The 69,753-nt window shown below is 49.0% G+C and overlaps 3 protein-coding genes across 6 annotated transcripts; 2 read left to right on the forward strand and 1 right to left on the reverse strand.

The window, feature by feature from the left end:
* The first annotated feature begins 12,362 nt into the window (after window positions 1-12,362).
* Window positions 12,363-42,561, forward strand: Rassf4 (Ras association (RalGDS/AF-6) domain family member 4). Of its 2 annotated transcripts, none has more exons than XM_005411784.1 (11): window positions 12,363-12,470; window positions 20,459-20,548; window positions 22,134-22,209; window positions 30,201-30,343; window positions 30,958-31,049; window positions 31,560-31,717; window positions 34,295-34,396; window positions 34,624-34,675; window positions 35,788-35,909; window positions 36,542-36,639; window positions 37,634-42,561. In XM_005411784.1, exons 2-11 carry the CDS (start codon window positions 20,487-20,489, stop codon window positions 37,692-37,694), a joined length of 966 nt encoding a protein of 321 aa, XP_005411841.1. In that variant the 5' UTR covers window positions 12,363-12,470; window positions 20,459-20,486; the 3' UTR covers window positions 37,695-42,561. The 2 variants fall into 2 exon arrangements, with proteins under 2 accessions (XP_005411841.1, XP_005411842.1); XM_005411785.1 differs by lacking the exon at window positions 37,634-42,561 and adding an exon at window positions 36,096-36,156 and having other exon boundaries at window positions 36,542-36,633.
* On the reverse strand, window positions 26,513-28,059 carry LOC102013551 (chromosome unknown open reading frame, human C10orf10). The gene is made up of 2 exons (XM_005411783.2): window positions 27,855-28,059; window positions 26,513-27,132 (listed from the first exon to the last, which is right to left on the reverse strand). Exon 2 carries the CDS (start codon window positions 27,121-27,123, stop codon window positions 26,542-26,544), a length of 582 nt encoding a protein of 193 aa, XP_005411840.1. The 5' UTR covers window positions 27,124-27,132; window positions 27,855-28,059; the 3' UTR covers window positions 26,513-26,541.
* An 836-nt stretch (window positions 42,562-43,397) lies between the features above and the next one.
* Window positions 43,398-48,018, forward strand: Znf22 (zinc finger protein 22). Of its 3 annotated transcripts, none has more exons than XM_005411786.2 (2): window positions 43,398-43,655; window positions 45,742-48,018. In XM_005411786.2, exon 2 carries the CDS (start codon window positions 45,828-45,830, stop codon window positions 46,554-46,556), a length of 729 nt encoding a protein of 242 aa, XP_005411843.1. In that variant the 5' UTR covers window positions 43,398-43,655; window positions 45,742-45,827; the 3' UTR covers window positions 46,557-48,018. The 3 variants fall into 3 exon arrangements, with proteins under 3 accessions (XP_005411843.1, XP_013363890.1, XP_013363889.1); XM_013508436.1 differs by lacking the exon at window positions 43,398-43,655 and adding an exon at window positions 43,966-44,053; XM_013508435.1 differs by lacking the exon at window positions 43,398-43,655 and adding an exon at window positions 45,404-45,445.
* The last annotated feature ends 21,735 nt before the right edge of the window (window positions 48,019-69,753 follow it).

The raw sequence follows: 69,753 nt of genomic DNA on the forward strand, positions 1-69,753 counted from the left end.
TCCCCACCTGGCTTCTTGTTTGTTTGTTTATTCATTCGTGTACTTATAGCTATGGCTGGATGAATTCTGTGAAATTGACTGAATTCTCCAGAATATTCAGCCCTTTTCCTTGTTTTTATCTTTTTTTTTTTTTTTTTTTTTTTCGGTTTTTTTTTTCCCGGTACCAGGAACCGAACTCACGACCTTGCGCTTGACAGGCAGGCGCTTTGCCGCTGAGCTAAATCCCCAGCCCCTCTTTTAGCCTATTTATCTTGGAATTTCCCCTGGGTCTACATAAGCCATTTATTGGTCAGAAGTTGTGATTAACCTTGGGACCACTTAGATAGGTATTTACTCTTTACCCTGCAGCGCACGGAGTGCAGGCTTGGGCTCCTTGAGCAGATCTAGGTGTTCATACTTCTCCCTACATCAGCCAGGGACTCAAAGTTTGGATGTCCTTTCTCTGACTGCAACTGACAGGCATAATTATGAACATATAATGCTGTTTGTCTGAGTCCCAGGAATGTGTGGGATTTTATTTTTAAATTTCTAGGAGTTGCCCTGGTCCAGCGTTTGGTCAGAGGCTATGCCTAAGACCCCCTGGGCCCAAGAACCCTGACTCTGACTCTGTGTGTGTGGCTCCAGGTGCAGATGGGACTTCCTTTAATCACTTTCTCACCAATGGGACTCAAGGCCCGACACCCATGACTTAAGGGAGGAGAGGTTTATTTTGGCTCACATTTTCAGTCCGTGATGGCTGGCTCCAGGGCAGGATGCAGGTAGGGAGATGAGCTCTCTCAGGTTATGGCCCCAGTGACCTGCTTCTCCCAACCAGACCCCCATCTCCTGACAGCAAGTCAGCTGCTGTGCCCCCATGATCCAGTCACCCTCCAAAGATCCCACCTATGGATACAGGAGGCTTTGGGACAGCTAGATGTTAACCATAACAATGAACGTTCTCAGAGGGCATAGGTGTCTTCCAGGGAGGCAGGTGTTGTAACCCCTGCCCAGGAGTGGGAAGCCAGAAGGATGAGGAGGACTACTCAGCCTGGGACACAACTTTGTCCAGGACAGGGTGTGGAGGAGTGCAAGTATGGAGATCACGGGGAGGATGATGGATAGGTGCTCACAACTCCCTGATCCTGGAGCAATAAGCACAGAGGAAAAATGATGAGAAGTTGCAAGCTAAGCCAGGAGGTTGTGGGGAGGTGCTTGCTGCACCCAGTAGGGAACTGGCAGGGCAGGCCATGGGCACACTTGAGAACCATCACTGTTATGGTGGCTGAGATGTAGTAGATGCTCTTTGGTGAGAGCTCTTCAGTTTGCTATGTGCCCTTAGGACAAGCTTCAGAGATTTAAATGACGGACATTTACAATTGTTTTGATCATTTTCCTTGGCACTGGGACAAAATACCTGACATCCAGAACTTAAAGGAGAAGTTTATTGTGGCTCATATTTTAGAAGTTTCAATCTTTGCAAGGTCTGCTCCAAGACAGGACAGCGTGGTAGCAGGACCTGGCGGAGGACAGCTGCTCGCCCCATAGCAGTCAGGAAGCAGAGAAAGAAGGGAGAAGCCAAGAAGGACAATAAATCCTTCCAAGCAGCACACCCAGGAGCCCACTTCCTAGACCAAGCCAGCCCCAATCAACTTCCATAATCCCAGTCTCTGAGTGTGTGAGGCTTTGGGGCCATCCAGATCTAAACCATAACAATAATTCCCCAAGTAAATGATTATTTTGTTATAGAGAGGGTCCTCAGTTACTCTGAGTCTGGAAGTGTTGCCTGCTCTGGACTTACTTGTTTGCTTTTGCTGTGACCATGTCAAAGTAGAGCATATGGAGGAGAACTTGGACCATCAAGAGCCAAGACCCAAGGAGGACCCCTGTGTCTGCTCTTCACCTGCCATACGGACAAAGTTCAGGAGCCCCTCTGAGCCCCAACTTCCCAAGTATAAAGGGGAATAACAAGAGTAGTTCTCCCCAAGAAAGGTGAAGATCAAGAGATGAATGAGTGAAGTTCTTCCAGCTCCTGCCTTCTGTGCCACTTCCTAGGTGTGGCCCTACAGCTCCCAGACAGTGGCTTCCTGGTCCACTCTGCTGGTGTCCACTGTCCCCAGGTCCCTCTCTTCCCTCAGCTTAGCCTTGAGCCCATACCTTGCCACTATGTTTGCCTGAGAAGCTGCTGTGGCCTCTTCTCCTGGGGTTGACCCCATCCCTCTTCCAGCTGAACCCTCCAAGGAAATACACCCCATGCTTTATTCACAGGGGAATCCTCTGTGAAAGCATCAAGCTTTCTCTGAAAGCTGGTCAGTTATTCAGCTGCCAAAGCCCTTGGACTGGCTGCTGGTCTTCTGGGGGACAGTGTTCTCACAGGACAAAGGAGAACTGTCCCTGTTGGCTGGAGCAGGGCTCTCCCATGGAGCCTACCTGGCTGGCCGAATGTCTTCTCATTGTCTGGAGGAGGGGAGAACCGATCTAGGAGATAGGGGGTGACAAAAGTGCTTGGGTTAATGAGAGGGCCTGTCAGTCACAAGATCCCAGGGCAACTCGAGGACCCCCATATGTAGAACTTCTCATGAGCTTTCACCAGATGTGGCCAGCATAAAAAGAGCTCATTACAGAAAGTTTCTATTATGTTTGAGTTTGCATAGCCCCCACCAAATCTGAATGCAATGTGTACTTTTACTTTTGCTTTTACCCTCTTTTTCTCTTTGTTTGACCCAAATTTGCTCTGCAGAGCTTGTTTCTCCCATACCTGTTTACCCCACACTTTTCAAATAAACTTTTTGGTACTGTTGTTGGTTTGGCTTGTGCAATTCTTTGTTCAAGGCGAGAAGAACCTTGGATACTTTTGACTGGTGAGCCATTTCTAAAGAAACTGCCTTATAAAAGAACCTACTCCTGACCTTCACAGAGGAAGAAGAGTTTTCAGAATCTGAGTTTTAGATCGGTGGTGTTTCCCCAGTGTCATATCATGTCAAGGGACAGAAAGCTACACAGAGAAGAGAAAGCTGCCCTGGCAGGCAAGAGGTCCAGAGGTGGTCCAATCACTGGCCCTGCTCAGGTTTGGGGCCTGCGACCCTTGCTCTTGTGTAACCTGAGGACACACCACTCCTGCAGGTCCTGCCAGCCTCAAGGTGGCCACCTGCAAAGCAGACTAGAGGACACCTCAAGTCTCTACAGCACACACTTTGGGAGTTTTTCCTGATATCCCAGAAGAGCTCTTGAGGCAAGTGGGCTCTCAGAGCCAGAATACCCAGCCAGAAGCTGCCCTGGGACAGTCACAGGTCCTGGCCCTGGCAGCCTGTGCCAGTCCCTGGTCAGATTGCCTCTGACAGAGGAAGCAACGAGCGCCTCCTTTGATGACTCATCTGTCCCTGAATAGCTGGTTGTGTCTGAGGCTGCACAGGGGCCAGGGTGTGGGTGCCACCAGCCCACGGCCAGTAGTTTGCAGCTTCCTGGAAATTGGTGAGACATTTGCAGGCTCTAGGCTTGGTTCCTCTTTCCAGAGAGGGGCATGTCCTCTCTTTTAAACCGACAGCACCAGCACAAACTCAGGGAACAGCTTCCTTAGGACAGAGTTGATTTGACTTAGCAGCATTTATCAAGCATCTTTTATATGGACCAGGCACCAAGGGAAGTGCTGGGCTCAAGGGGCACGGCAGGGACTGTCAGTGTGGCTGATGGTGGCAGATGTGGTGCTGTAATGAAGCTGTGGCAGTATGCAAGGAGAGGTGAATTCAGGCAGCGGGACCCTGAGGGGTGCGGAACTGAGCTTCTTGTGAGCAGGATTCTTGTCACATGCACTGCTGTGTCTCTGGAGACTAAGGTGGCGGTCCAGCTCTTTGGAGTCTGAGAGCAGGCACACTTTCCCCTTGAAACAAAGGAGGCTTTTATGCAGTAGAAAGAGCACAGGGCAAACAACAGTGACTATAACGGGGGCAAACCAGGCCATATGTCTGGCCTTGTCCATCCTCACAGCTGGGGAGGCAACAGGAAGCCACAGCATGGGGAATCCAGCAGCCCCACAGGGCTGGGCAGCTGAGGACGGTGTGGTGTGTGTTAACTTCAGCCTTCAGGGCCAAGGCTCAGATGGCACGAGGACTGCCACAGTCAGGCTTGCTGTCAGCTTCACCAACCAGGGCCTGAGCCTTCCTTGCGGCCTCTCCCCTCATCTGAAAGGGGAAGATTGAGACCTAAAGCCCTATTCCACTTCAGGCTGCTGAAGCAGATTCTGCAGGCTGCATGGCTTAAGCAACAGACATTTCTGTCTCTGTTCATGAGCCTGGAAGTCCAAGATCAGGCTACCAGCTCAGAGTTCTGGTGAGGACCCGATTCCTGGCTCACCACAGCCACACTGTGTGTGGCTCACACAGTGGACAGAGGTCAGCTTTCTGTGTCTCTTTCTATAGAATTACTATATTAGTCAGCTTTCCTGTTACTAGGACAGAACACTAGACACCCACAGTTTAAATGTGGAGAGGAATAACCTGACTCATGGTTTTAGGGGATTCAGTCCATGGGTGGTTGTTCCAAGGCACAAACATAATGGCGGAAGGATGTGGGAACAAAGTACCTTGGTTGCTAGGAAGCACAGCAGGGGAGCAGTGCCAGACAAAAAGGACCCAGGGACTGACATAGACCCCAAGGCCATGCCTCCATTACCCAGCCAGACAATAATACCAGGAATGTGCTCCATCAACCCCTAGGATGGCTCCCAAGCCAGTCAAGTTGATGCCATAAAACCCACCACCTCCAGGCACTGATCCCATCCATGTAGGCTCTGTGCAAGTTGCCCCATCATCCCCAAAGGCTCAGCCCCCTCACACCATCACTGGGACTGGGGATCCCATGTGTGAATTTGGGGGAACACATTTGTATCCTATAAGGTCTTTCCTTGCCAAGTAAGTCTCCTGGGACTCTGATTCTTCCCAGAGGGTGGAGGAGAGGGGTTTGGTGGTGGTTAGTAAGGAGGGAAAGGAAGCAAGAAAAGAGATCTGGCTCAGGTGAATGTAGAGTCCAGAGCCCCTGCGTGGGCTAGGATGGATATCGCCTTACTTTTGCCTTGGGTACTTTGTGTCCCTGTACCCTCCTGACACCAGACACCCCAGCAGACACAGGCATACAGAACCAGCCACCTACCTCCACAGCTAGAAGCCAAGAGCTGGAAGCTGAGCGAGGTACTTTTCTCCTTGCTGAGACAATGTACCTGACACCCAAAGTTAAAGGGGGAAAGGTTTATTTCACTCGTAGTTTGTAGAGTTTTCAGTCCATAGTTGGCTGGCTCCAAGGCAGGGTAGCAAGGCAGAGGGGCGTCACAGAGGAGAACAGTTCATGGCACCCATAAGGTAGCAAAAACAACACAAGAGAAAGACAAGCTTCTTTCTATCCCTTATACTGTATCCAGGCTACCAGGATTAAAGCAGTGCCAGACCAATCGGTGGACTGATTTAGTAATCACCTACTCTTAATCCCAGCATCACACACTTGAGATTCAGCCACCTCTGAAAAAGCTCCACCTGTGACCATGTAAGGCTTGCGGGATAATCTAGACATAAACCATAGCAGAAGCCCAGTCCTCCTACCAGGCTTGGTATGCCCCTGAAGCCCAAGACAGGAATCCCAGTCCCTACAGGGTCCACCTAGGCATATAAAGTGGCAGATCTACTGTCACCTGGACACTGTGTAGGACACTGTGTAGGTAGTAGAACACATACAACAGCCCCCCCCTCACTTCTTCCCAGGACCCAGGCTCCTGATCTCCCTCTGTCACCCCACAGTACCCGTGATTTATAGAGGAGGACCACAGAGTGTCACCACCACACACCCCCAAGGCCGTTGTTCCTGGCCCCAGTGCTGGTCTGCTCCCTCCTGACCCCAACAGCCTGGCAGGGTCTTATTGGCCTATGCCCTAGTTCTTCATCTCCCTTGGGCATTTTCGGTTCCTATTTCTCTGGCTTGGGTGGTTCATTGTGTCCCTGGTCACAGCCCCTGCTCTGGCCCCTTCTCTCCCAGTCAGCTGGAGCCTGGCTCCTTGTGGTGGAGCCTGCTATCCTGGGCTCCCTCTCTCTCCAGGCTTTCCCCTCTCCTTGGACTCTGCTCCTCCTCTCAGGATGAATCTGGGCCACAACCTCACCTAGTAGATTCTGTAGGGAAGCCATAGGCTTCTCAGGATTTCTTCCCAGGAACCCATTGTTGCTTGCTCAGCCAGGGAGCAGAATTTTCTACACACATCTACCTACCTGCCCCAGCTTGGCTGTTCCACCCAGCTCAACATGGTGAGTCCACCCGCCAGAGTACCCAGATCCTAGATGTGGCCAGCGAGGGCCATGGGAGACATCTGGAAAATGTTTCCTCAACATGAAAAGGACTGTGTTGCTGGACACCTTCCACCAAACATAGGACTGTTTTCAAGGAAGGAAACCAAGATACTCAATTAGCGAACCTCAAAACTACATTTTCCCAAGGGCATTTTAGTATGTGAGGCAATTATTATCAAAATCTCCTTGGTTTTTTTTATTCCTCATGGCTCAAAGGATGCCACAGTGAAGCTTCGCAATGCCCTTGGCAGGTGTGGTAGGCAAATAACACAAACTCCTCCTCTGCTTGTGGGCCAATCCAGGCCCTCTGCCTGTTTTTGTCAATAAAGTTTGATTGGAACACAATCACACTCATTCATGTACACAGCATCTATGGGGGACCATGTGGACTGCAGATGTGGAAACAGTGACTCTCTTACCCTTTACAGAAAACACTGGAAATCCCTAACATTCACTCACCAAGCCATCGGGAAGTAAAAGTTCCTCAGACATTGCCCCATGATACAGGCTCATTAGCATACGAAATCCCTGGGGGAGGAGGCAGTTTTATTCTGAGAAGTCCAGGAGTCTCTGCCTGACCCACACCCTGCCTCTAGGTATGTCCTCACAGGGACCTAAGGGTGTGCGCTATGGGTCTCCCTGCAGCTATGGCTTGTGGTGGCCTGGGGGCCATGTGATGGTCAAACAGCCCTCTAGAGGTAGCTGCAAAGGTATTTTTTAAAATTAGCATATAAATCCCTGGGCTTTGAATAATTAGGATTCCATAAAGCAAATGAGTTTCATTGGTTGTAGATCTTTGGAGAGGAGATTGAGGTTGGTTGAATGAGAAGAAACTGTGCCTAAAGACTGAACCAATGATGACCCTGCACCAGCAAGCTAGAGGTGGGTTTCAGACTTAGCGTAGCCACACCCACTCTTATCTGAGTGCAGCCTGCTGGGACTTGCCCAGACTACAGACTTCCATCCCACCACTGCAAAAGTCAATTCTTTCCTGAACTCCCAGTCCCCTCCCCAGTCTCAGTTGCCATTCAGTTATTAATTACAGTCAATTAAGGATTGGACCCACATTCACTCTTGGCTAACAAATCTCAGGGTGCTGAAGTCCCCATGTAAGATAGTGTTGCCTTTACACAGAACTTTTGCACACCCTCCTGCATACTTTAAATCATCCCTAGATGGCTTATAATGCCTTGTACAGTGTCAGTACTGCTCAAATGACCTTTGTACTGTGTTGTTCTGAGAATAACAACCAGTCTACAGGTCTATTACAGGCACAATTTCTTCTCCAACTGTTTTCTATCCACAACTGGTGGAACCTGTGGTTGGGGACCATGCGTACAGAGAGCCAGCTGTGTATATATATCCTACTAGTCCCAGTTCTCTGCAAAGTCCTGACTAGTAAGCTGGTCATTCCTCTTTTATCATGCTGTGCTGCAGAATGATTTTTGTTCTCTGGACACAATTTTCTAGCTGAAAAGTCAGAGAAAACTCCCAAGTGGAGACAAAACTTAAGTAATGTCACAACTCTGTGGCTCCATTCATCCTTAAACACACAGGTCCTGAGGTCATACTTAGCAGACAGGGGAGGAGACTTGGGGGTGAGCAGCCCCCACCAAGTGGGGCTGCACAGAAGTAGCTTTGATGGCAGGGTGAGGTCGACTCACTGACTGGACATCTCTTAACCCAGGGCCCACAGGTCAGGACTCTGGCTGGGGCCCAGCCTGCCCTCCCCATGGGAATGCTCTGCATTCCTGGGAAGCCACATACTTGGAAGAAGAGATAGCACAGGACATGGGAAACACATTGCATTCTTTCTCTGGCTGGGTTTCCCAGAGCTCCCTGTGGATGGTCGGCTTTGAAAGACGAGTCCAGAGGCTGCAGGACAGACAGCCCTTGTTCATGTAAGCACTCTGGACCCTTTCTTCTCAATCTGAGGGTCTCTACTTCCTCTGGCTGGAGGGAAGGTCTGATGGCTTCCTCATTGACAGCTCCCTATTCATCTAATCCTGGCCCCAGGCAGCAGCAGCCTTTCTGGGGCTGTCCTCCTGTGAGAAGCAGTGTTCTTCTGTAAGTTTTCCCACAATGTGTGTTCCACACGCAGCTCCCAAGTTCTACAAACAGTCTTGTTATTTGTTAAATGCATGAAAACCCTGACCAATATAAAGACACTTTCTCATGTTACTGAAATTATAGTTATATTGGAAGGCAGTTGTCAAGGAGTCTTGCACTGCCATATTATTTTTATAATGTAATCTACTCATGCAATTACACTTCTGTTAATCAGCTTTCTAGCAGCCCTACATTGCCTGCACCCCCAGAACACAGCCCAAGTTGGATGTGGGGTAGAAGGAGGGATGGAGTATGGGCATGAGGGAAGGTGATGCAGGTCCAAGAGTGCTTAGCAAAGCAGGGGAGACCTAAGACAGAGAGGCACTGCTCCTTTGCCAGCCTTCCAAACTGTACCAGTGTCAGGAGGAGAGGAGGAGGTGAGAGGAGAGACATGTCAGCAGGCTACACGGCAGGCTGCCGGAGCTCACCATCCATGGCTTCTCAGCTGCCCTGGTCCTCACACATGTTTCTGAAGCTGATGTGGGCTTGTCAGTTGTACCCTTTTCTCAGAGACTGAGAGGAGAAAGGGCTTGTGCCCAGCACTTATTTCTTCCCTCAAAGGAAGTTACAGTAGGGCTTTTTAGCTATATTACCTTTTAAAGCAAGTTTTCTACCTTCAACAAATCTTGTGCAGGGAGGTTTCCTGGGAAGATGTTGAAACTCATGTCCATTTGGAGAATTATTATCATTTCCAGCCTGCCTCTGGCCTAGGTGGACTGTTCCAAGGAACCTGAAGTCATTATATATGTGCTAACAGTGGAGTGAGCAAAAACCACCTCACCCAGGGAGGAAGTGTTGGTGGTGTGCAGATTTTCCGGGAAGTTACCTGGGAGTTCCAGGCAAATCCTCATGAAGCCACATCTGTGTTGCTGGGAGCAGCCAGCAGGAGCCTCAACATGTCTGGGACCCAAAAGCTAACACCACTCAAGCAGCTCTGTGAGTAGAATCTTCTTACCACCAAGTGCAATCAGCTAATTGCTTTGTAAAGAGTGTGCATTAAATTTTTTGAAAAACTGCTTTAAAAAATTCTTTATTTTGAATCTGAGGCTGGAGATGGTGAAGGAAAGAAGCCAAGAAAGCCACCCATAAAAGGCCTGAGGAAAGTGATCAGTAACTTAATTCAAAGTCCTTTGTACTGTTTCCAAGCAATGGCCTTGGAAGTGGCTGTCATTATCAATGTCCTTTGCACAAAAATACAAAAGTGCACACTTCAAAACTCAGAAACCAAAATTACATGTTGCCAACTTCTGATCATCCCTGGAGTCACATTGCTTGCTGTGGCAGCCCTGGTGACACAGAGGGAGGGAGGGGCAGAATTTCCAACTTCCCTGGAGCAACGCCCAGTGCCAAGTCACCCCCAGCCAACCCGGAGGGAAAAGCCTTCTGCAGGCCTCACCAGGCAGATCCCACAGAGTCGCACAAGACCCTGATGCTCCCTAAAATTTTCCCTTGCAAATTGAACATAAATTTGTTCTGTGTGACTCATTAATAAAACATCCAGGTATGTTTCCATTTGGCTTTTTATGGATCTGAGAAGTCCACCAGGACTACTCATGGCACAATTACATTTTCTGATGCTGGGATGCTATAAAGAATGAGAGGCCAGAGACGGACACAGTGCCCTCTTCCTAATGGACCCTAGAAGGCCTCTGTCCCTGGGGTGCCCTAGGCAGGAGTCCAGTAGAGGTGTCTGTGTGACCTGCACTTCCTGAGACCCCAGCTTCCATTAGAAGAGATGCCATCTGCCCCAGTCCCTGGTGGCACAAACAGAATCCACCCACCATACAGGGCTTCCCTGAATGTGTCTGAAAGAACAGAATCAATCATGAGTCAAATGAAATGCAATGGTGGTCAGGCAGTCAGGGCCTAAGGATGCAGATTCCACCTCAAGGAGCTTGGGGTGAGGAAGGAAAGTGCAGGGCAGGCCAAGGAGGTCAGTGTGACCAGGGATGGATGGGTAGGCCAGGAGGACCCTAAAGAGACAGTGACCTGGAGTCACCCTGGAGGAGGTCCTGGGCAAGTGCAGCAGGTTCTGGGGCAGGGGCCATCAGGCAGAGGCTCAGTACAGTGGGAAGGGCACAATGAGGCAGGAGCCTGGTGTGTGGGGGGAACAGTACCAGCAAGAGGAGGCCATGGGAGGAGATGAGGTCAATGAGGCCATAGGAGCAGGATCAACTGGGGAAGGGGTTGGCACACAGCAGCCCATGTATCATTGTTGTCTCTTGTTTTCATAATCAACCAGTCATATGGAAGGCATAGTGCAAAGATCCTAGGATGCCAATAAAGACCCAGACCCCTTTCATCCTTAGCATCTGCAAATGGACCTATTGTGCCACGATTCCAACAAGGCTGCCAGTGCTCCAGACATTATACAGTATCCACTCTGGAGGCAGAAAGGTTGGGAAGACTTTTGTTCATTCTACCAGGAAAGCACACACTGTCTTCATTGTCCTTCAAATCCCCCTTCCCAGACTACTTCCCCCTGTCTTTTTACCTAGAAGTGGGTGTCAGGGCCAGTTGTGCTTGAAAGGAAGCTAGAAAAGCTGTGACAGGGATTGTCAACACAGGCTCTATCTGTTTTCACTGTCAACTGTGGACCACAGTGAGAACCACATTCCTACCACAGCCTAATAAGCGGGGATGGCACGGGCAGAAGTCATTAGCACAGCTCTCACTGTGCACTGAACACTGGTGTCTTGTCATCTTTGCAAGTACTGTCACATCGTCCCCTAAATTAATCTGGTGACCTTTGATTGGACTGCAAGGAAAACCCAGGCACTGTGACACATCCCCATGCAAATCACTTTCTTTCTGTCTCTTTCACTACCCCTCCCTCCATCTCTCCCTTCCTCCCTCCTTCTCTTTCTTTTCTTCCAAGAACGGAGTGGACCTGGAGTTGGCAGTGGCCAGCACCCACCCTCAGGAGGGAGGTCAAGGCAGTTCTGTGGAAGTCTCAGGGCAAGGCGGCTCCTTCTGATGGAGCCGGGGACCTGTGAGGCATGGCAGTCCCTGATTGAAGCACTGCAGTGTCTGATACAGGACAGAACAGTGACGCTGGACACCCACTCCTGCCTGCAGCTTAGGGCACAGCAGTGACCCACCAGCGAGTCCCGCCCTGTGCCCTGCCAGAGCCCAGGGAAAGTGTGCACCACCTGTGCCATCTGCACCTCTCCTGAGCCTAAATGAGTGGATTCTTAGCATCCAATGCTTAGAATGAAGAGCTCTGTTGAATTTTACCCACTGTTTTTGAAAACCTTTAGAATCAACCAAGTATTGGCCTCGCTTTCTATGAGGTCTGACCTGTGAACTGCCACAGGACAAGTACATCCTCACGGAAGTCCCCAGCCGTGGAGTCCCCAGCCCAGCTGGCAGAACAGAGCAAGGCAGATATGCCAGGCAGGTCCTTCCCGAGCCTGCCCTCCCCCGCTGCTGCAGGAGGAGTCAGGCCCAGCGGGTTGGACACTAGAGGCCGCATGGGGGGACGTAGAGCCCAGCTGTCTCCTTTCCAACTGAGGAGGCCGCGAGGCCCACAGAGATCAGGAAACAAAAACGACTTGTGTTGGGTGCGGACAGAGGTCCTGTTCAGGACACGAGTGCCGAGAGGAAAAGATGAAACAAAGCCTCAGTAACTGTCCCCGCCCCTGTTCGCGCGCCCAGACCAGGCTGGGTCCTGACCACCGGGTCCCCAAAGGCTGGCAGCAACTGGAGCCCCTGCCACCTGCGCTCTCAGGGCGTGCTCTCGGGTGTGGCGGGCGGATGACGACGGGCGGTGCCATTGGCCAGTGAGAGTCGAGGGGTGTGCCCCGGCGGGGTGGCGGGGCGGGGCTTTCGGTGCGGGGCTGGGGTGTGCCCAGCGCTGGGCGGGTGGCGACGGTACGATTGATTGGTACAGAGTAAGGGGCGTGCCCCTTACTGGCGATGGCAGGCTGTGCCATTGGCTGCCGTGAGCGAGGGGCGGGCCAGATCCGGAGTGGCGGAGGCGGCCGGGATCAGCTACTGGAGGCTCTGCTGAGCGCGAGCGCGGCAGGCAGAGAGACCTGCGGAGGGCGTGATGCCTGCACGGTGAGTGATTCCGCGCAGTGTGAGTGTGGGTCCCTGGGACCCTCCGCGCAGGACCCCAGGTCCCTGCTCCGAGCAGGACGCAGCGCCCGGCACACTGGTGCTCGCAGAAGCGGTGTGGAGGCTCTTCTCCTGCCAGGTGGCGCAAAGCGGCCCGGCAGGTGCTGAGTATTGAGCACTGCGCCAGGCGCCTCCTCCACGGGAGGACACTTTGGGACCAAGTCTCAGCGGGACGGGTGCGCACGGTCTCAGGGTGCACCTGTGCCCCGTCTACCCCAAAGCCAGTTTCCTGGAAGCGTTGGTCCCGGGCGGGGAAGAGAGCGCGGGCGCTGTCGCACAGCCCAGTCTCACAGGTGCAGGGAAGCCGTAAGACCAGGAACGGCTGCTCATCTCAAAGGCGCTGTTTTGGGAGGGGTGCCCTGTGCCAAGCCCGGGGCTCAGGGCACCTCCTCATGACTCCCACCCTGGTACTTTCCTTACCCCCACTTTCAGATGAAAAGCTGAGGTTTGCAAAGTGTGGGTTTGTCTACTCTGAGCCAGGAGGGCACAGGTAGGGCCACAGTTGGAACTCAGGGGCCTGGCCTCTGTCTGTGCCCTTCCTCCTGGCCCAGGGTCAATCTTCCGCTCCTCTGGGGTCTGGGCTGTGCAATTCATACCCAAGCCAGTTAGAGACTCCAGAGTCCTCAGGGCCTTGGCGGCACTCCTTCTTTGTACTGTCCACAGCACTGGGGTGCCTCAGGATCTGTGCCAAAAGCCAAGAAAACAAAGAAACCAACACAAGCCTGTAAGTGAGCTGTGGGACTCAGGGTGAGGGCAGACCTGCCTGCCTCCCTTCCTGTGCTCCTGGGCTGTGGCTGGAGGAGCTGAAGATGAGGTGCTGGGAGGAAGTTGCGGAGAGAGGAAGGGGAGGAAGGTAAATCCCTGCAGGGAGGCTGGGGCAGGGTTGGAGGATGGTGCTGGGCTGTGTCTCAGCACAGTCCGCCGTGTGTTCTGTCTGCTTCCTCCCCTCCACACACCCTTCTGTGTGGTGCTGGTGGTGCTGTGGTGCTGGTGATGGCATTGAGAGTGAGCTCGGTGCACAGATAAGATTGTCTGTCTGAAACACCAGGAGGCTCTGGGGTAGCCTGGAGCTGGAGAAGAGCATTAAAGTCCTATGTCCCCTGGGTCAGAGCCACCTGGACCCTGACAGAGGAACAGGCACAGAAGCTGGGCGTAAGTAGCATGTTCCAATTCTAAATGCCCAGCTGGGAGCTAGGGGTGACTGAGAGCTCTGGGCTGTGATCCCAGGACTTGGGTGCTGGTTTGGTGTAAACCTAGAGTATTTTTCTCAGAGTTGCTTTTTCCAGGGAGAGCTTCTGTCCTCTTTGGGTCCTACTCACCCATCTCTGAGCCTCCCGGTCCCCCAGGCCCCGGGCTCCCAGTGTTAACAGGAACCTTGATGGGAGCTTCTGTGTGTTATAACAACCTACAAAGGACCTGTCCCACAGGTCTCCCTACAGTAATCAACTGAGGATTGCCATTATTTTGCCTGCGAGGAACCCAAGGTCCAGAGTGGGAAAGGAAATTTGCCTAGGGCCACACAGCCATGAGATCCCAGAGCAGGGCTTTGTGCCCAGAGCCAGTGGTCTTTCAAAGCACTCTGTAGAAAGTATTTTGAAACTGTTGTACAGTAACTCACAATCAAGTAGGAAGGGCTGCCTGGCCCCAGGCTCTGTGGTTTCTCCTCTGGTTAAGGGAACTGACAGTTCTCTGGGTCTCCTGTCCTGGTGGACAGAAGCTTCACCTGCTCCATGCTGCAGAGTAGAGCCCTGAGGACACTAGACCCGCTGCTACTGTGAGTCTGGAGAGACCCACAGCTGAGGGCAAGCCCATCACACCCGTACCCATGTTTTATGCTGTGACACTGTCAACAGGTTTCTAGCCTGAAATCTAAGGACTCTGTGACCCTGCTACAGCAGCATGCAGAGTAGGTGTGTGTGTGTGTGCACATGTGCATGAGTGTGTACACACTCACACATGCCCAGCTTTTTGACAAGAATGTATTAAGTTCTCAAGAGACTCCAGATCACTCCATCACCCAAAGACCCTGTGGACCAGAATCCTCAGCCCTGAGAACCAGAATCCCCCGGTGCACGTGGCATAGGCAGAGGTAGCCCAGGTGGGCAGCTGTGGGCAGCAGCTGGTATCCAGAGCTTGGCATGTCTGTCCCTCTGCACTGCACCTCTGGCTCGAGCAATCGAGATCTCACCTTGGCCATCCTGAGGAAATGTATGCCCCTCCTCCAAATCATAGTTAAGCAGATCCTCATTTCCAGGACCCCCTGTTTCACAGACAGGAGGTGACCCTAGTCTGGGGTGGTGGCACAGGCCAGGAAGTATGGGCGTCAAGTGTCAGGGGAGCAGGAGGAACAGGAATGGCTCTCTTGCCCCAAGTTGCTGGGCCTAAGAGCAAGGGCAAAAACCCAGCCCAGGGGGCATGGGAGAGGTGCTGCCCCCAGGGTGGGGCCTCAAGGATGGCTAGTCTGTGGTCCAGGTGCGGATGAGGATCAGGCTCTTCAGACTGTGCTAAGGGGCCTAAGAACCAGAGTGGGCTCAGGGTAGCTCAGGACTGCAGAGGACGTGAGGACACAGTGGAGGCACCTGCATAGTGTGCTCAGCCCAGTCTGCCTCCTGCACTGCCTGGGCCTCCAGGGCCCACCAGACCCAGCATAAAGTCCTCCAGGCTTCCCAGCTGCAGGACATGCTGGGGCAGAAGAGATGGGAGAGGTGGGGGACTGGACACTGGGATGGAACAGCGGCAGAGACCGCAGCTGCTGACTTGCTGCAGCTGTCCACACCCCAACAGCTGGCTTTCTCTCCAAAAATGCATGGCTGAGGGGAGCCCGTGTCCACAGGCCCCTCTTCAAGCAGCTAGCTTCTTTCTGCTGAGGTCCTGCCACTTGCTGGTAACAGGTGCTGGGAGACCCTTCAAAGGCTCCTTGTCCCCTGCACCTGGCTCTGCCCTGGGTGGCGCACAGGGAGGTCGAGCTCCTCAGGGACCCAGGCAGTATCCCTCCCCTGCATCCAGCAGCACTGCCACAGGTTCCCAGCTGAATCTGCCTTCTGTCCTCCTTTCTGTGTCTCTCAGTCGCTTCCTGTATTACCCACTTGATTTAAACCATGTCTAAGTGAGAAAGCAGGAATCGGGTGCCAGGAAATGTCAGAGCACTCACCAAGCTCTCAGGTTTCACTGACCAGCCTAGAACATGCCAGTTGTATGCCAGTCCATTCTCCATGTGTCGGGTGGGGGCACCCCTAGCCCGTGTACCCCACCATGCCTAAGAAGGGGTGCTAGACCTGCAGGCCTGACAGTGCACTCAGCCTAGCTTCGTGGAAGCCCCTTTCCTTGGGCTCCTTTCTTCCCTTTCCAATTGGGCCATAGAAACTGGGCCTGTGGTGTCCTGAGGAATCACAGCCACTTCCTCCTGTGATCCCCAGCTCTAAGACCACAACAAAGGAGAGAGGCCCGCCTGATGGCTGCGCCCAGCCTCCATGGCCTTTGTCCCTGCATAGCAGCAGTCTGTCTCCGCACGGCTGGCAGAGCAGCCACTGAAGTGGAAAGTGAAAACAACCCACTGCTTGTTCACTAGGGACTGTGGCTATGGCGAGCGCACTGCCTAGGGCCTCCCTGGGGCGTGGTTCGTCCTCATCTGGAAAGCCCTGGAGGCTGAGCTGCCGGCTGCGTGTGGGGGCCGGAGCTGGCCAGGGGCCTGTCCACTCTGCATCGTGGTGATCCTGCTGTGTGCTGGGGTGACAAGCCAGCCCTGCCTGTCCCCTCCCAACTCCTGCTCCACCCTGGCATCCTCGCTTCCATCCACCTGTGCCCTGGGCTCTGCCAAGGCTTTAATTTCCAGATAAGATTGAGCTGCGGCCCTGCTCAGTGCACAGGGAGATCCTGTGCTCCATAGACAGCTACAGGAAAGCGCTCCTAACAAAAACAGAGGTGTGGCCCTCCTTTCGTGTGCGCAAGTGTGTGTGTATGTGTGTGTGTACCACTCCCCTCAGTGTGGTACAGCAGTTATGAAGACAGAGTTCCCTTTGGAGGGGGTATCTGCATGTGGTCCTGAGCTCAGGGACTGGATGCATGTTGCCCACCAAGGGTGGAGGCTAGCAAGAGCCAGACAGACCAGTGACCCCCATGGTGCCGTGCAGCTGAGGTCAGAGGACACAGAAATAAATGGGAGCTGTTGTCCTCTGGGCCAGTGCTCCCACCCCAGGAGGCTCAGGCAGCCCAGCAAGCTGAAAGAAGAAGCCTTTGTCACTTCCGGCCTTGCTTCCTGCTTTCCTGTCCTCCCCTGGGATGGCAACCCAGACTCTGTTCCTCCACAGCCTGGCTGTCTGCTCTCTGTGCCCCTTCACCCTTCTCCCCTCACTCTGCCAGCTGCAATCCAGAGCTGTCCTTTGGTCCTTTGCTGTTCTTTTGACTCCTCTGAGTGGCCACTGCTGCCCCCTGCAGCTGGAGACACACTGGCCACGTCCTTGGGAGAAGGAGCTGGAGGCCAGCCAGGGAGGACAGGGCTTGGCCCACAGAATCGCCTGGTGCTCCGGGGATGAGGCTCCAACACCCTCCTGCTGTCAACTAGAGTGTCCCCTTTAACCTGAATTGCAAAGTCTGCATTTGAACGAGCACTTCTGTGGCTGGGAAGGTGTCAGACCCATCGGGTTAATGCTGTCACATATGGGAAGGTTAAGGCTCAGAAGAGAAGGCTTGCAGCTGGAACCACACCAGCCAGCGGCTCCCAGCCTAGAGCGCTTGGGGAAGTGCCTGTTATTAACAAGAAGCTGCTGCCTGGCTTGCAAGGAATTCCTGCTCCACACAGCAACAGGCATGTGTTCCCCATGTGCCGTGCGAGAAGGCCAGGATTATAAACTGAGTTGTGACACGAACCAGAAGGCACAAACTAGAGCCCTGCTACCACAAGTGCATCTGTCTTGCAAGTGAGTTTGGTCTGGCTGTGTCGTATTTTGAAGCACATTGAAATATATAATATGAAATTAATGTGCACATTGTCTTAACTGCGCTAGTCAGGCTGGGCTGCGTTTTGCTGCAGTAACAAATCCCTAGGACGCTAGTGGGTTGTCACAGCAGAGGCCAGGTCTCTTCCCTGGTGCGCATCCAGTGTGGGTGGCTGCAGGGCTTTGATCTAAACTCACTCAGGGACACAGCTGGCCTGGGACACTTCGGTGTACAGTCCATGGCTCAGGATTGGTCTCACAGGCCCACCTGGCTGCAGAGGGTAGGAACAGCTGGCAGTCACGTAGTCGCTCAAGGCACAGTGACCATCTCAGGCAGTGGATGTAGCCCATGAAAACCCAGATTCCTGCTCCCTTTGTGAAACAGGTTCGGGATGAGTCTCCCAGCTCTCGTGGCTCTGTGACCCATGTCCTTTAATCACATCACCTCCTAACCCCTGGATACATGTATTTTATGATCCTGCTATATATGTGCAACTCTGGAAGATAAGATTGGGAAGCCCATAACTCTTGTACTCACACAGTCATTCAACAAATACTTATGGGCCTCCTGGGATGTGCCAGGCTGTGCATGGTACTGGGAACAGCAGTGAAACAGAAAGGCCTTGTCACCCTCTTCCATGCTTCTGAGCTTCTGCGGTGTCCAAGCGGTGGACCATGAGGCTGGGAGTCAGGAGGAGGTGGCAGGGCAGAGAGATTCAGTTGGGGGCTACTCCTGTCCTGGGGGTATACAGGAGGGGACAGTGCCGCTCAGCCTAGTGGACATGGGAAGGAAGAGAGTGAATCCAGCCCATCGCTTCTGCCCTGCGAGCCTGCTTACAGCAAGACACAGTTGTGCTGTGGGCCCCAGAGGTGGTGTCCACCCAAGACCCAGGCGGGGGCAGCCTCTGCCTGCTGTGTTTGAGGAACTTCCCCGTCACTGGGGCAGCACATCAGCTTCAGAAGCCAGCTGAGGGTGGAGGAACCGAAACTCGGGTGTGAAATCCCATCTGCCTGGCGGGAAGAAGGCAGTGGGAGGTCCCCGGCCCTGGCCCTGGCGCCCCACTCTGTGTGCTGTGCAGGCTGAGTCCCCTGTAGGGGCCAAACCTCTCTCTAGACTGTGGGCTGCATCCTCTAGACCAGGGCAGGGCTGACAACCGATGGTCCTGTGGTCCCCAGGAAGCATCTCTCTGTCTTCCCACCACTATTCCTCTGCCTGTGTGATCAGATACTCGCCCTGTGCAGGGGGCAGGCTGATTGCCTGCATGCTGTCAGCCAGGAGGGAGAGCACGCTGGACAGCTCTGGTCAGGCCGAGCGTCGGAGTGCTGCACCCAATGGGCCCTGAGGGCACTGATGAATTCAGTGAGTCCCCAGATGGGAGGACCCGTGGGGCTGCACTCCTGTGAGTGGGTGTCAGGGTCTGCGAGTGAGCTGACTTCTGTGGCTGGAAGGTCACAGGGGCCACCCTGGCTGTGTCACCTTCCGATGTCACTACCTTCAGGCCTCTCGTCGGGAGGAGGGAGATAGAGGCAGATTAGCATGAGGATGTGGGGGGACTTACCTGGCTCCCAGCATGCTGGAAACCTTGATAAGAGAGGGTTCCCAGCCAGAATACCGTGGTCCTCCTTACATATGAGTTTGTTTGCTGTGGTCTCTTATCCATGTCAATCTCAATCTAAAAATATTAAAAGGGGAATTCTAGAAATAAACAATTCCTAAATTGTAAACGGCATGGCCTCCCAAGTAACACCATGAAACCTCGTTGTCCAACTCCTTCCCACCCAACTCAAGAATTTCCTGCCCCAAGTGGCCTCCTGTGTCCACCTCCAGCCACCCTGTCAGTTAGCTGCCCACTCAGTTGTCAGATCAACTGCTAGATGGGTTGTGGAGTCGCCCTTATTTACTTCACTGTGGCCGTGTAGTACAGGAGTGGTGATACTGCAGTTCAGTGGAAGGTTCTTGACTTACTAAGAAATGAGAAACGCTTAATGTGCTGTATAACTAGGACCTGCCATAAGAGCACATCTATTTATGAACTGTAAAGCAGGGAACAGAAATGTGTGCAGCACACACACTAGAAATGTGTGCATGTATTTTTGTTGCACTAAAATGACCTACATCCTGACCTCAGTCTGTGCCAGCCCTTACGAAGGTGGGAAGGGCATTGACTCTTGGCTCAGTGCCATGGGGGCTTGCAGGTGCCCTGGAGGCTGTGGACTGCATCCCCTGCCTGTGGGAGATGCTGTGATGTGGAGAGTCAGGAAGAACCAGCAGGAGAGGCCAGCCAGGTGGAGAAAGGTTTCTGAGTCCCCTCCTCAGGAAGCCTCACCCTCCGTGGTGTGAGAGAAAGACGTCGTGGCCAGCTGCACATGGGGTCTATGAGGTCCTGGGCTGGATGAGCCCGCTGTCCAGAGGGAAGAAGGCAGGGGCCTAAGCCCCTGTCCAGGAGCAGGGGAGAAGCCTGGGGGATAGTGCCTCTGCTGGTCTCCTGCTGGGAGACCTTGGGCAACGTGCCCCACCTCTGCCTTCTCAGCTATAAATTGGGGGCACAGGATCCTTGCCTGTGATGACATGGTGAGGGCTGGACATGAGGATTCACAGGAAGCCCACACCAGTCCCAGCATGTAGGGAGCACTGTGCAGGTCTGGTTAGCCCACCTGGGCCCAGGGAGCCAGTGCACACAGTGACATAGTGATAGTGACTCCGCAGGAAGGGGGAACACAAGAGGGTGGCCTTGCAGGACGAGGGGGGAGGGTTAGAAGGCATCCCTAGGGCATCCGCCACAGGGGCAGAAAGCACGTGGCCTATAGCCAGATGCCTCAGGATTGTGGAGGGACTCAGAGTGGGGACCTCTGGGCCTGTTTCCTCAGCTCCACCCTCACCCGGCCAGGTGCAAGGCCATGGTGAACAACCTCTTTGCCAGGGCTGAGTGTGCTGGGCCTTGCCTGGCCGGGCCCCACCTAGCTCACCTGCCTGTTCCCTCTGTGTCTTCCCTGCAGATAACCTCTGGGCCTGCAGTGAAAGAAGATGAAGGAAGACTCTCCCTCCAACTCCCTCGTGCCTGTCAGCGACAGCAAGTCCATTCTGAAGTAAGCCTTGGCATGGGCGGGTGTGTGTGTGTGTGTGTGTGTGTGTCCCGGGGCAGCCTTTCCCCCTGTAGCCATGCATGCCTGGGACCTGTCTGGAGATCGAGGCACCCTTTGGGTATGGGTGGGCTATGCGCGGGTCCTTGGGCTCTTGGAAACAGGATGGCAGAAAGGTGCCTGCTGGCTCTGAAGTGATGGTGTTTATTTAAATTCATTTAATTTATTTGAATGATACCATTGCTCTGGTTGTATTAAATAGTTACAAAATAAACTCAAAACTAGTTGTCAGTTTTCAGTGAAGAAATGCATTTTGTGAACGTATTTTTAACAGTACTTATTTTATTTACTGTATGGAAACATGTTTGGGACATTTTTCACATTCATTTTTGAACAAAGAAAGGTATTTTTTTCATTTTGTCTTAGAATTTGAGTTCTGCGTTCAAATATTTTCTAAGCATGGACAGTTCCTGCCTTCTCTCTCCAAGACCAAAGAGCACTCTTGGAATGGCAAGCATTTGCCGTGGGCTTTCCAATCCCCCAAGAAGCACCCCAAGAAAGCAGGCCTCCTCCCACCCCACCCTGTTCCATTGCTACTCACATTAAGCCTCTCTCTTTGTGTTTAATTCCACTCAGAACAGTGGAACAACATTGAGTATTATCCTGAAAAACCATAATAACCACGGCATGGTCAATGCCACATGAAACCCACTTCCTAAAACTTTGTGTCCAAGTTGATTGGTGGATGCCTACAAGTTGTACCTCACTTTCCCAGCCCTGGTTCCCTTGTCACATGCAGGCCACACCCCCCAGCCCAGGGCAGGTCACTGTCGCTCTGTGAGCTGCTTTCAGGAGTTGGAAACACTGCCCTAGGAGGTGCAGCAGGGTCTGGTGCCAGCAGGGCAGCCACAAGCCGCACATTACTGCAGGCTCTTAGAAAGGATGCTCAGGTGGCAAAGGCTTCGTGTAGAATAAATGCACCAGCTCTTATTATGTTATCCTGAGCGCCTGCTAGTGGTGATAACTGGAATTCTGGTCAGTGGGGTGCTGTCAGTTCTAACTCCACCTGCTGTGTGTCCCTGGCTAACCTGGCTGCTGGGAAACCTGAGATTGACCTTTGCTGCATCTCTGCTCTCATACTGGGTTCCCGTCATACTGGGAAAATCCGTGGAGAAGCAGCACAGCCCCGAAGCATTCAGGTTCCTCCCTCAGCCTGATGTCCTCACACCTCAGCTGGACCCTGGAAAGTCCAGGCAGGATGAGACCAGCACCCTTCCTGGTGCCCACAGCAGCCACATGGGGACTTTACAGTTCATTCAGGGAAACAAGACTCTTGAAATGTCAGGAACCCAAACCTGGAGTCCCCTGAGGAAGTGAGAGGAAGACACAGAGGTCATCAGGGACACTCCTCTGCAACAGCGTCACTACTCAACCTGCGCGTACACCCTTCCCAGCCCCTCCCTGCCACCCCAGGGACCCCCACACCTTCTGGAAGATGAGGGGCTGACCACACATGCTACTGTGTAGTCAGTGAGGATCGCACTGTGCCTGGCCCTCGTGTCTCATGTATCCCATGTCTTTCCCTCTGCAGGTCTGAGCTGTTGAGCCTGCTGAAGACATACAATTGCTACCATGAGGGCAGGAGCTTCCAGCTGAGACACCGAGAGGTGAGGCCCCCGCTCCTGACCCGTGTCTGTTTGGAGTGTTGTGGAGTCCATCCCTGTGACCTGCACAAGTGCCCCAGTTTGGGTAGTAAGTCCCACATAGTCAGTCACCTTGGGCTATCCCTGGCCAGGACTTGGTTCCCCAAGGGCAGGATGGGGCCCGGCATCCCATGAGAATTTAGGGAGGGAGAGGTCATCTGTGCACCTGCCCAGGCCCCCAGGACCTTGTCCGGGTGAAGGAAGCCCTGACCCTGAGCCCTACCTTCCTCTGCCTGCCACACCAGTCCCTCTGCACCTAGCCCAGCTGGGCATCTGGACCTTCTCACCTGTCCCCCTGCTCCTCGGCACCCCCATCTGTAAAAGTGGGGTGTTGGACCACTTCAGGTCACCGGGCTTGGCAGGGTGAATGTGCGGGGGTCCCCAACACAAGGTAGCGGCACCCCTTAGATTCTGCCCATGGCTACCCAAGGAATGTGACCTGGTACAGCAGAGCCTTCCCCACTTCAAAATAACCTAGACACCGTATCTACAGTTTTATGAGTGGTTTCCCAAATCTTGATACACCCTTGGGTCACACAGACTGTGGCCAGGCGAGGCAGAGCTTTAGGTATCTGCTGTGCTCCTGAGTGTCCCCTAGGACACAGGTTAGAGCCCCTGGGGCTGACCAAGCACAGTGCTGCTCTCTACCCCCGATCTCTGACATTTCGAAGGACAGCCTTGGTCACAGCTCTGTGCCCCAACTGGGTCTAATTGCATGACTGTCCCAGTGGTGGGATTTTATCTGGGGAGTGACTTGGCAGCTGGACATTCCCCATCCATTAGCATCTGAGGAGCCAGTGAGGTCCAGGTCCCCCTCTGCTGTCACCTGTAGGAACAGCAGCGCACAGGGACCTCATCAGGGCCGCCTCTCCTCAGCTCCTCGTAGCCCATATCCCCCGACAGGACACTCAGGCAGGCACTAGTGCCATGAGTCTGACCACAGGGCTCCCTGCTTAGGACCTCTGGCCAGGGGGGCTGGGCTGCCTGTGCCCACCTGGGAGGGTGCAGATTTCATGTCCACCTCCCCTTAGCTGCCTTGCACTTGGGCCTTGGTGGCAGCTCTGATGGCTTCCTCGTCTGTCCTCTCACTGCCTGTTTTGTGCCACCCACCCCAGCACCGCCCTGCCCCTCACAGGGCTCTGACCCACCTCCTGGCCATCGTGGGTTCCTCTGGCTCCTGTCTTCCCTGAGCAGGGAGCCTCTGGAGTATGGTGAATGGGGCCAAGGAGTTCTAATCTTTGGTCTGTGCGTCTGCCAAGGGAGAAGTTGGGGCCCACTGCAGATCCTGCAGACCCTGGCATGGTCAGAGAATCTCTCCTAGTCGGGCTTCGTTTCTGGGTGCTGTGACCCTCCAAGGCTCTAGCGGTCTGCTGTGTGGTCCCTGTGCCAGGAGCTTCGGTGTCATGGCCTGGTGTCCAGGGTGGATTCCTCCCTCTCCCTGCCTAGGCCCAGGGCATCCAGCCTGAGAACCATGAGCAAGAGCTTGCTCTTGGCACCAGAGATTCCCCAGATCATCGCCTCTTGGAATGGTGTGGGGAGCTGGGCTGGGAACCCCACCCAGTTTGGCTCTGCACTCATGTGTAGGATCCACGTGGAGAAGTGGGTGCTCCATGCCCCAGAGGCATTCCTGGAAGCCTGTTGTGCAGGGAGTTACCCATGGTGGGGTTCTCATGTTCCTAGCCCTGGAGGGGAGGTGGAGGCCTGACGTGATCTCCACAGAGCTGGAAAGTACCTTTCAGGAGCCTTCTGCAGTCCTCACAGACCAAGGGTTCCAAGCAAGGAAGTACATGCCCTTTTGGGGTAACACTATCATTACAGCAAGCCTGCAGGCCTGAGGGGTCAGAGTGCAGCTGCTGGTGGGGAGGACTGATTCTGGGGGCACACCACTCCTCACAGCCTCACTGAGGCCCCTGACACACACATTGCAGACCTGGAACGTCCCAGGGCCCTGGGACCCCTGGCACCCCTGGCACCCTCAGCATCAGGCACATGCTGCAGGAGCATCCTAGACTGGTGTCCCACAGGTGCCAAGGGCTGGGCAGACTGGAGGAGCCAACATCTCTCTGGGAAGCTGCAGTGCACCCCACATTTTGTCTCTCAGTTATTGTGACACAAGAGTTCGGCAACATCAGAGCAGTCCTTTTCCAGACTCTTGGAGCTGGAGTCTTTCATCCAAGGTCACCTTGGTGTTAATGTGGCTCCGAAATCTGAGCACAGTTGTTTATAGCCCAGCAATGCTGTTGTTGGTCTTAAGGGTCAGAGGTCTTGGGGCCTCTGCTGAGTATCACTGAACTGAACTGTCACTCTGGCTGCAAGCTGAGGTGCCCCTGGGTTTGCACCCCCCAGAGTCTGCCTGCAAGGGTCCTTCTCCCACACTGTACTGTCTAGTGCTGTCAGAGTGTGGGGGTTGAGGTGTGTCCATGGACAAGTGGGACCCTTTTCCCATTTCCCTGTAGGAGAGGCCGAGGCACTGGCCACCTTCTCTATAATCCTGCTTTTAGGACAATTGTGCTTGTCCTACAATAAAGTGAGCCACTAAAAGCATCTGTGCTTTGTGCAGGTGGCAGAGGGCTGCTACAAGGCTGGCTGGTGTCTGTTTGGAAGTGCAAGTGTGACCCATCACCAGCAGGGCAGTGGGAGCAGGGACAGGAAGGTGGCCCACCTCTGGGTGTCTGCAGGCGCTCATGTGCTCCCCCTGGTGGCTGTAAGTGTGCAGCACATGCTTGCAGGAGAGCGGCTTGTCCCCCTCCTTCAGCCTGGGCAACCACTGGGCCTGGTGTGAGCAGCGAGCCCCTCGAACATCTGCTCCCTAGGAGCCGCCTGTGTCCCCGCCTCTCCTACTCCAGCAGCCCGTGGTGGAGGTGGTGACAGTGACAGCCGGCTGCCACAGAGGGCTCAGCAGGAGGGGAGCGGAGCTCTGCTGGGTTCTTCTGCCCTCAGCAGCTGGACTCTGCTGCAGCCCGCTCCTCCCACCATTTCTGTGATGGTGGGGGGTTCCTGGTACTTGGGGTCCTATGGGCTGAGTGGTCTCCTAGCCTGAGCCTAGGACTCTCCTGGGTCAGCTTTTTCACATGAGGGGCCCCAAGCCTGGGGTACCCTACCCACCCCCACCCCTGCAATGTGGTTTCAGAACACGTGGGGTCAGGGTGCTGGCGGCCAGGCCTCTCCCGGATTTCCTGCTTGGTTGGCTCAACAGCCAGGCCCACCCTCCCCATGACGCTGCTGCAGGTCAGGGACCTGCGGTCTGAGACTACTGGGGGACCACAGCAGCTGAGACCAGTGCTCACATCTGTGGAAGTGTTCAGCACCCCACGTTCACTGTGCAGTTCCCCAAGCCCTGGGGTGAGGGCAGATGCTGGTGTCCCCTGCAGATAAGAAAGGCTGAGGCTTTCTCCTTAGTGTCTGGGACTTTCAAAAGAGGACAGAACCTTCAAGTCCAAGGCAGCTGAAATAACCACACCCAGAAAGACAGACAGGAGCTTGGTGTGGCCGAGTGGGGAGACAGGAGCAGATGCAGCTCCGCCCTCTCCTCGCTGCCCTCTGTCCTGTCCGGGACCAGCCACTCCAGCCGGCTCTGGGTCCTGGCCCTCACCTCGCCAGTAAAGGAAGTCCTCCTGCCCATGTGCGCTCCCTTCTCGCTAGTTGCCTCTGGTACCCAGGGACATCTGGACTTAGGACATGTGGACAGGCCTGGTTCAGATAGGGCTCTGCACTCACAGCCAAGTGTGGGCCCTTCAGTGAGGCCGCTGGGCATGGGGACCAGACCACCAGGTCCCAGCATTTGGCATCCTAGGGCTACTCGGGTGGGGCCTTGGCCCTGAACCTGCGGACTCTCCAGGACCACAGTAGGACTTACGAGCTGGAGGCATCAGGGTCCCCAGGAGTACCAGGGGAGCCTCTGCTGAGAGCCCATGTGAGCCCCCTAAGAGTGTGGGCCAGAGTTGGGGTGCCCAGGGCCTGCTCCACAGCCTCCTTGCCTGAGATGGCTCCTGCCCCCTCAGAGCATGGGGTTTACTCACTCCTCAAGGCGCGGGAGACGGGTCCCTCAGTCTCCCCACCCACCATGAGAAAACAAGGAACAGAGACCCCTAACTTGCTCAGGGTGCTCAGCCAGCAGAGGCAGAAACAATGGTAGCAGCAGCCTCTCACCCTGAAAGATATGTGGGTTTCACTTTGGGTGGCCAGGCAGCCCTGCCAGAATTGTCCCCACTCGGAGCCTGCAGGGACCCATGCACCGCGGGAAGGGTGGAGACCACAGGGACTGTGGGACTGTGGTGGAAGCCTTTATTAGGAGGCTCAGAGTTCGTGAATCACAGGGAGCTGTGAGTAGACAGAGCGCAGGATGCTGCTAGGTCGGGGGCTGCAGCGAGAGGCTGAGAAAGTCCGGCTCCGCAGGCTGGCGCTCTGGTGCCCATGCTGCGATGGTGTCACCAGGGAGCGCTCTGGCGTCCTGGCCTTGCTGCGGTCCGCCTGCCTGTGCGTGCCCCACGGCCTGGCGGAAGGGACTGCCGCCCTGGGCAAGTCCGGCAAACTTTGCTTTTTCTGGGATTCTCCGAAGAGCCAGTCCAACGGATCAGCGGCACCAGCAGAGGGCAGTGTGGGCCGTGGGCCGCTGAAGAAGGGAGAGATCTCCTGAGGGAAAGAAGCTGGGCTCCTCCCTCTGTCCCGGGCCGCCCAGTGGGGTCGACTGGCTCGGCCCTGGGTGGTGGCCTTGTCCAGCACGGTGGTGGGCTGTGCCAGTTGGCAGATAGACTTCACATAGTCCTCCAGGCTGGGAGAAGCTGGGGGCTCCGGCCCTGGGTCTGCGGGCAGCATCTCCTCCGAGGTCTCCCTGATGGTGGGCAGCGGGGCCACCGACAGCAGGAGTCGAGACCGCATAGCGGTGACCTATTGGCCAAGGAGCACAGGGGTGAGGGCCTGCCGTGCCATCCCATGTGCCCTCCCTCAGATCCCAGGCCAGGGCCGGAATGCCTGGGCTCTTCACTTCTGTGAACAGAGCACAGTCCTCCTGCTTATGGCTTTATCATCACTGCAGCCAAGATCTGGCACCCATAAGAGAGCCCAGGTACACAAATGTGGGCCAGAGGAAACTGGGTTCAAAACCAGGATCAGAGCTGGGAGCAGTGGCACATGCGTGTCAGCCCAGCACTCTGGGGAACTAAGGCAAAAGGATCACAAGTTTGAGCCCAGCCTGGGTAACGTAGCAAGACCCTGTCTCAAAAAGGGCTGGGAATGTAGCTCAGTACAGAGGTTCTTTGTTCAATCCCTAGTACTGAAAAAAAAAACAAACACCCAAATCCAAGAAACAACAAAAGATCTGCCACTTACTGACCTTGAAACTTGGGAAGAGGCACCTCTTCAAGCCTCCGCTTACCCACCCATATGTAAACAGGGTTACAACGATGCCCTGGCAGTAATGAACCGGCACCTTGTATGAGCCTCTGGGAAACTCCGAGGCCCTGGCAGACGCCACTGTGACCTCCACCGCTGCCCTTGGTGCTGGGTGGCATCTGTACCACAGTGAGGCTGGGAGCCCTGGCCAGTTGTGCTTTTAGAGAGCAGCAAGGCCCTGTGCTTGCCTCAAGCCCTAGGCAGCAGCTCTGTCTTACCTGAAACCCAGGGGCCTGGAGTGGCAGGGAGGTGACAGCAAGGTCAGTCCTGTCCTGAGCTGGGGGCAAAGGCCAGGCTGTGTCCAGGCACAGGGCGCACAGCCGTGGCAGGCGAAGGCTTCTCCCTAGCTGTCCAGCGGAGACCTGCAGCTGCTTTTATACCTTTCCTGCAGCCTTCAATTACTGTCACGAGGGCCAAAAATAGCTGTGCTGGGGAGGGAGGCGCCCGCAGGAAAACAGCCTGGTGGGTGGGGCGGCCAGGCAGCCTGCAGCAGTGTCTGCCTGTGGAGAGCTGGGATGTTGTTGGCCTGCAGGGCTGGTCAGGGTCTGCCTGCCCCAGGCGCTCCGCACTCTGTGTCTCACCAGCCTAAGAAGGCTCCGGGTAAAGAGCCAGCATCCTGGGCTCCTCAGACAGGCCCAGAGCTCATTTGGAACTCACCTGGGACTCGCCTGGGGTTCGCCTGGAGCACAGCTAGACCACACTTGTCTGTGCCCACAGGTGCGGACATGGAGGGGAGAAGCCCCCACGCCTGAGATCAGAGGGTTGGATGGACCCTGGGCTCTGCGACCGGTAGCGGAAGGCTGTGCCCCAAGTGCTTAGGGGCTAGAGAGGCTTCTGCCTGGATGCCTGAAAGCAGACAGGGGGGTTTTGGCTGCAGCTGTCGAGCCCCTTGCTCAATGCTTCCCTGCAGCCTGCGTGGGTTCCCTGGCTCTTCTTTGCATTTTTACCAATTAGCGAATTAACCCAGAGGCTAAGTGAGGAGGAAGAGGGTTTAAAGTCCTGGAGTGGCTTCTGATTCACGAACTTCATAACCTTTCCGGGCTGGTGGTGCCACCTGGGTCAGGAGACCTAGGGGACAGTCCTGCCGCTGCCCACCTGCCATTTCCGTCCTGTGATCCGTGGCCTGGCAGACACTGTTCTGGCCTCGGCCTTCCCGAGTTGATCAGAGAGCACTGTGGGCTGGCGTGGCCCCTCCATGTGGGTGGGGCAGGCGGAGGAGGGCATGTGGGGGCACAGGAACTTCTTGTGTGGGGATATCCAGCCTGACAGAGCATGACCCAGAACAGCTGCCCCTCTGGCTGCCCATGGCAACCCCTCCACCCTCCCAGCCCAGAGCCTCCTGTGCCCTCCACTGCACCCCAGGTCTTCCCTTGGGGTCTCTCAGGGCACAGCCTCCGCATGTCCAGCCCCATGCCCTGCTCCCCAGCACCCTTTCCCCATCCTGGTGTGCACAGGCACCCCTTCCCTAGGTATGTGCCATCTTGAGCAGCAGGGAGCACCTGTCCAAGTGTGCTAGCCTTTGCCCAGGTACTTCTGGCCTCCAGGAGCCCCTGCCCACCCACCCTGTCCTCACCTGTGACCCCATCCAGGCCAGGGCACCAGCTGCTTCTCCAGGACACCCCTTGTGGCCCATGGGTGAACCTCTCATGGCCGGTCAAGTTTCCCCGAGCTCAGAGGCCAGGGTGGGCTGAAGGTTGCTGAGTCCCGGGAATGAGCTGCCCTCCACCTGATGTGTTCAGTGGGGCCAGGATACCTCCAGCCAGAGGCCCCTGAGGCCAGAGCAAAGGAGGAGATCTCACCTGGGCCTTCCAGGGACCTTTGGGCCCAGTGGCCAGTGCCAGCCTTTCCTCATTGGTGGACCCTGTGTAATATCAGTGGGAGTCACAGTAGCTCTGCAGGTGGGAGCAGTGGTCCACATCTGTAATCACAGCATGGAGGGAGGCTGAAATAGGAGGACTACAAGTTTAAGTCCAGCCTGGATAATTTAGCAAGACCCTTTCTCAGAATAAAAACGTGAAAGAGGCTGAGGATATAGCTCAGTCTAAAGGCCCTGGGTTCAAACCCCAGGGCCAAAAGAAACAAAACAAAACAAAAAATGCAGCTCCCAGAGTTTCTGGTTTGGTTTCTTTCTTGGCAAATAGTGAAAGGTCATGTCAGAAAGAGCAGTGTGTTGTTGATAACCCCAGAGTAGGTGATTTCCTCTGTGGATGGCGCATGTTTGAAACTAGCAAGTTACTACCTGTGAGATCCACGGGGAAGTTTGCCCAGAGAGGAAGAAATCCCAGGGTCACCACACTCACGAGAGCCCCATGCCAGTGAGGAGAGGGACAGGGAATCTCCAAATCTGCCTGGCACGGTATGGGCAGAAGCCAGGCTAGGCTTCCCCAGGATGTACTTCCTGCCTGCAGTGTGGACGTGCCTCTGAACAGCTGCGGGTTCCTGTGGGACACCTGGCTCGGCACCCCCTCCCAGCCTGCCTCCTGCCCCGGGGCACATCACACGTGTGTTTGGGGCACAGGGAGATGGACAGGAGGGTGCAGCTAACAACTGGAGGGTTCCCACAGGAAGAAGGGGCTCTGATCATCGAGGGTCTCCTCAACATCGCCTGGGGGCTCCGCCGGCCCATCCGCCTCCAGATGCAGGATGACCGGGAGCCCACGCACCTCCCTTCTTCCTTGTGGCTGCCGGCACGGCCCAGCTGCCCCCCGTGAGTGCTGGGACAGGGTGGGACAGGGCCTCTGTGATGCCTGCCAGCCCTGGGCACCTCAGACTCCCCGGGAGGACCACAGCCCAACCATGTGCAGTGACCCCTCCGTCCCTCCTATTCCAGCACAGCCAGGTCTCTGCTCACTGCACACACATGGGGCATGAAGGCAGACGCCCTGGAAGTGGGAAAACAGTCCCGGGCACAGCTGGGCACATCCCCAGGACCCCCCACCATCTCGGTTCTTGGACCACGTCCCATCCAGAACACTGTTCTTCTCTCTGCCATCACTGGGTGCCCCACCCAGGGTCTGTCCTTGCCTCTGCTGGATTCCCCCAGCCCTTGGGAAGCCCTGTGATCCCCCAGGCACTTGGATGCACTGACACCGACCTTGCTGAGCCCTGCCCCAAGACAGAGCACTGGCTGTGTGTGTGCCTGAGTCACAGCCCAGCAGGCCAGACTCCTTCTCCCAGCAAGGGCCAGGAAGCCTTTGTTTTCCCTTCCTGTTGGAAGTTCACCCACCTCCACCTGCCCTGCTCTCACCCTCTTCCTGCCCTCCTTTGGCGGAGTTGCCTGTTTGTGCCTGGCCACCTGGACACTGCAATGGTCCCTTTCAGGAAGGAGGCCCCTCCTCAGGACTGCAGAGTCGATGCCCAGGAACCGAGTGCTCAGGCCATACAGCAAGCTGCAGGCTCCAGGGACAGCTCAGGTAAGCAGAGCCCCCGGGCTGCTGGGATGTGTCTTATTCCAAAAGGGGCAAGGAAAGGGACATCGGGACGTAAGGGGTGGGAGAGCAGCCTGCGGAACAGCTAGGAGCATTGAATTAATCTTTGGGTAACTCCTTGGATCCTCACCCAGGAAGCTGCTCACTGAATGGAAATGTGTCATGGCCCAAGTGTCCTGCACTGTGTCCCCGTGCACAGAGGAGGAGCCCCAGCTCAGGGTACAGGACCGTGTCCTCACACTCCAGGATCTGGAACTTCTCCGATCCTCTTTGGGTCCCTGCCCTCAGCACTCAGGGAAGGACCTGTCCCCAAGGGGTGCTCACTTGCTGGGCTGGGACAAACTGAGGACTGTGCCCTGGTGACACTGTCATGTCTGCAAGCCGGGATTCCATCATGCTTTGGCACAGCCCTCTGCAGGAGTGACCTGAGTGTCCCTGCACACTGGTGACTGCTGGAGGCCCAGGAGCCAAGTGCTCATCCCTTTGTCCCTTCAGGGACCCCAGAGGAGGATGAGGAGGTCCCCCAGCTGATGCGGACCAAGAGTGACGCCAGCTGCATGATCCAGAGGCGACCCAAGCGCCATGCACCTGGTGAAGCCCAGCTGATCCGGCGGCACCGGTTCTCCATCAATGGGCACTTCTACAATCACAAGGTGACACTCCAGTGTGGCTCAAGTGACCCTCCTCAAAGGCTCCAGGGGAGACTAGAGTTGCACCCCCAAAATATCCCCACTCGGGACCCACTGTCCACCACCCACCACCCATTCTCCAAGTCCTGGGGGTTTTGGCAGACAGAGATGCCAAGTTTATCTGTAGAGAGGCCATTTCTAGGTTTTCTCAAGCTGAGGGACTATCTCATGGGAACAGCATGTATCCTGCTGTCCCTGTACTGTGGTTTGAAACCATATGGAGTGTGCAGGGGCCCTGTTTGTTCCCAGAGAACCTGGCTGGGCTGGGTTCCCAGCACAGCCTTTTGTCCAAGTGTGCATTGTCCTGACCTTGGGAACGGATTGCCTTCCCCTATTACATCACTCTGAAAACACAGGCACTGTAAAGAGAAGCAATTGTTACTATAAATGGAAGGAGTGGCAGTTGGGTGAGGCTGGCCAGAGTGTCCTGTGCCGGTGCTGGCTGTATCCTGCTTTGCTGGGAAATGGAGCAGGGGTTCCCAGCTGGGCAGCTACCCTCCTGGATGACACATGGGTGGGGGTGGGTGGGTCTTGGGGTCACATCGGCAGGAGCAGCAGCCCAGTGCAGGCCGTGCAGGGACTGCTCAAGCCACTCTGGGAGTGTGCAAGAACTTAGGAGAAAGCTTTCAGCTCAGCAAGCCGAGAGACCCTACTTCAATCCATCCCATCACTTCCCTTCTCCTAACCCTGGGCCCTGGCAAGCTTTGCACGAGGTGCTACAGAATGGCCACAGCGTGTCCTTTACGTCCTGTTTCCAAAGGGGTTTAGTCTGCAAAAGCTTAAGCACCAGTTGTTAGTGTTGGAGTAAATACTAATGTGCTATTTTAAGAAAGTCTTTAAACACCTTCAAAGACCATGTGCCTGGGTGTAGCCTCTTCTGAATTCTGCATTCTTAGGAAAAAGAGGACTTTACCCCATGACACATGGAATTGTGGGGTTCGGCTCTAGTACACTGGCTTCTCCCATCTCCCTGGGGTGTCAGGCATCCCAGGATCTTTGGTCATAGCGTTGTCCTTTCAGGTGGGTGACTGACCAGCTCTCGTTTACCCACCCTGTGTTTTCTTTCTGAGAAAAAGGGACTCGTTCTAGGTTTGTCAGAGGCTGCCATGAGGGTTAAATCGAAGACTGCACAGAAAGTGTTGGCAGGTGCAATGTTTGGCAGGTGGTTGCTGAGGACTGTTCAACATGGACCGTGTCCTGCGTGACTTCATGTACAGATGCCCCCGACTTCAGATGAGGTTAGGTCCCATACAGTGAGCACAGGTTTAAAATACCCTGAGACACAGATGCATCTCGTCTGCCCACCCTACCAAACAACCTCACTAAGTGATGCAGTGACTGGTGCTGGTTGTCCCCAGTGTGATCCTGTGGCTGATGGATAGGCCTGTGGCTTGCTGCCACTGTCTGCACTGGGAGACACAATCCTGCAGCACATCACTAGCCTGGGAAAAGGTCCAAATACACAAATCACAGTACAGTTTCTACTGATGTGTATTGTTTTCCCATCATCATAAAGCTAAGAAATTGTGCACTGAACTCTCCTAGTTGTGGACCAACTACTTGTATAGTGTCTCACGGGCAAAAGCAAAATACCTGCAAGAGTAAATGTCGAGTATGGTAGCATACACCTTGATCACAGCTACTCAGGAGGCTAAGGCAGAAAGATTGCAAGTTCCAGGCCAAGAGCTGGGGAAGTAGCTCAGTAGTAGAGCATTCTCTAGCATGTGCAATGCTCTGAGTTCTATCTCCTTCATACACACACACACACACACACACACACACACACACACACGAATATAACGAGCCTCCTCCAAAACTGTGAGGAAGACCAGGGTGCTTGGTGGGACGCTGGTGTTGTGTGTGTGACTGGGGAGCTGTGATGGCACTATGTGGCCATGGAAGCCTACAGATGTCTTCAGCTAGAGCAATGGTTTTCAGAAGTGTGCTGGCAAATCACACTGTGTGGGCGACATGGCCCGGCATTCTTTTCCCAGTGCTGACTCAGTTCTGGAGTCTGCACCAGGGGGTTGTGGAGGACACAGTACAGCAGGGTGATGAGGCTTGGCCCATGCCACACTTTGGGAACCAGGTTTTTTGGAAGGTGGCACCTTTGGCAGCAATGTGAAAGGTGGAAGAAAAGGGCTAAGGGGAAGAGGATATGCTTGGGGACTGCTGCAGGGGGACCCAGGGCTCTGTTGGCACCACTGGAAGAACACAGAGGAGAGGACAGATGCGGACCTCGGGCCTTGGGATCAGCAGATATGAGGTGACTTGATGGGTAGAGTGAGGGCGAGTCCAGACCCCCCTCCATGAATCACCTCCCGGGTCTGGTTCCTGGGTTGCAGAGAGAGCTGGCCCTAGTGCGGTGGGGAGTGGGTATCTCCTAGGGTCCTCTGTAAGATGCCCTGCTGCAGCTTCCTTGAGCACCCTGAGTCTGGAACAAACTTGGCACAGGGGGGCACACTGTGCCCAGAGTAGGGCACCATACTGTTAGCTCACAGCCCCACTGGGTCTGCCCTGAGCCGTCCTCCTCCCACACAGACCTCGGTGTTCACCCCCGCCTATGGGTCCGTGACCAACGTGAGGGTCAACAGCACCATGACCACACTGCAGGTACTCACCCTGCTGCTCAACAAGTTCAGGGTGAGTGGGGCCAAAGGGTGGGTGCCTCCCAGGGCTGTGGGCACCTTGCTGGGTGGGGGGCTGGGAGGGTGAGGGCAGAAGGCTGGCAGGGTTTCCTCAGCTACAAGGGAGGCCCTGGGATTCAGGCAAAGCCGGCTGGGTCCTGGGCACATAGATTTGTGCTGGTGGTTGTCTGTTCCCTCTCAGCCTGCAAATCTGAAGTCTGACTTCTGTGGCCTCCTGTGCAGGTAGAAGATGGCCCTGGGGAGTTTGCACTCTATGTGGTCCATGAATCTGGGGGTAAGTGCTATCTTCTGTTTGTGCAGCAGGAAAGCAGAAAACCTGTGTCCCTACAGCCACCGCCTAGCTCCCTGGCAGCCCTCTCCTCTCCCTTGGACAATGCTGCTCCTCCACTGCCCCCATTGTTGTCAGAATCCCACAGTCCTTTCACCCCATCCCGTGCACTGGTGGCTGTCCCTTTCATGGGGACTCGGCCAGCAGGGTGGGACATGTGCGGGGCTATGAGACTGGGGTGCAGTCCAGAACCTGCAGGTCCCCTGCAGGGCTGGTGGCCAAACTGGCACCCAGCCCACCTCTCCTGCCCCTCATCTCCTACCCCTCTGCTCTCTGTGTCCCAGGGGACCTCAGCTGAGTGATGCTTGACAAAGAAACAAAGCCTTCTTCTACCCGTGGCCCTGTAAATTAGATGAACCCAAGTCAGATTAACAAGAGGAAAGCAGACAAGGTTGTTCACAGCTGCATCGGCCATAGGTGATCCCTGGACAGTGACCCAAGGGGTGGGAGAACGTGGCTCACACAGCCTCTTGGTGCCAGTGCAGAGCCCGGGACACAGGAAGCAAAGGAATTTGCCAAGATGAGAATCAGACAGAGTTTATTCAGATCAGAGTGTGCTTCCTAGAGAGACAGTGGGGCTTTAGTTTCAGAGAGGGGAATCAGGGATTGGAGAGGCAGGAAGGGGCTGAGGGTCTCAGAGATGCCTTTCTCAGGGGATTCTGCTTCAGGAACAGAGCTCATTTTTAGCCTGTTTCTTTGTGGAGATTCTTGTGGTGCTTCCTTCAGGTAGGTGAGGGTCCTGAGTTGTCTCTGGAGACTGACTTCTGTCTTTCCTGGTGGAGAAAGGGGCCACCCTGACAAACTTCTGCCCTGCCTTGAGGCAGGTGGGAGGAGGGCAGTGAGCTTTCCCTGCATCGGTCCTATTCCGTCACCACAGTAACTCTGTATCACAGTGCCTTACATGGGGTGGCCTGTTTTGCTGTCCTTTGGCAGATCATCCATCTCTCAGAGCAGCAGATTCAGTGAACCCTCTGACCGCCCATCCTCTGCCATGCTCCTGTCCTGGGGGAGAGACCACCCTGATGACCTGAGAGCTATGTGAATTACTTCTCTTTCAGAGCGGACAAAGCTAAAGGACTGTGAGTACCCGCTGATTTCCAGGATCCTGCATGGGCCCTGCGAGAAGATTGTCAAGATCTTCCTGATGGAGGCAGACCTGGGCGAGGAAGTTCCCTATGACGTGAGTGGGGTTGAGACTGGGAGGCTGGGGGGAGGGAGGAGGTGACCTTGAGGCGATGTCCACTGGAGCTATCCTGAGGCTTCAGTGCCCTCTTCCTGGCTGGCCTAGGCCAAGATGGGCCTGGGTCCTAGGAAGCCACGGCCTGCTCCTTTTCATCTCTAGTGATACCTTTTCCTCCACTGGCAGGCGTTTGGTTGTGATTTGGATAGAGACTTTCACAGGGTTCCTTAGCTGGAGCCTAATACAGGTAAGGGAAGGAGGTGCCTAAATTGGCTCAGAAGCCTGTAGAATTGGGGCCCAGGGGAAGGTAGGGCTTTCTGTCTCTGGGCCTCCCCACAGGCTGGTCAGATTTCCTCCATTGTCAGAAACCATTCCCACCACCCCCACCAGCAGGGACCCGGTGCCTTTCTTATAATCCGCTCCAGGCTTCCTCTGGGGATAAGCCTTGCCTGTGAGATAAGGAGATTCTATTCTCTGTCCACAAAGGGAGCAGTGGGGCATGGGAAGGGGGTGGCTGCAACTCTGGGGACATGGGACCTTGGTGGCCTGGCCCACTATGGAAGCCAAGAGGAAAGAAAAACATGCTTGGATTTCTTGCATAAAGCACATCAAAGTGTTCTTGGATTTTCTAGGTCGCTCAATATATTAAGTTTGAAATGCCTGTGCTGGACAGTTTTGTTGAAAAATTAAAAGAAGAGGAGGAGAGAGAAATTATCAAACTGACCATGAAGTAAGCGGCAGTTTTCAGCCAGCCATGGATCCTAACCCTGGGCTGGGCACACAGAGCACCCCTCCGCTGGGTGGGCACCCCAAGGTCTGAGGAGACTCCTAGCACCGCCTTGGCTCCTGCTCTGTGCCGACTGGCATGTTAGGGTGACAGATGCCTGAATGAAGGGGATGCACCCCAGTCTGCCCACCCAGCCTTGGCCTCCTCCCAGACCCCAGGTGGCCACCCAGGAAGGCAGAGAGAGACAGGAGTACAGTGTCCACTGGGTGAAGATTTCCAGTTCTGCTGGTGACCCAGCTGCTGCTGCAGAAAGGCAGTTCAGTGGAGGGGGGATAGCAGGGCCAGCTGCGTGAGGTTAGCAGTCTGCAGGTCCCAGCAGGTTTGCCCCTCAGCAAGGCAGAGCACGAAGAAACACCCAGAGAGTATCTGCCCTGCGGGAAGGAGAGGAGTGCAGCTCGCTGGAGAGCCTGTGAGGGTCTAGCTTATAGTCCAGCTTTGGGCTGGGTGACCTTGGAGAGCCACACTCCCATCTGTGCAGTCACCTACACTGGGAGCCAGTGGAAATCCCATCAGAGGAAACTACCCACTCCACCACCAGTCAGGTCACTAAGGCTTTACAGCTAGAAAGGACCCGGAAGTCCCCTAGTCAGACTTCAGAGTGCAGAGGACACTGAGGCCAGACTAAGAAGGGTGCAGCATAGGTTATTTGCAGAGCTCAGGCTGGAACACAGCCTTCCTAATCCCTACCACCGCCCTGTGCACCCTGGCGCCTCCCATCCCTACTGGAGCGTCTAAGGAATAGAATCTACCACATTCTGACTGCTGCTTGTACAGTCTGTAGCCCTGGTAACAGTTTTTCATGGAAGCTGGTGGGCTCTGCCCTCGTTGCTAGAGGAGACACAGTGATAGGAACACCAGTCCCTGGGCCAGGCACCTGTGTGCCCATCCCTCTGCTCTCCCCCAGCATCAACGAGTTCCTATTTCCATCTCCCTGTAGGTTCCAAGCCTTGCGTCTCACAATGCTAGAGCGCCTGGCACAGCTGGTGGAGGCCGAGTAGCTACTGGTGCGCCTGTTCTGCTGTCCCCAGCCACAAGTGCCATGGACCCCAGTGGCTGGGCTGACCATTCACACTGATCACACCGCTGCCTGAGGAATCCAGTGCCCATGCTTCTGATGTGTCAAAGCCGAAGTACAGAGAGCCCTGCTCCCTCTGGGAGCCACAAGGGATAGATTCAGGCCCTGAGAGCCAGGGGCCTTTCAGCCAGGCTCTGCACAGGAGGCTGCCTGGGCAGTGAGTGCCCCTGAAGCTGTGGCACTAGCCTCACCCTCGGGCTGAGCATTGTGGCCAGTCCCATGCATGCCACACCCCCAGCTCAGGAGGGCAGCACCTAATAGAGTCCACCAGCCCTACCCTCATCACCCAGGAGCCATGAGAGCCTTGTCCATCCCTCTGCCACTCGGCTCTGCTGCGGAAAGCCATGTTCCAGTCCTCTCTTCCCCATGGTGACCCCAGGCAACAGCCCTGCACCCCAGCACAGAGGTCAGGTCACCAGCAAGACCACAGGTCCCATCTCTCTGCAGAGTCAGTCTACATGCTTCATGCTCAGTGAGACTCAAAGGCAGTCATGACTGGAGTTCACTGAGAGCGGTGTCAGCTCGATCCCATGAGGAGGAGGGCCCACGGCTCCGGCAGGATATGGCGGTGGTGGCAGCTCAGCTCTGGAAGGCAGGGCTCAGCCCATCGAGCAGTCCCAAGGATGCCTGTGCACTTCTGCCCCAGTGGGCGGAGTGACCCAATACTTCCCAAAAGAGTGCGGTAATGAGGGAAAGGCCCATTTGGGGAGGGAGAGTTTTGAATTCCTGGAGGCAGACACAGAACAATGTGTTTATTGACTGGTGGAGAATTTTTGGAATGAGTGAGGAAGGCTTTGCAAACCCCTACAGCAGTTTATGTCAGCTGCGCGGGTGTTTGTCTAAAACGGCAAATTGAAGCCCCAGCTTTTCCTTTGCTGGTCTCTGTGGGTGACAGATTCCCAGGGAGGAACTATGAAGGCCTGTGGAGAGGAAAGAGATTCCATGTCAGTGCTGCAGTAGCCCCACATGGACTTGGGACACGGCAGAGCTGGGGAGCACCTCATTGTGTGGAGCCCCTGGGCTATGTTGAGGGCACCAGGGCTCCCCGATCAGCTCTGTGATCAGAGGTGATTGCCAAGGAGGCCAGTGCGCTTGCCCCTCTGCTCTGGCAGACTAGCTTTGTAGGTTGCTGCTCTGAACTGTGGACATGAGGACCATGCTTTCCTTGTCTTTGCCTCCCCGTGTATCCACTATGGCCCCAGCTCTCAGAAGCTCATATCCCACGGCATGTGCAGCCGCAGTTGACACTGATAGACTCCTTGCTTCTGTGCTCAGTTGAGACCACTGTGGCCTGAGACACAGAAGAGGACGTACTGGTGGGGCCTTCAGGTGGCTGAGCAGCAGGGCTACCCTGAACTGCAGGCTCTGGGCACTCCAAGGGCTCAGGACCTTCCAGGTAGGGGCACAGGAGAGGGTGGGATCATACCAGGTGGGAGCTCCGAGTAAGCTGACTCTGAGCCTGTGTCTCAGGCCTGGGACCACTCCTGTCCCCTGTTGAGTGGTAACGGAGTAGCAGCCTTGTGCTTGACCCCAAGGGACAGAGATGGAGCTCCTGTCAGCCCTGTGCTCAGAGCTGTCCTCAGGAGCAGCAGGCCACACAGCAGGGAGAGCCACAGCCAGGGGGCTGTGGAAGGAGGCCAAGGCTGCATGGCACCGCCCTGGGCTCCAGAAACCATCAGAGCAGGATTCCTCCTGTCCACACCAGCCCGGTCTGTTGTATTTTTTTTGCAATTGTTAAAGTATGATTTAAAACCTTTTAGATGAGTGTCATTTTCAAAACTAATTTCTGAATATCACAGCTAGGAAAAGTCTCAGCAAGTTACACAGACAAGGGAAAAATGCTTCTTCTGCAATGCTTGGAGGGGTTTGCAAGGCATCTGATCAGAAGCCCTCAGGAAATCTGCCAGCCCAGGCTGGCCCACATAAGGCTGTCAGACAGAGAGCTGTGGTTTCGGCTGGTTGCGGCACTGCTTTGTCTAGTTCAGTTCACGGCGTGGCTCCACATGTTCCTCATGCCTCACACAGTCCAGGTATCCAAGGTACAGCACAGCGAAGCTCCCTGTCAGAAAGTGCTGTCTTCTAGGTTGCACCATCCTCCCATCCAGCCTCGGGGACCCGCCAGGATGATAAACATCACTGGATAAGATGAACTTGATTGCAAAAGGACTGAACTTGGGGAAAAACAGGGTTGTTTGTTCAGAACAAATGACCAGAGGAATCAAAAACAGCTTGTTTTTCTGCAGCAAGAACCCTGTGCTGCCTGCTTGGAGTGTTTACCAGAAAATGGGCTAAAGACCTCTCACCATCAAAACAAAGCCGTGTACCAGGGAACATCTGGCCCCTGAGCTCCCAGGAACAAGGCCAAGGCTGACCCAGCCTGACCAGGTGACTGCTGGAGAAATTGGAGATGCCAGACATGGCTGGGCATGGGGGCTCAAGGTCCCCACAGCTGCAGAGGGGCATCCTGGTCGGGTGCAGAGGTGAGCAGCAGCCCCCTGTCCTCGGGCCCTTCGCAGTGACCATTCAGGAAGCCAGGTCAGAGCCAAGCAGCTCCAAGTACAAAAACAGCCAGCTGCACAAGCTATATTTAGCCATGAGCTATGATTGGAAGGGAGCCAGCTATCGACGTGCCCAGAGGCCACAACATGCAGCAGGCATGGGCTGTCCTCCTGGGGCAGTCACAGGGATGTTTTCTGTAGGAGTGGGAATTCCCAGGATTTCTTTCATGGAGAGCACAGAAGAAGCAAAGCAAAGTCTTAGGCATAGAGGATAGAACCTTGCTTCAGGCCCCTGAGCTGAGGGGTCCACTTCGGGGAGAGGGACCATGCTAGCCACCGTATTAGGCCATGGGGCTGACCTTGTTGATTCCTGGGCTGCTGATCAGCACTGCCAACACAGACCCAGGGCAGCAGCCCTCCGCTCTGAGATGGTGCTTGCGAGACAGCAAGTACATAAGTATGTGCAGAAGCACATGCACAGGGATGGTGCAGGAATGGGACCATGGGAGAAGGAAGTGGTCTTGCCAGGAGCTTCCTGGGCGCTCAGCCCAGTGGGTGCTCTTTCCTAGCATGAACCCGTCCAATAGCCTGCACTAGGGGCACTGTGGTCCCAGCTTCCCAGAGAAGCCTTGGCCATGGAGGGACCCTTGCCCTCTCAGCTTATCTTACCTAATCCCCAAAGAAGCAATTAGGACCCCTAACTGTGTGCCTCCATTCTTTCCATTCTCTTTCCTTTTCTAAATTTCAGATGTGACTGCTCCCTGATTGTTTAATTTGCTCTAAAATAACCTGGAATTCCCAGCTCTCTGGCTTCCAAGCCTGCCTCTATTTATAAAAATGTGTAACTTTCTATGGTGTTTCAGAAAAACCAGGTCCTGGTGGGTGAGAACCAGCTTCCAGAGGGAAAAGGTGTTGTGAGACCAGACAGAAAGACAGACAGCCCTAGGACAGCAGTTTATTAGGGACCCGTGGACAAAAGTGTGGCTTGGGTGACAGCAAGATAAGAGGCTCCCTGTACCCTATAGCAGAAGGAAAGAGTCTGTTTATACACCGAGCTAGACAAAGGTGGGCCTGAACTAGCCAGGATGTAGCAGGCCTCTCTCAAAGACTCAACATGCCCAAGGTCAGTCAAGAAACCGTCCAGGCACCAGTGACCAAGGCAACATGCTAAACTGATTCTCTTAACAACTCTGTTGTCCTGTAGGGTTTGGGATATGCACTCAGGTTACCTGGTGGGCAGACTAATGGTCCCAATCCCGACAGCTGTAGTCATGTAAGTGGGAGCCAGGTTACCTGCCTCAGTTTCCTCAGCAGTAAAATGGAGATAAAGCTTCCTATCTCTCAAGGTAACTGGGAGGCATATCAGCTTTTCTACGAAAGCGTTTTTCTCTTTTGCTTGTTTTAGGGGACTGTGGTTGGCACAGATGGGTTTAGGTGGCTCTGTCCACTGTGTCTTTTTCCTGGGCTGCAGCTGCAGGAGCCGCCCCTCCCTGTCCCACCCTAGCCTGGTGGCAAAGGGAAAGAGCACAGAGCTGGCAGAGACAGGGACCAAAGCTCCCCTAGGCTTGAGGCACCTCACATCCACACACGCCAGTCACATGGAAAGACTACCTGGGTGGTATGGGCCTGCAGGTCCCTAGGGGGAACTGAGGGTCACCTGCAAGAGACAGGAATGTGGGGCCAGAGAATGTGGCAGGGGCAGGGCAGCCACACCTGAGAGTGCTTGATGAGGCCCTGGAAGAGCTTCAGACGGAAGTGGGGGAAGGAGCTCAGTAAGCTTTCTGACAAGGTTAACTATTGTGGTAGTTAATAAATAACTTGAGGGCATAAACCCTGCCTGTTTATTCTCTGACGTTTTCTTTTCCCGCTGACTCCCAAGTCTCTTCTGGCCCTTGCCTCTCTCCATCCTCACCCCCACCCCTGCCTACCACTCACTCCCTTTTACTTCCTCCTGATTTTTATGTCTCTCCTTTTTAAAATCTTCACCTGGCCTCCAATCTGTACATCTCTGGGACTGGCCCAGTTGTCTTCAGGCATGAGAAAAAGGGGCAATGTGGAATATAGAAAGGGTTAGTTTTAATTCATGGCTGTCTTACTATGATGTGTTTTTAGAAAAATGTTTATTATTTTCAAGAACACAGAGAGGAAACAGTCCCAGCAGATCAGTTTTGGTCTTGAAAATTGGCGAAATGGTCCCTAGCGTCTCTCTCTACCGCCCATACCCCCAGCACCTCCAACCACCAGCACCAACATCTTTAATAATTTAATAATAAAAACCCTAAATGGCTTTCATTTCTTACGTGTTGTGCTTTGTGCTAAGTACCTCCCATTTAAACTTCACAGTCATCCACACCATACTGACAAAATCACTGAGCTGAACTTCGTGGTCCAGTTTCCTGCTTTGCCAGCTACTGAGCTGGAGGCCCATCCCTAGCGTGGACTCCTGAGGGTTAGGGTTAGGGTGAGATGTGATGCTCCCTGCTCCCTGAGATTACGGTAAAGACCGATGGCCAGAACGCAAGGAAAAGCCCTGTGCAAGGAATGAAGCACCTTACAAACCATTAGTGGGACAAACACAAAGCACGCGGTGTGACAACAGGCTGGGCGTATCAGAGAGCGCAGTGTGAGCCACGGGCCTTTGTTCTAAGGCAGGAAAGCCTGACGGGTTCTGAACTGATGGATGCCACGATCTGACGGGTTTTAGGATTATCGGGGTGAGTGTACAACACAAAGCAGTAATCCAAGCATGAGGGAGTTAGCTCCTTGAGTAGTGGACATTGTGTCGGGCTGGATCCCAATTGTATCTGACGGGAGACCCCACAGAATTTGTGGGTGGGGTGGGTGAGCCGTCCATTGTACAGGTTGGACGCCCCAGGTCAGGTCTGCAGGTATCGGAGTTTATTTGGGGTACACGTGTCTGTGGTGTCCACTGTACAAGCGGACGGGCTCCTGGGCAATCGACTGGATGCGGAGGTCTGAGGTTTTCTAATATCTGCAACCTGGAATCCGTCCGGAGGCCAGGTGGGTCCTCTCGAGTGAGGGACAGACGAAGGCTGGCGGCTGGCACTGCAGCTGGCGCGAAGGCAACAAGCGAAGCGCCAGGGGCTGGGACCATAGAGGGCACTCCTCCCCGTTCCTAGAGCGGCCGCTCGTCCGGCCGCGGGAGAAGAGCGGCGTGGGCTGCGGGAACGGCGAGGCAGCCCGAGACCCTAGAGGGTCACTCAGGCAATCGGCCTGGACTTCCGCCGGTGAGGCGGCCACTGCAGTGTGCGAGCTAGGGCTATTGAGGGTCGCTCCGCCCCGTTCCTAGAGCGGCCGCAGCGGTGGCGGCAAAAGGCCCACACTTCCGGCGAGGCGCAGGCCCGGCAAGGGCGGTGGCGGGAGAGGTGAGTGGGCGCGCCTTCCCGCGGGCTCTGGGGCCGCGGCTCTGGAGGAGGGGGAAGGCCGAGCGGTAGGGTCCGGCCGCGGGCGGCGGGGCGAGGCCTGCGTGGCTCTGGCGAATTGGGGCCCGAGGCGGAGGAAATGGGCCGGAGGGGTCTCGGGCTCATTCTGCGCGCGGGCCACACCGGGTCCATTGTGCAGCGGCCCGCGGCGTCCCTCCCCCGGCCCTCCCGCGGGGTGGGCACCGCCTGCCCTGCGGGCCACACAGTGGGGCGCGGGCGAGGCAGCGCGAGCGGCGCAGGGCTGGGAGACGGCGCTGCACCGCGCATCCGGGGCGGGCCTGGGCGTGCAGTCTCCCGCCGCATCTGACCGCTTTAGCGTTTTTAAAAAAAGTGCTTTAAAAGTACGTAATTACCGTGATAGGTAATTCTTGGACACTGTGTACATAACACAGTGTCCTCTGTGTAGCAGGTAGTCTGTAAATATTTCATGGAGTTAATGGATGGGAAATGCTCTTTGCACTTTTATATTATATGTAGTTTGCTCTTTCCAGTACCATAATTACAGTGAATATAATGGTTAAATATTCAGAAAAAGTCCTATGCGCTGTGAAGCCTGGAGTCTCCATTATACAAAATGAAAGGCAAAATTATATTATGTATATTTTCATCTACTTGTTTTGTGTGCTTATTTGGAGAGAAACCCACGGCAATTATTCCTATTTTTAAAGTCTACAACCTGATGCAAGATCCAGAAAATAGTTTCACTAATTTTATTTGGCAGTCCTGCCCTCTCCCACCCTGCCACTTATTTGGAGTTCTTGGGTTTTTTGTTTGTATGTTTGTTTGGGTAATTTGAAATAGCCTCGAGACAACCATAAGAGTAAATAAAACGAATTTATTTGTAAGTTTTTAAGACTTGGGTATTTTTAAAAATTCCATCCTATTTTTACACGAAAATTACTTTCAACCTTTCTCCTTTTTTCTATGTTTTACTTATCACACTCTTCCCACTCAGTTTCATATCCCTAACTGAAAAAAGATCAGTCGGCATTTTCTCTCTTCTTTCTTAGGTCATTAGAATCCAAAGTAATAATAATGCAGCACTTCGCCGAGGTTTTTCCCATCCAGTACTTTCGACTAGATTCACAGTAACTTAAAATTTACAAGTATGTTTCCCTGCTCCCCCATTGCTGGGGATTAAACCCAGGACCTTTACGCTGGGCCACGTCTTCAGCCCTTTTTATTTTTCTATTTTGATACATTCTTGATAAATTACCCAAGCTAGGCTTAAATTTATGATGCTCTTTACCTCAGCTGCCTGTAGTGCTGGGATAATGGGCCTGCATTACTACAATCAGCCATACTTTGAGAACACCTTATGCTATGTAGAACTAAGTATATATAACTGTGGAAGTCTATACATACTTATTTGTGGCCAGACAAGTAAGGATAAATAGGAATAGATCATGTAGCATATGATTTTTTATGTCTTTCAAATTTGGATAAGCCAATTCCATAGTCATTATTTAATGAGAAATTTAATGTGGGAATAAATTGGAAACATAAAAATATTCTATTACACAAACACTGTGAAATTATATCTTCCCTTTTTTTTCTTGCTTCCTCTTAGTCCTTCAAAATAATATATTCAATTGATAATGCTTTTTTTTTGTTTTTTGAGACAAGGTTTCAGGATGTAGTTCATGCTGGCCTTGAACTGACTGTGTAGCCTACGCTGGCTGTGAACTCATGGCAATCCTCCTGCCTCAGCTTCCCAAATGCTGGGATTATAGGTGTGTACCACTATACCAGTGATAATGCTTTAAAAATTTTTTTTTACCTCATGACTTTTGTCTTTCCCCATAGACAAAAACTTCAATGGTAAATTCAATCAAAATGTGAGATACAATTAAATTTAACCTGTAGAATTACTAGAATTATTTTGCATATATTTTAGCCAAGAATTAACTTTATTTTCATTTGTGTTAAACATGTTTAATTTGAGTATCTATCTAATTTTGATGAGTTGAACAGGTATTAAAATGAATAATGGGTCATCTATAATTCATGATTTTTTTCTTCTATACAGAAAATACTGAGCTCTCTAGCTTCAGGACATGAGACTTTAGCTCAGAAGACAGTAGACACTCTGGCGAATACATTCGGCTTTTCACCATGAGGCGAGCAAAACCTAAAGGGAGTATTTCTCGGGGCTCAAACCAAGGAAAAGCTTTTGAGAACAAGAGCAAGCGTAAGACAGTCCGTCAGCGACAGAAATGGGGAATGACCATTCGCTTCGACTCTGGTTTGAGCAGGCTGAGAAGAAGCTTGGATGAGAAACCCTACAAATGCACTGAATGTGAAAAGAGTTTCAGTCAGAGTTCAACTCTTTTTCAGCACCAGAAGATCCATACTGGAAAGAAATCCCATAAATGTGCTGATTGTGGGAAAAGTTTCTTCCAGAGCTCTAATCTCATTCAGCATCGCCGCATCCATACCGGGGAAAAGCCCTATAAATGTGATGAGTGTGGAGAAAGGTTTAAACAGAGTTCAAATCTCATTCAGCACCAGAGGATCCATACTGGAGAAAAACCCTACCAGTGTGATGAGTGTGGCCGGTGTTTCAGCCAGAGCTCCCACCTTATTCAGCATGAGAGAACCCACACTGGGGAGAAGCCCTACCAGTGCAGTGAGTGCGGCAAGTGCTTTAGCCAGAGCTCTCATCTGAGGCAGCATGTGAAGGTGCACAAGGAAGAGAAGCCTCGGAAAGGCCGGGGTAAAACCATAAGGGCCAAGCCTCATCCAGTAACCTCCTGGAAAGCGGGGGCAGGAAGGAAGTCAGCGGCTGGTCTCCGCCAAGGAAAGGGCACTGCTTCGAGCCTTTTTAAAAAAAATAAAAAGTAAAGATAAAAGCTCTCTCTTCGAACTGGGAATGCTTAATAGTAGAGGATTTAGATACTGAATCCTTCCCTAGCATGGAGACATTGGGGGTTTAGTGACACTGGGCTGATGCTACATGGGTCCAGTTGCCCTCATTTCTTTTTTATGTGACAGAGCAAGAAGAACTGAAAATGTGCTTTTAGAACTGGGGCCCCTTATTAATAGAGCACTTCGATATTAATCTAGGATCTCTCCCTAGCATGGAGATGTTGGGAGTTTAATGTCATTATTGGGCTGATGCTATATGGGTCCAACTGCCCTCATTTAATTTTATGTGATATGGAGCACGGAGAACTGAGAATATGTTTTTAGAACTAGGGCCACTTAATAGTAGAGCACTTAGATAGAAGAGCCTTCCCTGGGGTGAAGACATTGAGGGTTTAATGAGGGCTGAAACTGTGGGAGTTCAGCTGCTCCCTTTTGTTAAGTATGACGTGGATCACAAGGAATTGAAAACATGTTTTGAGAACATAAGATCCTTGACCTCATTTGAAATTCTTTCCTGCATCATTTTGACAAAAAGCATGTTTTCACAGCACATTAGCGAAAATGTAGGTATGCCCATGATTACTCAGTTTTAGGACTTTATGTGGAAGGAATGATTAAAGGGAAAAGGAAATAATTTCATTAGTTTTGAAGTTCTACAACAAATTTTGAGCACTTAAGTTTGTAAAGTTTAGTATATTAACTGTTGGTTCATGATTGATTCAAGATTGAATTAATAAAATGTATTCAAGTTCACAGCTTATTAATCAACAAAACCCATCTGTTTTAGCTTTCTTCTGTACCCTCCCTTTTTGTTCGTTTTTTGCCAGTTACTAAAGGAGTAAAAATGGCCCTGCTTTTCACCATGACCTTCATCAGAGTTCGTAAAGAGTCCACAAGTCTCCTGTTCATACAATACTGTCATTTGTCATGATGTTATTCCTCTGTCACTTACTTTCCAGAAGGTGAAATTGACTTGTGTTCATTCCCATGGCCTCTTTGGGCATTTTCTTGTGTTCTTAACTGAGCCAGCCTTTTAGATCTACATGAATAAACAAACCACATCTAACCAACAAAATCTCAGCTTGCTTGTTAAAATAATATACAATTCAGAGACCTTCCTGTCTTCAGGACTGAGCCTTAGATAAATCTGTTTATCTCAGACAGATGTTTGTCAACAGCAAAAGTTACTTAATATGTCAGTGCATTGTAGCTTCTTTAAAAGTTACCTTTTCTGTATTACAAGAAATGTTTAAGAAGGCTAGAAAACATGTTTCTTAACATCCTTCAAGATGGTGCCAAGTGTCTTGCATTTCTGATCAACCTTCAGCTCAGGTTTTCATTTCTATTGAATGCCAACATTCTGATTTTTTGGTATATTTTGTAATCATTTCCTGCTGTATTAGTTACAGTTCATAAAAATAAAATATTTTGCATAGTACTACCTTCTTTTTATTTTTCTTTTGGAAAATTGTGTTAGTGATTTAGATAACAGACCTGCAGAGGTTTTAGAAGAATCACTTGTTTTGGTTGTTTTGAGCTCCTCAGACTTGAAATTTGCCTGCCTCTTGACCTTGTGCTTGAGTGCAGGGCTGTAAAAGATGGCTTTGTAAAACAATTCCCAAATACTTTGCAAGTACGAGGCAGTTGTGGTTCTCTTTTACAAAGACTTGCTCTTTGATATCCCTGTTCACCACCACCAAGTCACTTTACAGCAGAAGCATGTCTATGGCCTTTCAGTGGGATTATTGTCTTGTTTACTTTATGTCTGGAATAATTTCTGGCCGAACCAAGACAACTCTTTAAAGTTTTATGTATTGCCTATTTTGGTAATAACCACAGCATCCTGCATCAGACTGCTGTGTAGCTAGGTTTCATAGTTTACATGTTTATCTTTTATAGATTTAACATATTCTGTATCATAAACCAAGTACCCCAGACTTTAATTTAGTCCTAATTTACCTTTGCATATTTTATCTGGAGCCTTAAAACGGAACAGATAGATGAGTAACATTTGCTGTAGCCTTCTGTGGTAGCCACTATGTGGCACTACAACCTTATGCTACTTGAATGGGCATTTCATGAGATAGAGAAATCCCAGCAGTTTAAATTAATGCACTAATTTGGTAGTTTAATGCTCTTTATGTAGCTCTCTAAGGAACTGCCTCTGAATACAGTCTCGTTTCGTGGAAATATATGCTGTTCCTTCCTGTGTTCTGCAGAAATTTAAATGTAACTCAGGAGTTTGCCAAACACTGAGTCCTTTACTGTTTTGGAAGACTTTTAAAAGGAAAAAAAAGTTCGCTATCTGGTTTTCTATACCCACAATATTTTTTTTTATTATTAGTACATGTTTGCAATTCACAGTTTACAGTCATCTTGGGGAGTGGTTACATGTACATATTACAGCTTTTTTTTTCTTATTCCCTTGCTTCCCCCCTCTCCTCTGGTTTTCCTATCACCTTCTACATACTTGTTGGTATTATTAGTCTTCATAAGAACTTTCTGGTGTTTATTTAAAGAAAACCTCCAGGGGCTGGGGATTTAGCTCAGCGGCAAAAAGTGCCTGCCTGGCAAGCGCAAGGTCGTGAATTCGGTTCCCGGTACTGGAGAAAAACCAAAAAATAAAAAGAAAAAAAAAAGAAAACCTCCAAAGTTACTTAGTAACTGCTGAAAAATTTCCCACCCTACCAGTAATTAAGATGTGTCATTAAAAATCACTTGGCTTTCACATCCTTTTATCCAGTCATTTAAAAAAAAAATTAGGGTTAGGTTAGGAAACCAAAGTCACTGTGTGTTCCAAAGTAAACAGTTCAGTGGAGCTAACCAGATGAATGGCTCTTGGTTCCTTCTCTTTCCTCTCTGACCATGTGGGCCACCAGCTCTGGTTTAGTTCATTACCTGTATTCAGTTTCCTCTATTAAAATACTTGCTCCATTCTTTCTCATGGCTGGACATTGATTAAAACAGTAACAAGCAAAACTAAAACGAGAAGAGCTAAGTCTTCCAAGGTGTAAAACTGACTATTGTGAGGCTGTGGGACCCTGTCACACTCCTGCACTGGTGGTGGGATGCAGATGTCCTAGGAGGGACTTGGTGATGTCTTAACAGGTTTATACATGGTCCAGAAATGATATTTCTATAAACTATTCCCATGATACAGCTCCAAAACTATGAAGTATATGTGCCTACATGGCAAGGCATTTTTACAGAAGAGGCTCATTTGTCTCTACGTTGGCCACAGTGCAGACATATCCTTCAGGAAGGGCTTTGCTTTCATGCTGTAATCATTGCTCTGCTGGCTCTATTCTTAGACCTCAGTGTTTTCAGAGGTCAGCTTGCCTCACCCCATGCAGGACCAGACACACGTTAGTAAGTGCTCTTGATGGATTTAGCATGACCGCTGATGCAAACCCGGCGTTAAAAGTCCTTGCTGCGCTGGAAACATTCAGCCAATGATGCCGCTAGCCATGTAGGCAGAGTGTCTTAACAGACTCTGGGCCTTTGTATTTTATATTATGTTATCTGAAACTGTCACTAGATGGCAGCAAAGGCAATGTAGTGGAAACCATCCAGCTTTCTTAAAAGTTTTGTGCTCAAACCTGAAGGGCTGGGTTGTATCTCAGTGATGGAACGCTTTCCGCGTATGCAAGAGACCCTGTGCTAGGATCCTCAGTACTGAGGAAACAAAGTAAAAACTTCAGGCCACTCACAGTCAAGTGAGGTTCAGGAAATGCCTTCAAAGATGCAAATATAACTTTAAAAGCTTTAGTCAAATTACTTGGATGCCATTTCCATCCATTTTCACTGTAGCTTGCATATTAATTGATTTACAAGGCACAGGGAGGTAAACAAGTTCCTATCTTATCCTGGTAGAAAAAGAAAGAATCATCTAAAACAAGGAGGCCCCTGATGGAGTGATGGGAGAAGGGAAGGCTGAGACCACTGGATTTTGATCCCATCATGACCTTCAAAAGGGACTATGTAGTGTCTGTCCCAGTAGTTGTCTGTCCAACGACTGACAAGGAGAAGTCTACCCGCTGGCTCTGATAGCCATTGTAATGTGGTCCTGCACATTGACCCCCAATACACACACACTTCTAGATTCTAGAGGCTCCTGTTTGCTTGAGAGTAGACTGTAGTCTACGATGACAGGAGCACCCCAAACTAGAAAGTCCAAGCATGGAGAGCATGGTGAGGGCAAACTGTTTTCGGTGTGAGGTCAGTCAAAACTCATGTGACTCATTTGTCTCAGCTATTGCCTGACTCAGAAGGGAAACCAAGTGGATGGTAGTTCAGTACCAGATCTAATACAGTGTTGTCTTTGTCACACACAGTATCCAACATCCAAAGGAGGCGGGGTTTATTTTGTTTCATGTTTTCAGGGGCACAGAGGAGAAAAGCTGCTCATATCATGGTGGCCGGGGAGCAGAGACAGAAGGTATGAACTGTAAGAACACACCCTTCCAGGTCATGACCCCGGTTACCACCTCCAGCCAAGCTCTGCCTTCTAACACCCGCATGATCCAATCACTTTCCAAATACGTGAGGCTTTGGGGGACATTTCAGGTGCAGACTATAACAAATACCTTTGAGAATTATGTTCTGAAGTTCAGAAAAATGTCTCACGAATATGAAAGAAGCCCACGTTCACAAAGCAGAAAGAAAAAAATTCAGATAAATAAGGAGATAAGTAGATTAGGGGAAATTTTAAAGAATATAAAATTGAAACTGAGACCATTGAAATCCACACTGAAGGTAGCAGGGACCAATACAGATATTTAAGATCACAGTGTCATGTGAAAGATAGCTCAAGAAACTTTTCCAGAGTGTGGAGGGAAAAAAACCCAAAAAAACAAAATGAAAATGAGTGTGGACAGAGATCCAACCCATGGTTCTCTGGCTGGCATGCTAGGACTGCACATGGAGAAATGGAATCAAGAGGAAGGACTGCCCCAAGCCACAAATGATTACCAGGGGTTTTCTTAATTCAGAGGCTATATTATCTTTCGCTGCATAACATGTCACTGCTTAGCACATTTATTACCTACCCATTTCTATGGATCAAAAGTGCATGTGCTCATATACCAACTCATAATATAGCGCTTTGTTTTGTCAAGGCCAGCAAGGGTTAGTCAGCTGTATGACAGAACTTACCATCATTGGAAGCCATTTCCCATCATCCTCGTCATATCAAGTTGGCTAGAATCAACTCCTTGGGATTATGGGTGTGTATCACTATGGCCGCATCAACTTTTTAACATATAGTGATCCTCAGTAGATTATGAACCCTGAGAGTCCAGTCATGAGAACTATCCCTATAGCACTAGAGTTGCAGGGGGAAATACAGGAAGCAGCATATGCCCACCTCTCCAGAGTGTGCGGTGTCCCTCACCACATCACCCTCAGCTATTTGTTGGAGGAGATTCTTACCCAATTCTGTGTTTACCTTCAGTTGCAGTGAGTGCTTCTCATATGTTACCATGACTCTCCACTGAGAGTGTGTGCCTCTCTCCTCTGCACCCAATATCTCTGCCTGATGTCATGGAAGCCGGCTTGTCTCAGTGGCAGGGATGCCTGGGATGGAGGAGGACTTACCAGTCCCCATGCCAAGAAGCAGCCCTCAGTCACTGAGGCATGAGAGCCAAGAGATGAACAGCACCCTTCTGAGAGCCTTTTGCTAACCCTAGGAATTCAAGATTTTCTTTGTTTTGTTTTCCTTGTGTTATTTTAATAAAAGATGTGAGACCTCCATTCTTAACCAAATTTTAAGCACACAATATTGTTAATGATGAGCACAGTGTTGTAATTATGTCTAGAATGTTTGAATATTTCATAATTGGAACTTTGCACCTGTTGAACAATAACTTTCCATGTCCCTTTCCCCCAACCCCTTCAACCATCATTCTACTTTGTGCTTCTATGAGTTTGACTATTTGAGATGCCTCACGTAAGCTGAGTCATGTAGTATTTGTCTTCTGTGACTGGCATATTTCACTTAATGTAATATCCTCAAGGCCTATGCATGACAGTATTCACTTCTCTGAAGGGAAAAATAACAAAAGCTTCATTATCACAAGGTTTCTCTTACATGATATACCAAAATTATAAATAGAGCAAATAAAAGATGGATGATAGGAAGTAGGGAAGTATGTCTTTCTCAAAGGGGAACAGGATCAGCAGATGGAATGGGGGAAGGAAAGGGGATGAACAAAGCAATTAAGATGTGCAATGTATGTGTATCAGCTCCACACAACATTATGGACTGCAAATATGTATCCATCAGTGGCCATTACAAGGTGTCCGGCCAGCGGCGCAGAGAGTAATAAAACAACAAAACACTTTTACTGTGAGGTCACGGAGAAGATTGACAGAGAAAGAGAATCTTCTGGGGGGCTGGTCATGGGGACAATGGTTAAATATGGTCAGGGGGACAATGGTTAAATATTTAATTTATGGTTAAATATGGGTTTAGGGGGTAGGCTAGCTGATGTAGCAGGCTAGCATTGGGTAGGAGTGTGGGAAAATGAAACAGGATATTACATAAAGGGGAGTAGGAAGTTGTAATTTGACTCCGGGAAGAAGGGTGGGGTTTAGCACATGGCCTCTAAGGGCCAGTGCCATATTGGCCATAGCATATAGTCTCCAGTAGGTGGCGCCACAGCGACTCTAAAGGAATTATGAAGACCTACCAGACATTTGTTATTTCTTCATGTTGGGTATTGTGAATAGTGCTGCAGTGAACTTTAGAGTTTAATCTTCTAGCAGGTTAAGTGTTTCTGTTTTGACATTCAGTTCTTTGATTCTTTTTGATTTTAGTTCATTACATGGTGAGAGACATGGATCTAGATTCAGTCTTCTGCATGTGCATAGCCAATTTTTCCAGCACCATTTATTAAAGAAGCTACCTTTCCTCAAGTGTATGTTTTTGGCTCCTTTGGCAAAGATCACATAGTTCAATACTTAGGAATTAACTTAAGGAAATGAAAGACATACTCTGAACAGCAAATCAAAAATGACATGAGAAAATGAAAACAACCCGTGTTCTAGGAAAGGCAGAATTTTGTTTAAAAGTTCTCAGCCATTTCTGCTTCAACTATCTTGCTGACTCCATTCTCTTTCTTCTCTTCCTGTATTCTAATTATGAATATTATACCTTTAAATTAGCTCTCAATTCTTGGATGCCTATTGTTAGGTTACATAAATTAACTATTGTGATGTCTCTTTGAGAACTGACATCTTTTTTCATGATAATTTTCCCTGCTTGAAATTTGCATTGCCTTATTTTTTATTTTAAAGATAAGAGAACAAAAAGACATTAACAAACAAACAGACATACACAAAACAACACCCAAACAATAGAAGGAATACAGAATTTCATACGAGGTGACAGGAAGTTAACAATGGTTATTGTATTATATATTGTTATCTTCAAATTGGTTTTTCAGTTAAACAAATATAGGCATGTAAGAATGATCAAACAATTAAACACTAACTGTCCCTTTCAGTAAAGCAATAGAAGTCAGTGGTACAACTCTCTCAGCTATCCTGAGTGTGTATGTGTATATATATATATACATGTTTTTTCCTTCTTTCTTATTATCTTTTCCCTCATCCCAGTTGTTCCTTTCCTTTGAACAGTTTCTTTCATTTTCACAATATCCACTATACCCTTCAGATTTTATTCACTCTTTCAGGTTCTTACACTTGTGAGATAGTAAGGTATTTACACATGCAGGTCTGATCTATTTCACTTATAAGTATGGACCCTAGTTGCATCCATTTACCTATGAAAGCCTCAAGTTTATCTTTCTTTATAGTTGAGTAATATTCTATTATGTAAAAATACCATTCTTCCGTTGATTTTTTATCCATTCCTCAGTTGATGGGCATTTGTGTTGCTTCCAGGATTTAGCTATTACAAATTGAGCAACTATAAACACCGGTACACTATAAACATGGTGTGATGTTTGTAGTTCTTCTGGAAAAATACCCAGAAGGGAAATAGCTGGGTTGAATGGCACCTCCAGTCTTAGATTACTGAGGAATCTCCAGACTGCTTTCCACAGTGGCTTCAGCAGTCTCAATTCCCACCAACAATGGAGAAGTGTTCCTTTTTTGCCACAGCCTCACCAGCATTTGTTATTGGTTGATTTCTTGATGATAGCCTTTCTGTCTGGGTGAGATGGAATCTCAGTGTTGTCTTAATTTGCATTTCTCAAATAACTAATGATGAACATTTTCTCATATATTTATTTGCCATTTGTATTTCTTCATCTGAGAAGTGTGCATTCATCTCAGATGCCTGTTTTGGATTGGGTCTTTAAATTTGGGGGTGGCTGATTTTTTTTTAGTTTTTTATATGTTCTAGATAGAAGTCCTTTGTCTGAGGCACAGTCAGCTAATTTTTTCTCAATTCATGGGTTTTCTTTTTACTCTGCTGGTGAGTTCTTTAGATGTGCAAAAAACTTCTCAATAAGATGAGATCCCAGTTGTTGATTCTTTGAAGTATTTCTTGTGCCATTTGGTTTTTGTTCATGAACTCTCTGTGTACTCCTATGTCTTCAAGATTTTTACCTACTTTCTCTTCCAGGGGATTTAGTGTTTCTGTTTTAATATTTAAATCTTTGATCCATTTTGATTTGAGTTTGGTGCATGGTGATAGACATGGGCCTAGATTCAGTCTTTGGCATGTGGTGAGCCAGTTTTTCCAACACTACTTGTTAAAGAGGCTATCTTTCTTCCAGTGAACTTGTTTGGCACTTTTGTCAAAAATAAGCTGCCTGAGTGTGTTTGTGGTTTTGGCTGCACCTTCCAGTCTGTTCCAGTGATTCTCGGGTCTTCTTTTTTTGCCAGTACCATGTTGATTTTATCACAGTGGCATTGTATCATAATTTCAAGTCAGGGATTTTGATGCCATCTGACTTGTCTTTGTTGCCCAGGATTGTTTTTGCTATTTTGGGTCTCTTTTGGTTCCAGATAAACTTTAGGAATGTTTTCTGTAGATCTGTGAGGTATACTAATGGTATTTTAATTGGGATTGCATTGAATCTGTACAACAATTTTGGAAGAATGGCCATTTTCACAATGTTGGTTCTTCCTATCCATGAGCAAGGAATATCTTTCCATTTTCTGAAATCTTCTTCAGTCTCCCTTTTCAGAGTACTGTAGTTTTCACTGTGAAGATCTTTCACTTCTTTGTTAGATTTATTCTTAAGTATTTCAATTTTTTGGATGCTATTGTGAAAGGTATGGTTTCCTTAATTTCTCTCTCAGTGTGTTTATTGTTTGTCCATTTAGTATGATGCTGACTGTTGGTTTATCATAGATGGCTTTGATCAGGTTTTCATGAAGTTCTTCAGTTGTTCTTTGCTGTGGAAGTATTGTATTTCTCCCTTAAATTTGAAGGATAGTTTTACAGGATACAATAGTCTGGGTTGGAAGTTGTTTTGTTTTAGGACCTGGAATACTGCACTCCAAGCTCTTCTTGATCTAATGGTTTGTGGTGAGAAATCTGCCATGATTCTGATGGGTTTTCCTTTGTAGGTGATGTTTCTTTTCTCTAACAGCTTTTAATATTCTATCCTTCTGTGGGATTTCTGGGATCTTGCTTATTATATGTCTGGGTATAGTTTTATTTGGTTATGGCTTGTTGGCATTCTATATGCCTCACTTACTTGTATGGAAGATTCTTTTTCCATACTTGGAAATTTGCTGCTATTACTTCAGCAAAAAGTCTTCTTATGTCATTTGTGTTGACTCCTGCTGTTTCATTGATGCCTGTCAGTCTTACATTGTTTCTCTTTGCATCATCTTGCAGCTATTGAATTATTTCCTGCTTCCTTGTAATTTTTAAGAGAGCTTTCCTTTCACAATTGTTAGCTCAATGCTATCTTCAAGATCAGAAAGTCTATTTTTGGCTTCATTCAAATTATTTTGCCAGCTTTTGATAGGGGTTTTGATTTCCTGGTTATCTGTATGAATGTGTTTCATGCATTCTAGTTCTTTCTTATATTGTTCAGTTAACGTTTCCATTATTTTTCTATGCTTGTCTATTTTTTTATATATGTCCTCTTTAGATGTGTTGAGCAATTCTTTCATTATTGTTGTCAATTCCTTTTTTTTTTTAACCTTAGAGATTATTTCTGATCTGATTTCTTCTATGGCCTGATGGAGTTTTTTCTTTACTCCAGTTTCAATCATTTCAGAGATTTCAGGTGTGTGACTTTTGAGTTCTTCTATGTCAATACCTCCTGGATTTGTTCTGGTTGGGGTGGAGTTCTAAGATTGTATTTTGGTCCTTCATCTTGTCATTGTGGATATCAAAGGTGAAGTGCTGGGCCTCACCCTTCCCAGGAAGCTCACTAGAAGGTCTCTAGGGCCCCTAGATTCCTTGGTTGTCAGGCTTGCCCCATAATGGCATCAGGAGGTGTCCCACTGGGTCCAAGATCCCCAGGCTGTTGATGGAATGCACAACTCAGACGAGAGCCCTGATGGCAATGAAGCACTGGCCTTTGGGACCAGGGTTCCCAGGCATTTGACTGAGGATGTCTGGGCCTCAGGCTGACCCACAATAGTGGTGGAACATGCATGGCTGGATCGGGGTCCTCAGGCAGCTGAAGGGGCTAACCTGTCTCTTAGGACCTGGGGCACAACCCACAATGTCAGTGGGATTTGGAACACCTGTCTGAGTTCCCCAGGCAGATGACTAAGTGTTGAGTTGTTCTTGTCTTTCTAGGACCTTGAGGTACATCATTAGGGTATTTGTTTGGGATTGTATCTTTTTTAATATGTGTATATATAGCTATAAAATTTCCTATTAGAACTACTTTCATTGTTTACTATAAGTTTTGGTATGCTGTGCTAACAATGTCATTTTATTCTAAGAATTATTTTTATTTTTCCATGATTTCTTCTTTGATCCATTGATTACTCAGTAGCATATTATTTCATATCCATGAGTTTCTGTATATTCTATGGCTCCTTTTGCTGTTGATTTCTTTTTTTCCCTGCTAGTGTTTGGATCTGGAATGTCTTTTTAAAAATTAAGTTTATTGGTACAATTTAGAAATACATAATGATCACATTTATCCTAGGGAATTTGTAACTGTACAAGATATATCTTAATTCCTCTTTTTGCCCCATTCTTCTCCACTCCTTTCAGTTCCTCTTCCCCTACTTATTTACACAATCCTTGTTTCTATTTTATCCTGCTTTTCTCATTTTTTCTTTCCACCTTTCCTTTCTCCCTCCCCCTTCCTAGTTTTCCTTTCCTTTTGATTGATTTCTTCCTATTTCACAGTACATGTTATACATTTTAGTTCTTATTTACACTTTCAGCTTCTCACACTGAAGAGACAATGTGATATTTACACATGTGCATATAATTTATTTAGCTTAAGAGTATGATCTCAAAGTGCATCCATTTTACCTAGAAATGTCTCAAATTTATCTTTCTTTATCTCTGAGTAGTACTTCATTGTAGAAAAAACTACATCTTTCCTATCCATCCATCAGTTGATAGGCATTTGAGTTGTTCCAAGATTTAACTATTACAAACTGTAGTCCTATAAACATGGGAAAGCAAATATTACTGTGGTATGACGCTTTTAATTCTTTTGGGAATAGCTGGGTCAAATGTGACCACTACTGTTAGTTTTTTTTTAGGAATATCCACACTGATTTCCAAAGTGGTTGCACCAGCCTGTAGTCCCACCAACAATGGAGAAGTGTTCATTTTCCCCCACAGTCCCACCAGCATTTGTTATTGGTTGATTTCTTTATAATACTCATTCTTTCTGGAATGGAATCTCAGCATTGTTGTCATTTGCATTTCTTGAATGACCGGTGACGTTGAACATTTTTCATATATTTTCTGTTTGTACTTCTTCATCTGAAAAGTATGTAGTTATCCCAGATGCCCATTTTTGGGTTGGGTCTTTAAATTTGGGAGGCCTCATCTTTTAAAATTCTTTGTATGTTCTAGATTTAGTCCTTTGTCTGAAAAACAACTGGCTAAATCGTTTTTCCTCTCGGTGGGTTGTCTTTTCACTCTGTTGGTGATTTCTTTTGTTGTGCAAAGGCTTTTTAATAAAATGAGATTCAAGTTGTTTCTTCTTTTTAGTATTTCCTGTGCAATTTGGGTTTTGCTAATGAAGTCCTTACCTACACTTATGCCTTCAAGAGTTCTACCTATTCTCTCTTCCAGTAGATTAGTGTTTACATTTTATCACCTAAGTATTTGATCCATTTTGATTTTAGCTTACTGCATGGTGAGATGCGTGGGTCTACTTTTAGTCTTCAGTATGTGGAAAGTCAGTTTTCCCTGTTTTATTAAACAGGTTATCTTTCTTCCAGTGAACTTGTTTTACCCTTTTGTCAAAGATAAGGTTGCTGAGTGTGTATTGAGTTGTTTCTACATCTTCTAATCTGTTCCTGTGATCCTTGGATCTATTTTGTTTTGTTTTGTTTCATTTTGGTTTTTGTTGGTCATGCTTCCTTACTATTTTTAGGAAATCTTTCTATTCATGATCTCTAACCACAATCCTGTTTTCTACACCTGAGATTTTGTCCTCACATTGCTGCATTCTGCTGTGCATACTTTCAATGGAATTTTTAATCTCCATGATATTTGTTTGCATCAGTTTCATGGATTCCATTTCTTCCTTATGTTGGGCACTCATGGTTTCCATCATTTCCCAAGCTCTTCTTTTTTATCTGTATCTACTACAGATTCATTCAGTGAGTCCTTCATTTCGATCATCATTTCTTCTTTTACCTGACAGATTATTTTTTCTGTAACCCATTCACCTGCTTTTTTTTTTTTAACTAATGGTGTTTTTATTTCAGAAAATTCAGGTGAGTGGCTTACAATTTTCTCTACCTCCTTGTCCCCTGGACTTACCTTGTGTGAGCTTGAGGTCTGGGATTGTACTTTTCTTCTGTGTCTTGTCATTTTCTATTTTTAAATTTTGTTTTGTTTTCCATGTTGATGCTTTATGCTAAGCTAGTCTAGGAAACGTCCATTCTTCAGAGATGTCTTCTAGGTATGGGGCTTCTTGCTTTTTATGTCTACCGCAGCATCCTACCTTCTGTATTTATTAAGGATCAAATGTTTCTGTCTGTTTGGATCATCACCCATTCCTTTGCTACTGGTCTATGGTGATTCTTATGACCCTAGACAATCACATTGTTGTCATCCAAGAACAAATGATTACAACAGGTATGACATCCTGATTAAAGTAGTACAGTTAGCAATAACATGAAGAACAGCTTAGAAATTGACAAACTGTGGTAATTATTACTGTGGTACTTTTAACTGTAGTGGCAAGACCTGTAGTTTATAACAAAATCTAACATAAATCAGGAACTTATAGGCAAGGATTTGTCCCTTAATTGAGTGATTTTACCCTGTGGTGGCAAGATTTAAGAGGAATATGGGACAGAACAGAGACAAATGAAGACAAATATGGTAGATGCAAGGCTGAGGGACAAAAAAATGATTGCACAAGCTTTGGAAAACCAGCAAAGAGGGCAGAAGAAAAAGAATAGACTAGAACTGAATTGAGTAGAAAAAAATAAAGGTAAAAACCTAAACAAACAAAAAAAAAAATTAAAAATGACCAGACAGAAAAAGAGAATGAAACAAAGACAAAAAATTCCTCTGGTGTCCACAGTTCTGTGGTAGTGTCCAAGTCAGAGCCAAGCCTGCAGTAGTATTAGTGCTGGATGTAGGGCTAATCTTGTCCTCTGGATATGGAAGGCTGGGGCCAGAGTCTTCAGCCAATAACTTTCTGTATAACCCTCAGCTGCCTGCTGTCTGCTTACCCTGCTTATCTCTATGTCTCTCTCCCAGTTTCTGTGGTGCCTTCTGAAAGAGCCAACTCAAGGCTGCTCCCAGTCTCATGCACACTTCTCACCCTTGCCGAGGTGAGGCTCCTTCTCACCCTTGCCGAGCTTCCTCAGTTCCGCTTCCACTGACATGTCTTTGTCCTGTCAGGCCGCCCAGTGCAGGTTTGGTGGGATGTTGCAGACTAATTCTGCTCCAACCATTGCCACCCAAGGCTGCTTGGTCCCACTTCAATCTGCCATTCTGCAGGGAAAGTGCCAGCTTCCAACTCATTGCTCTGCTGCAATGCAAGCCTGCTTAAATCCTGCATTCCTCTGTCAAGCACTGGTCTTGGAGTGAGAGGGGTCTTTCTCTTCCACTCTCTAACTTCACTATTGCTGCCACTGCAGTTCCTAATCTTGTTATCTCTAAAGGTTCTGGGTAGCCACTCTGGTGCATGACAAGAAACAAAACAAATGTGGCAGATTGTTAGAAAGGGAACAGTTCAGTCCAGTGGAATTTGTTGCCAGGCTGTAGCATCCTATTTGGAAGGCAAAAGAGGCAGGAGGCCTAATATCCCAAGTCTATCCTGTGTGGCTTGAATTAGCAACACTATTTCAGTTTACATTTTTAAAAAAAATTCCAAGTATGGTAGTCCTGCTGTGCTTGCATGTAGCTGACCCACTTGCAGCTCTGTGGCCTGGATCACCATTTTATTAAATCCTATGTCTATATTTTTTGAGCTACAAGTCTATTATTTCAGATAGATTTGAGCATCAGAATGTTTCAGCATGTTTTATAGCCCAAGATATTATCTTAGAGAAGTTCCATTTGCTGTTGAGAATTTGTATGTTGTTGTTTGATGAAGCATTCTTAGATATCTGCTAAATTCATTTGTTCCATGGTGCTGTTTAACTCTGTCCTCGAGTGTTTTTAGTCTGTTTGACTTCATTGTTAGAGTTGGGTACGGCCCATGGTTGTATTGGTGTCTATCTGTCCTTTTAAGTTTAGTAGTTTTTATTTGACAAAGTGAGTGTGCCAACATTTAGTGCATATTTACAATTGTTATCTCTTCCTGTTGAATTAGTCTCTTTATCAGTATACAATATCCATCTTCGTCTGTTCTGATCACTTTTTGGCTTAAAGTTTGATGTGTCTGAAAATAAGATAGCTACTCCTGCCTGCTTTTGTCTCAGATGAATGGAGTATCATTTTTCATCTTTTTGCTTTCAGTCAATGCCCTTCCTTTGGAATGAGATGTGTCTCCTGTAGGCAATATATGGTTGCATTTTGTTTTCCAATCTAATATGCCAGTCTGTATTTGATTATGAAGATAAAACATTGACATGGAATTATTATTGAAAGGTTGTGTCTAGGATGTCCCCCGAAAGCCTCATGCAGTCTTGGGATGGGCTTCTACAGTTTTTTGATTGGTTCATGGTCCAATTCTGAGATTATAGTTGTGAGTGCTACACCCACCCTGAGGCAGGGAGCCTGCATATAATATAAGGGAGGGAAAGAGGCTTGCTCTTGCTGCTCCTCCCCTTTTGTTCATGTTGCTTTTGCTGTTTTCTGCCACCATGAACTGTTGCCCTGTTCCATGTGCCACTCTGCCTTGGAGCCAGCTGAATATTGACTGAAACCTCCACAAACTGTGAGCAAAATAAATTTTTTCTTCCTTAATTTTGGGCATTGGATATTTTGTCTCAGTAATGAGAGAAAAGTAACCAAGACAGAATTTGGTACTGAGAGTGGGGTCATTGCTATGACTATACTTGACCATGTGGTTCAAGTGCCTTTGAGAAATGGCTTGTGGAAAGAGTTTGGAAAGGTTTGGAGATGTTGCCTGAAAGAGCAGAGATGGAATACTTTAGGCTGTTCTGTATAGGAGATTCTGTTCAGAGTTCAAAAGACCACAATGCTGATAGAAATCCTGCCAGTAAAGACCAGGCTTGGGAGGTTTCTTCTGGGAAGAAAGACTGCATTGGTTGTTGGACTCCAGATAATGTATGTTATGGTTTGCCAAAAAGTTTGTCTGCCTTTTGCTTGTGTCCAGAGATTTTGCCCGTGACTAAGATTAAGGGCAGTAGACTAATTAATCTGGAGGGCAGATTAAACCTCAAGGCAGTCAAATGTTGAAGTGGTGGCACAGCTATTGTTGGGGGCTTTTAGCCAGATTTATGTTGTGAATCAAGAACAACAATCTCAGCAGGGTGATTTAAAACATTGTGAGTTTGGCCAGGAAAAATGCTCCAGTAAAACTGTGGACTGCAAAGATATAGCTAAGGAGATCTTGATTGCTGAGAAGGAACAGAAGAATATAAAAGATGGCCTGAAGGCATCACAAGAAGCAGCAAGTCCCCACCCTTTGCAGCCTCAAACCTGAAAAAGTGGAAGAATTTGCTTTGAGGAGAAAGCTGCAGAGCACCATGTTCCCAAATGGCGGCCGCCAAGCCAAGCTCCAGAATGGCAACGGAGGCCACATCAGGTTCCAAAATGACAGTGGCATACAAAATTTGTTCCTCAGAATTGGATTCAGAGTGCTCAGTAATCCAGACACTCAGCCCCTACAACAAAGAGGAAAGAAACCCTGGCTATTGCTCTAGCTGGCAGCAGATGTTGGCATTATCAATGTGGTGTATGCAGAATGCAAGAGTTCTGAGGTTAAAGAGGCTTCCACCTAGATTTCAGAAGGCCTGGGACGCCAGGGAGTGTGCCTCTGAGAGAGCAGTGTGTGAAGCTATGAGTATGAAGTTAAAGGTGCAGTGGAGAACTCATAAGTTTGGAAAAACCAGGAGTGTGAATCATCTAATGAAAACTACAAGGATTGAGCAGAGCAGGCCTAAGAGACAAGCCCTAGGTGCTACAACCACTAGAAGTGCCAAAGGGGTGGAGCCATGTAAGGGCTTTGGAGCTTATGATTTATCACAGATTGCTTCAGATGTCCCACGTGGAATGACAGGACTTAATGTTTGCCTTGCTGAATTTTAGACTTGCTTTTGTCCCAGTGCTTTATATACCCCTGTTTGTATCTTTTGGAATGGTAATTTTCATCTCATGCCCTTGAATGTTGGAAGTGTTTGACTTTTCATTTGTACAGGGTCTCACAGCTAAAAATTTGCCTTAGATCTTGGAGGAGCCTTGGGACTTGGACTTTTCAGCAATGCTGAGACTCTTAAGACTTTGGCAAATCTTAGAGATAGACTAAAATGCCTTTTACATAAAGGGATGTATGAGTCTTTGGGGGGCTGAGGTGGAATGTTACGGTTTATGTCTAGATGTCTCCCCAAAGCCTCATGCAGTCATGAGGTGGGCTTCTAGAGTTTTTTGATTGATTCATGGTCCAATTCTGGGATTATGGGTGTGAGTGCTACACCCAACCCGGGTGTTGGCAAATAGCTTGCCAACAATATAAGGGAAGGAAAGAGGGTTGCTCTTGCTGGTCCTTTCTTTTTGCTCCTGTTGTTTTTGCTATTTTCTGCCCACCTAAACTGTTGCCCTGTTCCAAGTGCCACTCTACCTTGAAGCCAGCCAAGTATGGACTGAAACTTTTACAAATTGTAAGCAAAATAAACCATTTCTTCCTTTTTTTTTTTTTTTTTTTTTTTTGTTTTGTTTTGTTTTTTCTCCGGTACCAGGAACCGAACTCACGACCTTGCGCTTGCCAGGCAGGCGCTTTGCTGCTGAGCTAAATCCCCAGCCCCTACCATTTCTTCCTTAATTTTGTGTGTTGGGTATTTTGTGTGAGCAACGAGAGAAGAATAATCAAGACAAAGTTGTTTATTGAATTTTGTCATTATATTAGTCTTCCAATGCTCATTTAAATTTTTTATCCTTTATTTTACTACTCTACCAAGTAGATGTATACTTTCCACTGGGCTCCTTGTTCTTGGTAGCCTCACTGTCTGTGTCTAAGATTTCTTAAGTATTTTTTGCAGCACTGCTCTAGTGGTCATGTATTCCTTTAGGATTTCTTTGTTGTGAAAAGTCTTTACTTCTATGTCAATTTTGAGGGAGAATTTTGTAAAATATAAAAGTCCGGGTTGACAACTGTTTTCTTTTAAGGCTTGAAAAACTTCAAGTTCTCCTGGCTTTTCAGATTTGTGATGAGAAATCTGCAGTTATTTTGATGGGTCTGCCTTAATATGTTACTTGGTGTTTTTCTCTAATAGCTTTTAATATTCTCTGCTTTTGTTGAACTTCTGAAATTTTAATTGTGATGTCCCATGGAAAGTTTCTTTTCTGATCCTAGCTATTTTCTGGTCTATTTGCCTCTTGCTCTTGAATATTGAATTATTTCCCTAGATTTGGACATTTTCTGCTACAATTTCAGTGAATAAATTTATGCCTATAGAGCCATCCTGAAATGTTTCAATTCTCAGGTTGATTTTTTTGAATCATCTAGCAGATGTTGGATACAGTTTGCCTAGTATCTTATCATCTTTAGGGTATCATTGACTTTACAGTCCTCAACATCTATCTTGTCTTTTTTTATTGGTACCAGGAATCAAACTGAGGACTTTGCCCTTGCCAGGCAGGCACTTGTGTCACTGAGCTATATTCCCAGCCCTACCTTGTCTTCTGTTTATAACAGTCTGTTCTCACACTAATCAAGTCTGCTTCCCATATTTTCTACTGAATTTTTCCTATCATATATCTTTCCTTTCCTTTCATAATTTCTAATTCTTTTCTGAAGTGGCCATTTATTTCTGTTTAACTCATTTAATTTGTTGTTGGTTTTTCTTTAACTCATTGAGTGTTTTATTAATAAAATTCTTTATTTAGTTAAATCTTTGAGATTGTTAAACAACTTATACATTTGCTTTTATGTTTCTTCTATCTCTTCAAATATTTTAACCATTTGGTTTATTTTTTAACTTTTTTGCAATAATTTCCTCTGCTTCAGTGTCTTTTAGGGAGCTAGTTATTGGGGACATTCTATTGCCTTGCTGTCTTACATTTATATTGCTTTTGTACTATAGATTAAAGAGTAATTAGAGTAGAGAAACTCCACTACTACTATGGAGAACTCTTCACTTAAATGCTGTCTCTCTCTGATGTGTTTTTGCATTTGCATATGTTCTCATCTTGATACTTCTGTTCAACATATACAACATAATATTTGAGGATCCCATTCATGTCCAAGCATCTTGTGGGGGCTTGATCCCCAGTACCACTCAGAGTGAAGAAAATGAAGAAACAAAGGAAGGAAAAACAGAGCAAAACACATATCAAACAAATAATGAAATTATAGACTTAAATGCAAACATATCAATGATTACACTAAATGGAAAAGACTTACCAGTTAAAAGACAGAGAGTGTGCTGTGGGTGTAGCTCAGTGACTGAGGACTTACCTAGTATGCATGAGACCCTGGGTTTCATCCTCAGCACAGCTGCAACAACAACAACAACAACAACAACAACAAAAAGGAAGAAAAAATTGCCATGAAAAATACGGAATGATTCTATTTTATGAGGTAACTAAACTTACAGAAGTGACTACACAGGGCTGGAAAAGGGACTCATAGCATGGATAGAGTCCTGGTTTGTAAGATATGAATGAGTTGTAGAAACCTGTCCTGCAGTGATATGCATATAGTTAGCATTACTTCACTGTCCTTGCAAACACCAGTAAAATATAAACTTTCTGTTATGCATTTTTGAGACAAGGTCTTGCTATGTAGTTCTAGCTGCCCTGGACTCACTATGTACCCCAGGGTGGCCTCAAACACATAGAGATCCTCCTGCCTCAGCCTTCCAAGTGCCAGGATTACAGGCATGCACCACCACACCTGGCATATGTTTTTCCTTTTTACCATAGCAAAAAGTTAGAAGCTATCTTATTTGTTTTTAAAATGACAAAAATGAATAAAATATGAACAAAATGTGGTTTAAATTATTTTCATGTTCATATGGTACATTCACTAAGATCTTTTCCTGGATATTAAGCCAACCCTAATAATTTCTAAATAATTGAAGTCATACATTAAGAATGTTCTCTGACTATAACTATGTTAAGCTAGAAATAATGAAAGATAATTAGAAAATTTCCAACTACTTGGAATTTAAACAATGCACTTCCAAAACCCTCTATACCAATAGAGAGTCAAGAGAAATATTTTCATATTCTGAATCTAATTAAAATGAAAATATGAGATCAACAATAATGGAGTAAAGGCCAACAGCAAAATACAGCCTTTCTGGGATCTGGAATTGAGAGACCTACAAAACAATTTAGCAAAGAGAAAAAGAACTGAGGCTCCTGGAATCAAGAAAGAGCCAACAGGAAAACTGAAAACCAGAGAGAAACTAGAGAAAGTGAAGACAATACAAATTTTTTTTAGATGAAGCAGTTTGGAACACTAACCTCAGCTCTTAGGGAAGTGGTTTTATCTCCACAAAAACAAGGTAACCCTGGAGAGGATCATGATCCCCAGGAAGAAACAACAAACCAACAGTTCTAGCCCCAACAATTGCCTAAAGTTATTGTAAGGTGCAAATACAGTGTGGGATTTTACTCTGAAAATGCCTCCTTCCTTATGGCAGGTGAGGGTTGGAGAAGAAATTCACTGTGGTATCTGGCATACTTGATAGTGATACAGTCAAAAGCTGTTTTGGGAAGGGGATTATTGTTTAGGATTGAGCTACTCTTTGAATCAGAATTCACAGAGCAATAACCCTCTGAGTCTCTGGGCCACTTTACTACAGTGACTGGGTGGGAAATGTCCACAAAAGATAGTCACAGAGAAAGAACAAGCTAGTGATGGATTCCTTAAGAGGTTTAACAGTACTGAACTCATAGTGTAAAGGACACAGCAGTCCCACCCTCTGCAGTGAGAAGCCAGGCCAGTTGTGTGGCTTTTCTGAGGGGTCTGAGTCTGTAAGTGCTGACATTAAGCCCAGAGGACTTCCTGGCACCCCTCACACCATACTTCAGCACAGAGCTCAGTGGTCTGTTTGTTTTTCCTACCTGCCCAGCAGGGATATGCCTTGATTCAGACAGTTGCTATATCCTGGCTTTAAATCTTCTTTTCTGATGTCAAGTTGAATAAGTTCTACTGATCTATTTTCTGATTCACTCACCAATTAATATGTCACCTCCACTATGCTTTTGGGCTCTTTCAGTGAGTTTCACATTTCAGTTATTATATTTTTAAATTCTAATATTTATTTCATTTTTAGTTATCATGACTAAACTCTTCTATTTTTCTATTAATTTTGAGAGTGCTTGAAATTTCTTCTTGAACATTTTAAATAGCTGACTTAGAGTCTGTCCAATAATTCCAACGTCTGTGTCATCTCAGTGTTTGTTTTCACATGAGAATTGAGATTTCTCTGGATTTTTGGTTGCTAACCAGTCTTGACTAAGATATAGTTTTGAGGCCTGAAACTTTTGAAATCCTCTGGAGAGTGTTGATGTATTTGTTTTATCAAGACATTTACTTAGTCAAGTCCAGCCATCTGTTGTGTCCCATCATCTACAGTGAGTGGCTTCTACATCAGTTCGATTATCAAAACCTTGGCAGAGCTTCTCACATTTGTTTCGCATTGCATCACTCACAGGTGGTCTGGGTTCTGGCCAGAATCTGTTAATTCAACTTTGAAAGTCTTTACAGATTTGTACCATCTCCAATCACGTGCAGTTGTACCATAAACCTGGTATTTAACTACTTAATGTCATTTAGCTACTTAATGTGGTGTGTGAAAGTCTTATCACAACCTTCCCAGCACATTTCATTTCCTAGAGGTTCCCCTTCTCGGTTCTGTAGCCTGAGACGTGGGCCTTGGTTATCCTCTACTGTGATTGACCCTGTAAGAGGCAAGAGATAGAGGACAAAATTCAGAGTTAACTACTACTACATTTCCGAGTCTAGTCTTTTTTCCAACTGCCCTTTAACAGCTGCTTCATAGATTCTGCTTCATTGCTGCACATAGAAGAGACAGGGTGGCATTTTCCCTGCTTGTCTGGAAGTGGTTCCAAAAATTATTCATTTATTTTCTTATTTTCACCCACCATCTCCACCTGAATTTGACCTCATTTTTGGCCCCTTCTAATGTTACTTCCCCTCCCTTTTTCTCTAGGCAAGACCTTTGCTATACTATATGCTGCTAGTAACACACAGGTACCACATACATTATATTCTACATTACTGATACCATATTGCTCAATGACTGTTGTGTTGAAACTTCCTTGCATAGCCCTATCCTGAGATCAAGGAATAGGTTTAGGGAATACCTCATCACTACTTTACTGCATCAATTACTAACACATCAGCAAGGTAATGCAGGCAAGATTTTTTTTTCCCCAAAGACATGTTAGCTTCACAGAAAACATTTCTAAGTTGATCTAAGCAATGGAGAAACCACTCCATGAAGGATTAATTATCTGCTAATTTTCCCTGCTGAAGTGACCTAGAGGCTAGAAGATGAACTTTCTGTCTTAAGCCCAAGTGTGCTGAGAAATGTGATTTGGTATCTCCTTAGAGTGTTCAGGGATGGTAGGGATTTGGAGCCTCCCTAGAGAATGCTGTCACAGTCCTGAAAGTGTCCTGCCACAATTAGCATTAACTAACTTGGAAGCTAGTTCTGTTCATGGCTTTCAAGTGCCAGTTGGCACAGAAATAAATAACTTTCACTTTCCTCTCCCCCCTGTCTCCATTCTTCCTACCAACAGCTTTAGTCTAATAAGCACCCCATTTCAGCCTATTACATACTGTATCAATTTTATTTTGCTTTACCTTATTTGGGGGTATAAAACAGCTTAGTATTTGCTCGCTTCATCTCCTTCACTTTTAAGCTTCTTCAATAACTAACCTACACTTCAGGGAAAAGAACTGAAGTGAATGCCAAAAGAATAATAAATATGGCATTAGTTCTCAAAGTGTGGTCCCTAGACCAATAGCACTCTGTCACCTAAGAACTTGTTATACATGGAAATTCTTGGGTCCTACCTATAGCTTGAGAAAGTCTTATGTACTCGCCCATCAATTTGTAAGTTAACAAACACGTTAGGTGATACTGGTGCATACCCATGTTTGAGAAGTACTGTAAATAAGAAGTCAACAATTGCCTGAGATGGCATATTGAGCAAGAAGCATGGTTAGGTATGGCTTGCTTGTCAAATTCTTAGGCTGCACTGTTTTATTTTTCCTCTGTGCTTAAAAACTACTTGTCTCACATCAGCCCCAACTGACTGGGTAGAATGGACAGAGTAGGTGCAGAACACATCTGCATGGGATGAGCTGACAGTGCCACAGCCTCCACCCCTCTCTAATGACCAAGTCTCTTGATTTGAATCTGTACTATCTACTGGTAACACCTTGACAGTTATTCCCAGTGATTTTTA

This window comes from Chinchilla lanigera, unplaced genomic scaffold, assembly GCF_000276665.1.
Source record: "Chinchilla lanigera isolate Chin_1 unplaced genomic scaffold, ChiLan1.0 scaffold00145, whole genome shotgun sequence".
Classification (NCBI taxonomy): Eukaryota; Metazoa; Chordata; class Mammalia; order Rodentia; family Chinchillidae; genus Chinchilla; species Chinchilla lanigera.

Coding starts and splice junctions, on each gene's coding strand:
- Rassf4 (XM_005411784.1), top strand. CDS start 20,487: ATGAAGGAAGACTCTCCCTCCAACTCCCTCGTGCCTGTCAGCGACAGC. Junction 22,210..30,200: donor TCCAGCTGAGACACCGAGAG/GTGAGGCCCCCG, acceptor GGGTTCCCACAG/GAAGAAGGGGCTCTGATCAT. Junction 31,718..34,294: donor GGCACTTCTACAATCACAAG/GTGACACTCCAG, acceptor CCTCCCACACAG/ACCTCGGTGTTCACCCCCGC.
- LOC102013551 (XM_005411783.2), bottom strand. CDS start 27,123: ATGCGGTCTCGACTCCTGCTGTCGGTGGCCCCGCTGCCCACCATCAGG.
- Znf22 (XM_005411786.2), top strand. CDS start 45,828: ATGAGGCGAGCAAAACCTAAAGGGAGTATTTCTCGGGGCTCAAACCAA.